The sequence below is a fragment of the Plecotus auritus genome (assembly GCF_963455305.1).
Source record: "Plecotus auritus genome assembly, chromosome: 2".
In the NCBI taxonomy this organism is placed as follows: domain Eukaryota; kingdom Metazoa; phylum Chordata; class Mammalia; order Chiroptera; family Vespertilionidae; genus Plecotus; species Plecotus auritus.
Window position 1 is genome coordinate 160,421,064 of NC_137771.1, and position 72,089 is coordinate 160,493,152.

A 72,089-nucleotide genomic window follows, 5' to 3' on the forward strand; every position below is an offset into this window, starting at 1 on the left:
TATTATATCTAAGTCTTCTCTCCGACGTTCACTGCCATGTCCCTATGGTCTTGGGCACCTCCACCTCACACCCACCCCATAATGATATCATCTGGAGCACTGCTACTCAAAATTTGATCTACAAACTGGTGTGTGTGTGTGTGTGTGTGTGTGTGTGTGTGTGTGTGTCCGTGTGTGTGTGTGTGAGAGAGAGAGAGAGAGAGAGTTGACAGCTTGTCCTAGTGTGAATCTACTGAATTAGTAAGTACACCGTTTAGTCCAGCTGACTTTTTTTTCTTAGCAAGATTTTCTCAATAAAAGAAGCAGTGTATTGATTTATATTCTTGCACAAGCTCTTTATCTCAACTAGATAGATAAACTATTCTTGGACTAGCACTTTGACTAGCAGGGGTCTAGAGTTTTCGTTCTAGATTGTTAGAATATGCTTTTGTATGTCATTGCTTATTTAGTCAACAGTGAAATTTACTAAGCTTAATGTTTCTTCAGCGCTTTAAAAATGCTACTTTATTCTTTTCATTCGTCCAGTGCTATTGCTCAGAAAATTTAGTCTGACTTTTATTGCTTGGTAGTTGACTTACATTTACCCTCTGGAAACTTTTAGCATTTGCTTTTTTAACTTAGTGCTCTAAAATGTTAATTTAATATGTCTAGGTGTCGTTTCTCTCATCTATTCTGTTGTATGATTCCTTCCAAACTAAGGTCTCACATCCTTCATTCTGGAAATTTTCAATAATTATTTTTTGAAATCTAACTTTCCTTTATCTATTTTAGTTATTCCAATAATATATTAACATTCCCTCTTCTATCCCCCATAGTTCTTAATATCTTTTTATCTTATTTGACTAATGCTTTCCTAGAAGATTCCTACCTGATTATCCAGCTCACTATTTTGTTCTTTGGCAATATATATTTATTCTGCTATTCAATTATTAAATCTGTTCATTGTGATCTTTACTTCAACAATATTATATTGATATTTAATATCTCCAAATCTTCTTTGAAGTTTCTTGTTTCATATTTCCCATATTCTCCCTTATATTTCTGAGGATACTTACTGTTTTTATTTTAAACCAGAGGCCCGGTGCATGAAAATTCATGCACTGGGGTGGCGAGGGGCGTTCCCTCAGCCTGGCCTGTGCCCTCTCATAATCCAGGAGCCCTCAGGAGTTGTCCACCTGCCGGCTTAGGGCCACTTCCTGAGGGATCAGGCCTAAGCTGACAGTCAGACATCCCTCTGGCAGCCCAGGAGCCCTTGGGAGATGTCCAACTGATGGCTTAGGCCCGCTCCCCCAGAGGAGTGGGCCTAAACTGTCAGTCAAACATCCTTAGCGCTGCCAAGGAGGCAGGAGAGGCTCCTACCACCACCGCTGCGCTCGCAGCCATCAGCCCGGCTTGTGACTGAGTGGAGCTCTGCCGGTGGGAGTGCACTGACCACCAAGGGCAGCTCCTGCATTGAGCATCTGCCCCCCTGGTGGTTAGTGGACATCATAGCGAATGGTCATTCTCAGTCATTCCGCCGTTAGGGTCAATTTGCATATTACCCTTTTATTATATAAGACTAGAGGCCCGGTGCACGAAATTAGTGCATGGGGGGGGGGCGGTGTCCCTCAGTCCAGCCTGCACCCTCTCCAATCTGGGACCCCTCAAGGGATGTCCAACTACCCACTGGGATTGGGCCTCAACAGCCAGTTGGACATCCCTCTCACAATCCAGGACTGCTGGCTCCCAACTGCTCGCCTGCTTGCCTTCCTGATTGCCCCTAACCGCTTCTGCCTGCCAGCCTGATCACCCCCTAACCACTCCCCTGACAGCCTGATTGATGCCTAACTGCTCCCCTGCCAGCCTGTTTGCCCCTAACTGCCTTCCCCTGAAGGCCTGGTCACCCCTAACTGCCCTCCCCTGAAAGCCTGGTCACCCCTAGCTGCCCTCCCCTGCAGGCCTGGTATCCCCCAACTGCTCTCCCATGCAGGCATGGGTCCCCCCCAACTGCCCTTCCCTACAGACCTGGTCACCCCCAACTTCCCTCCTCTGCCAGCCGGGTCACCCCTAACTGCCCTCCCCTGCTGGCCTGATTGCCCACAACTGCCCTCTCTTGCAGACCTGGTTCCTCCCAACTTCCCTCCCCTGCTGGCCATCTTGTGGTGGCCATCTTGTGTCCACATGGGGGAAGCCATCTTGTGTGTTGGAGTGATGGTCAATCTGCATATTACTCTTTTATTAGATAGGCTAGAGGCCTGGTGCATGGGTGGGGCCCAGCTGGTTTGCCCTGAAGGGTGTCCCGGATCAGGGTGGGGGTTCCCTTGGGGCATAGGGCGGCCTGGGCGAGGGGCCTGTGGTGGTTTGCAGGCCAGCCATGCCACCCCGGTGACCCAAGCAGAGGCCCTGGGATCTGGGATTTATTTATCTTCTACAATTGAAACTTTGTAGCCTGGAGCGGAGCCAAGCCTTCTGCTCACTCCGTGGCGGCAGCCATTTCTGTTGGGATTTATTTATCTTCTATAATTGAAACTTTGTAACCTTAAGCGGAGTCCAAAGCAGGCCAGGGCTGCAGAAGCTTGGCTTCCTCCATCACCGCGGACAACCCTAGCCTCCCTCCTGCTCTCTGTGGCTGCAGCCATCTTGGTTGGGTTTATTTGCAAATTCCCTCCTGATTGGCTGGTGGGCGTGGCTGGTGGGCATGGCTTGTGGGTGCAGCGGGGGTACGGTCAATTTGCATATTACTCTTTTATTAGATAGGATTCTTTGTCGACTACATCCATTCACTCTGATTACTCATGATTTTTTTATTTGTTTTTATCTTTTTTTTAATGCTTCTGTATTTATAATATGCACTTGTGAGCTCCTATTATCATGGTAAAATCAGTTAGTTACCTTGGCAAATAATGTATAGCAGGGAGAAGAGTGAACATTTAGGCCCTAGCTTGTGTTGGTTGAAGAAGTAGAGGGGTACATCATAGCATGAAGACCATCTGGCATTACACTCTGGGCTCAACTACTCCTTCTATGCCCTGCCCCCATGAGATCCTGCCTATCAGATAAACTACCGAGTGCTCTACCTCAGGCATTACTCCTTTCTAAAAGTAACCACAAAAAACATATTTTGTAATCTATTGTCCAGCCTATGGAGGAGGGTGAGTAAAGAGGTTGGTGGGAATATTCCAGTACTTAGCTCTACTCAACTCCAGCTAAATATGCCAGGGCTCACCTTGTCAACCTAGGATCTGCTGTTCCTACCCATTCAATCACTAACATTTATTGAATTGCCCTCTAGAGACCCTGCACTTCATTATAGGGAGCTGATGCAGCAGCTTTGATTATAACCTTCTTGAACATAAACCAACGTGTCCTGAGATAGAGGGCTGGATAAAGAAGATGTGGTACATATATGCAATGGAATACTACTCAGCCATAAAAAGATAAACTACTGCCTTTTGGAACAACAGGGTGGACCTTGAGAATATTATGCTAAACTAAATAAGTCAGAAAAAGCTAAGAACCATATGATTTCACTCATATGTAGGATGTAAAACTGATATTCATAGACACAGACAACATATGGTGGTTACCAGAGGGACATGGTATAAGGGATAACAGAGGGTAAAGGGTTCAAATATATGGTGACAGAAGGAGATTTGACTTTGGGTGGTAAACACATAATGCAATATACAGATGACGTATCATAGAATTGTACACTTGAAAACTAAATAGTTTTGTTAACCCCCCAAAATTTAATTTATAAAGAATTCTAGTTTTGCCATTTTCCATTAACATGACTAAACCAGGTTTATCCCACTTTTCTCAAAAATCTCCACAGAAATCATTTGTAATTAGAGCAGAACCTGGAATACAACTTTCCTACAAGTATACAATCTCATAATAAATACAGATGAGAACCTTTTCATTTAAAAAAATATTTTACTTAAATGCAGGAAAGAGTTAACCTAGCAGACCTGCAACTGCTTAGAAAGGTTTGCTTGTAAGAGTGGCCATTGGCCGGCATCTGGGACCTTGATTAGAAAACTTGCCCTAAATGACAACAGCAGCTCACCGTATCTATTCTGTTTGCACAAGCAATGTGGTTTATGCTGAACACCTGCTCTCCTTCTGAGAGTCTGGAATTTCAGTGACTAGAGCCCGTCACACAGGCACTATGTGCTTACATGGCCAGCCCACAGTCAAAACCCTAGAGGCCTAGGCTCAGGCCAGAGTTCCTGGTAGACATTTCTCACCTGTCATAGTTCGTTGCTGGCAGAATTAAGTGTATCCTGTGCACCTCCACTGGGAGAAGGCTCATAGAAGGCTCTCCACACTTCACCTTGAGTGCCTTTCCCTTTACCAATTTTGCTTTGTATATATCCTTTCACTGTGATAAATGGCCATGAGTGTGATCATATGCCGAGACCTGTGAGTTCTCCTAATGAATTACCAAATTTGGGGAGTTGTCTTGGGAATCCCTGACACAATCTGCCTGTGAGAAAATTAAACAGTCTCAACACCTCTGCCTCTGGAATGCCATCTCATCCACTCAGTATGCCCAGAAAGCACACCATTCACTGCCAATAAGGCAATCTATATATAAAAGCCTAAGCAACCTAACGACTGAACAATTGGTCGACCGGTCACCATGCCCCACACTGACCACCAGGGGGCAAACACTCAATGCAGGAGCTGCCCCCTGGTGGTCAGTGCACTCCCATAGCCAACCTTCTACAGCCGGCCAACCTCCCGTGGCCCCGATTAGCCCCTATCGCCAGCCAGGCCGAGGGACCCCAACCATGCACAAATTAGTGCACTGGGCCTCTAGTAAAGATATAAATTAGAGGCATACTACAAAGTAAACTTGCCCATCAAAATAACTTGGCCTAGCCCTAGCCAGTTTGACCCAGTGGATAGATCATCGGCCTGCAGATTGAAGGGCAGTGGGTTCGATTCCAGTCAAGGGCATGTACCTCAGTTGCAGGCGCATGTGGGAGGCAACCAATTGATGTGTCCCTCTCACATCAATGTTTCCCTCTCTCTGTCTCTCCCCTTCCCTTCCACTCTTTCTAAAAATCAATGGAAAAATATCCTCAGGTGAGAATTAACAAAAATAAATAAATAAATAACCTTGCCTAATGGGTAATAATAATTAAAATATTAAAAAATGTTATCAGTGAGAACAGCAAAATCCATGCTTTTTTCCTACAAAAAAAACAAAACAAAAAACACCTGAATAAAAATACAAGTTGAAAAGTGTTCTAACATATTTTAATAGATTAGTATGGCAGAGCGATCAAATGCACAATTACAAATGATAAAACATGGCTACATAAAACAATTGTTTTTCTCTCTAGTGAGAAAAATAACCTTGAGGGAAGTGAAGCACTGCACTCCTCCTCCTCCAAACCCAAATCATTCTAAGAACTCACCTCCTACACATGAGCACTGTCTGATATTTAATCTCCAGATCTCTTTAAGAAATCTGTTAGTACATTAGGCTCAACCTTAAAAGAAAGCTTAAAAAAAAAAAAACTCTCTGAAGTTAACAATTTTTCTTCTTTTTTTTTTTTAATCCTCACTTGAGAATATTTTTTTAATTGATTTTAGAGAGAAAGGAAGGAAGAGAGAGAAACATCAGTTGGTTGCCTCCCCTACACACCACAACCAGGGATTGAACTCGAAACCTAGTTATGTGCTCTGACGGGGAATCAAACTTGCAACCTTTTGGTGTATGAGACGACACTCCAACCAACTGAGCCATCTGGCCAGGGCTAGAAATATTTTCTAAAGGTACATTAACATAATATATAGTAAAACTGAATTAATTAATAACTCCCAAAGAAGAGGAGCACAGAAAATATCCCTCTGGCCCTGGCTGGATAGCACAGTTGGTTAGAACACTGTCCTGATACACCAACATTGTGGGTTTGATCCCCTATCAGGGCACATACAAGAATCAACCAATGAAATGGAACAACAAATTGATGGTTCTCTCTCTCTTTCTCTCTCAAAAAATCAATAAATAGCCTTTGCAAGTGTAGATCAGTTAGTTGAGCATTGTCCTATGCACCTAAGGGTTGAGAGTTCGAATCCTGGTCAGGGCACATATCCAGGTTGTGGGTTTGATCCCCGATAGTGGGAGGGGCAACATATGGGAGACAACCAATCGACATTTCTCTCTCTCTCTCTCTCTCTCTCTCTCTCTTCCTCTCTCTCTAAATCAATAAAAACATATCCTCAGGTGAGGATTAAAAATAAATTTAAAAGTCAATAAATAAAAAATTAAAAAAGAACATATATCTCTGTTGTTTCTTGAATGATGGTAAAATAATAAATTTTAAGAATAACAATTTATATCCTAATTAGAAATTACATGGCATGTGTGTTCCATAAATTTGTGTCAACATGTTAGGTGATATCTAATGTAAATCCTTTAAAAGAAAAAAACAGAATTAAATGTATTTTAAATTTAAAGCATTTATCCTGACAGTAGTTATTAAGATTCAAGCAATTTAAGTTATAGGTGGAAAGTTTTTCCATGTTATTCTCATTCATACAATGCCTCTCCCTCCTTTCTTTCTCCCAATACTTTCTTCCCAATATAAGAGCTTGAGGTCCCAATTAGATTGAGACCATGATTTTCTCATATTTTATTCCTGGCACCCAGATAAATTCTGGCATAGCCGGCATTCAATAAATGTTAATAACTGCTCTTAAAAGAAGCAGATAAATATGATAGGAGAGGGTCTTGTGTAAACTACTGAGATCTAATCCATTACCTCTCTGCATCTAGAAGTAACTTTTCCTAGAATCTTGTTTCTGTCAGAGCATTTCTAGCATAGCATGAGAGTTAATCTGTTCATGCTATGCTTGCTGACTCTCTGATGTCCCTGATTCTGCTTACCTATTTAGGCCTACATTTGCTTTCATGTCCTACATGGATTCCATAAACTTGATACTTATAGGACTTGGATGTATATTGAGATCATTCTGGACCCAGTGACCATTCATTATGGAGGCAGACATTACTGAAGGAACAACTGAGATGATCATGTCCTAATGGTAAGACCCCACCACTGTTCTACCTCTGTTCCTCCTATTCTCATTAGATGAACATGACAGAGTGTAACGATGGCATTTAGGTCAGACAGATTTTAGCATTAAAAGTTGATTCTGATTCTGAAGAATGCGTGTAAAGTATCTTCTCAAGTCATATATTAAATGTATTGATCTCCCCTGGCCACCAGTTTAGCAAAGTACATCCTGACGTCCCTGCTAGACCAAGGGTGGGTTTTCCGCAGTGCTCTGGGAGGAGTGCTAACCCCATCGTTATGTTTGCACAACCTGCATGACTGAGTAGCTGCTTGGATGTCTAATCCACACTCCCTTTCCCCACTAGGACTTAAATCCTATTCTGAGTCTCAGCCCTAACACCCACAAGGCAACATCCTGACTCCCAATGCCTTATTTACATAGATACTTGAAAAAATAGAGTGAAGGAGAAAAGGGGGATGATTAAATAAATTAAGTGATTTTCCTTGTTATATTTATTTCCAATGTATTATCTGTTTGACTCCTCAAACTTTGGATTGAGCCTGAAACCCCGCTATGTGCCAGGAATTGAACCGGCAACTTTTTGGTGCATGGGATGATGCCCAACCAACTGAGCCACACCGGTCATTTATCATTAGGGGGTAATTTGGAACAATTCCTTCAGAGGATATTTTTCAATAGAGATATTAAAAATGTAAGTGCACATATCCAATACCATCAAGTCCTCTTCAAGGAATTTAGTCCACTCTCACAATTGTGCAAAGATAATTTATTTATGAGTGTTCACTGTAGCGTTGTTTTTAATAACGAAATCTAATTAGTGATCAATCAGACTATGGGGAAATAAATAAAATGATATGCCTCCATTAAAAACAATCATGTAGGTCAGGGTGTACTAGTACTGATATAGAAAGACTTCTAAATATACTGTTGAAAGGCAGGGGGAGGATTTGGAACAGTATTTGAGTTAAAATACACATACACACACAATAATAAATGTATCCAAAATTTCTGGGTGTTTACAATAAAGTGTTTTATCATGGGGATTCTAGGAGAAGGAGGGAAGCCTAAAAGCCTAATGCAAAGATTAAAAATCAGGCAGCCAGCAACAGGTCAGACTACTGTAGTCATCGGTCTTGTTCATTAATTTTTGTACGACATTCATTCAAGAATTGCCCTGATTAGTCACTTAACAACCTGGGGAATGGCTCAAGAGGCTTGCGTTAAGATTGCTCCGCTATTTGGTGCTGATGTTTCTAAAGACCTATAGTCTTTTAAGCAGGAATGCTTTTTAGTTATTCCTCATGATACATGTACCTCCCATTTCCGCGCTGATGAGTTTGAATTGCTTTGAGAATAAACTTTTTAAATAAGTTGTCCTTATGTAACTTCCATGAAACAACTCTGTAACACCTGTGCAAAACTGTTTTTGCTTTTATTCTGTAAGAAATCTCGAAAATGTAGTGACATGTCCTGCAGCTAAAGAGAGGGCGAAAATATAAACTGTCTCTTCCCTGTAAATCAGATGCCGTTTCAACCACTTTTGTCACCAGCCCTTTTTTCCTGCAAAACTGCTTTTCCTAGTGATGTGTACATCCAAGTCAAAGATCCGTGAGACAACCAGAAACTGTGAAGAGTAAACGTGCCTGAAATCTACAACTTCACACGTTTTCTTTTTCCTTTGAGACTTAAGGGCCACACAGCCAGGTGTGTCTTTTGACCACTGGAAATCAGTAAACAGTCTCCCCACAGCAGCAGACAAGTCAAAGGCACGTCATCAAGGTGTGACTTGCACGCCACCGGACACCGCCTGCCTCCAGCTCTGTACAGGCAGATCTCAGGACGGGAAGGAGAGACCAAAGCAGACTACACTTCCCAGCAGGCGTAGAGGGACGGGTCACGCACGCGCAGCCCAAATGCTAGGAATGAGGTCCTGCTGCGGGGCTTCTGGGAGAGAAACATGGCTGCGCCCAGGCTGCTGCCAGGCATGGGCAGGCTCATTGAGATGCCCGCAGCGCTGGGGCGCTTGAGCCGAGCTTACAGCAAGTCCCACGCCTTCACGGAGGTTCTAAAGCTGCCAAAAATGGAACTGACGAAGCTCGTGTTCCCGTTGCAGGAACTCCAGCGACATCTCCACCCTGACGCCAGGCCCGACCTTCTTCAACTGAGGATCTTTGACCCGTGCCTGGAGGACATCGCGAGGGCGGAGGGCTTCTTCACGGCCACCCCTCGGAACCGCATCGAGTACCTCAGCTCGGCTGTGCGTCTGGACCACGCCCCCGACCTCCCCCGCGCGGAGGTGAGAGCCCCGCTGCCAGCCAGTGGTGGAGGCTTGGGAAGGGCTTTTGTTGCCACCTATTTCTTGTCACAAAACGTGAAAGGTTTCCTAACTTTGTGGAAGCATATAACTATTTTAACTAAATAAGCAGGTCTAGTTTTAATTATTTCGGTAATGAATATAGAAGACTTTAACACGCTTAAAAATAAAAATTAAGTGTTCAAAAAATTATCCTTTTAATGTTTTCCTATTTAATTTGTTAACGTAAGAAACATTCAAACCTGTAAAGAGTTTCTGTGCGTTTATTTAAGCCAAACTGGAAAATTGCCGGGAAGCAGAATATCCATGTATTGAGATAATGCTCCAGAGAAAGGCAGTTTTTCACCTTGTTTTATACATTACAGTCTAAGGAGGAGACCTAAATGAGTTACCTGAAGTCCACTGGTGATAGATTAGGGAGATGGGAGAAAGCAAAGCAGAGAAACCTCTGGGATTGGACGAAAAGTAAAGTGATAAACACATGCTTCTTTTACTTAGGTGGGTACAGGATAGCTAACAGTCAACAATTAACACACAGTAACAACCAGGGAATTTGTGGTCTCCCTGGCGCATTGGTTGTGCCCTGAGGTCAAAGTTGATCTTTGTCAGGGATGACACCGGGTTAGGACATGACTATCCACCAAAAACTGCTTTCAACTTAAAGTTTAATTTCAGACCATCCTCTGTGGTTACTTTAGGTCTCTGAGTTTGCAAGACTGCCAGGCAGGCCTTCTCTGAGCTTGTCAGGTTAGCATGTGGCCCTTTTTCATCCACAAATTGAAGTTATTTACTATTTTTTTTTTAAATAATTTTTTTTTTTAAATTTCTATTTCAGAGAGGAAAGGAGAGGGAGAGAGAGATAGAAACATCAATGATGAGAGAGAATCATTGATTGGCCACCTCCTGCAAGCCCCCTTCTGGGGATGGAGCCCACAACCCAGTCATGTGCCCTTGACCGGAATGGAACCCCGGACCCTTCAGTCCCAAGACCAGCGCTCTATCTACTGAGCCAAACCAGCTAGAGCCACACATTGAAGTTAGGAAAACGAAGTGAAGAATATGAAAAGTATAATTTTCACAAATGTTGCGATCATTGTCAATATGTAATTTTCATACAATCTAAATTTCCTATCATGTGTAAAAAAATGATACATAGATGGTAATAATGTCAATTTTAAAAAAATATTTTTTAATTGATTTCAGAGAGAAAGGAAGAGAGAGATAGAAACATCAATGATGAGAGAGAATCATTGAATGTCACTAAAGCTGCCTCTTGCATGCTCACCACTGGGGATCAGGCCTGTAACTGGGGGCACATGGGCCTGACTGGGACTCGAACTGTGACCTTCTGGTTCATAGGTCAATGCTCAACCACTCAGCCATGCCAGCTGGTGGCAATAATGCAGATTTTTTAAAACAATTTTAGTGACATTCCATGATTGTGCATTTTATGCATATACTGCAGCTTAATAATATTTTGTTCTAAGTCTGGTAAAAGAAAGTTCAGATCTCTTTACATACAGTAAGTCTTCACTTACACAGTGATAGTGTCTTGGAAACTGAGACTTTAAGCAACATAACTATAACGAAATCAATTGTACCAAAGGTTAATTAATACAAACAAGTGCTAAGTTCCTATGGCATATTTCTGGTCCCCAAAACATTATCTAACATCTAAATAAAGACCCAAAACATTTCTAATATTAAGCATTGAAATAAAAGTGAACTATACATACATTTAAGAATGATTACTAAAAACAAGTAAGGTAATTATTTTCCAACCTGTTTATTCCAGTTCAGGGTAACTGCCAGAGCTTCTCCTGGCAGCTCAGGGTGCAAGGCAGGAACCAGCCCTGGACAGGATGCCATGCAGGGCTCACTCACACACATCCGCACTCACTCAGAGTGGTACACTGTAGACTCACTCGCAGGTTCACCTAATGTGCACATCTTACGGACGTGGGAGTACCCGGAGAGATCCCACACAAACTTGGGGAGAACGTGCAAACTCCACAGTCAGTGGCCCTGCCCATGAATTGATTTTTTTTCTCTCATCAACTTTATAACAAAACAACCATGAAGGAATGGATGTTATTCAGGGACCTGCTGTATTTGTAGTAACTGCACAACTGCATTGAAAATGTTCTTCGAATATATTTAGAACTACTATAATTTAAGAACATATATATCATTTAATGATTTTGAGATAGCATTGCTTTTAAATTATTGGACTTTTTGAGTATTTGTTTTTTGAAATTCAGTTTTATTAAAATTCAGTTTTATTATCTGTAGATTATCATTGGATTTAATCTGGCAGAGCAGTTAAAATTTAAGCAGGATTCAGATTGATTCATTTTGAAGGACTGACCGCAGTTTTACACAATATATAGCATCCCTGATCCCTGTCTACTAAATGCCATCTGATCATACTGATATTCAAAATTTCCTCATAAATTTCCAAAACACGCCCTCATTTAGAACCACTAATTAGTATTGTACCCCCTTCAGTACCATGTTAGAAAGCAGAGCCATGTGTATTAATGGTTACTATCAGGAATATTTTGTTGTTTTCTACACTATAGAGCAGTGATTTTCAATCAGTGAACTACAAGAATTTTTAAAACATATAATACCTAACTAGTCAGGGGCACTGACCTCTTTTCCCTTAGATTCTCAAATTAAAAAATGACAACAGCCAACACAATAGCCATCTGAAGTGAATGAATCAAAATTATACTTTTTTTTGGTCTGATTAGCAAAAATTAATATATATTTTTTGGTGTGTCACAGAATTTTAGTAATACCTTTATGTGTGCCCTGAGCTGACTATAGTATAGAGCACTAAAGAAGAAAAGCTTAATTAAAAGAAGAGATTTCAAGAGAAAGGAATAACCTCTTAATTATATTGTGCTCTGAAAGTTTGTGGGGAAATGTGGTTCTGTCTTTAAAAAGCTTTGTAAATATAGGATGCTTAATAAATGTTGCAGATATTCTTGAGTAGCATAGTGTAATTAAAAGCACAGGTTCTGGATATAGAAGTCTTGAGTTCAAATTTCAACTCTAACTTTCTAGCTGTATAATTTTGGGCCAATTATTTAACCTCTTTCTGCCTCATTTTATCATCTGTATTATGGTGAGGCAGGAGTGAAATAGCTTGGCAGGTTTTTGCAGCTAATACATCATAATAAGTTTATATATTAAGCTAATACTCAATTCTCTTTTTCTTCTTTAAAAAAATTTTTATTGAATTTATTGAGGGACATCCTATATTATAAAAGCCTAATATGCAAATCAACCGAATGGCAGAACGGAGGGAGGCCACCGGTGGTGGCAGGGCAATGGGGGACAGGGCTGGCTGCTCGCCAGCCAGTGCTGTCCCTTGGTCGGCCCATGGTTCACCTCCTACAGAGGGAAAATAGAATGTGAGGGAGCGGGCCTAAGCCATCAGTTGGACATCCCCCGAGTGCTCCTGCTCTGCGAGAGGGTGCAGGCCGGGCTGAGGGACACCCCTAAGTGCATGAATTTTCATGCACCGGGCCTCTAGTTGGTTAATAAAATTATATAGGTTTCAGGTGTACAGTGCTATAATATTAGAGGCCCGATGCATGAATTTGTGCACAGGTGGGGTCCTTAGGCCTGGCCGGCAATCAGGGCCATCTCACCCAGTCCGGATCAGGACCTGCTGGCCAGGGGGAGGAACTGCAGGAGGTTAGCTGGCCGCGGGAGATTGGCTCTGGGAGTGCACAGACCACCAGGGGGCAGCTCCTGCATTGAGCATCTGAGTGCACATCATAGCAACTGGTCGACTGGTGGTTTGGTCGTAATGGTCACTTAGGCTTTTATATATAGAGATATATAAATATCATCTGTATATTGTATTGTCTGTTCACTACCCAAAATCCAGTCTCCTTCCATCACCATTTATCCCTCATTTACCCTCTTCTAACTTCCCCCATTCCCCTTTCCCTCTGATAATCACCATATTATTGTCTGTGTCTACGAGTTTGTTGTTTTGGTTTTTTTCTTTTGCTTAATTCCTTCACGTTTTTCACCCAGCTCCCCTTCTCTTTCCTTGTATAAGGTGTGTTTTATAGGCAGAAGCAATGTTGGAAAATCCTCTCTAATAAAGGCTTTGTTTTCATTGGCTCCAGAGGTTGAAGTCAGAGTCTCCAAAACCCCGGTATGTTGAAATTTCAAATCTGTCGGAACTATCTCTCAACTGACGAAGATGAATAAGAAATGTTGGAGGATACAAGAAATGATAATAGCCAATTCCTAAAAAGTGATTTCTTTCAAACAAGTAGTAAAGTAAGAGATTTCATCAATGCCTTTGTATTTCTTTGAAGGAAAGGAAATATGTCTCGATTTATTTTAGTAGTCTTGCCAGTATCTTAAGGAAATCTTCCTTGGTCAAAATCTTTTCCAAAGAGTTGTTCTTTTGTTATTCGATACTAGAGGCCTGCAGGGATTGGGCCTAAACCCACAGTCCAACGCCACCTGCAGCTCCTACCTGCTGCTCCCGCTGACCCCGGCCCCACTGTGCCTGCCGCGGGCCCACGCCCAATCAGTCCTGATAGGGAGAGGCTCGCGCTGCCACAGCAGTGCTCGCCAGACATGAGCCCTGGGTCTGGCGCCCTCCCAAGGGGTGTGGCCTATGGGATTGGGCTGAAACCAGCTCTCCAACATCTGCCAAGGGGTCCCAGATTGCGAGAGGGCACAGGCCAGGCTGAGGGACCCATGGGTGCACAATCGAGCCGGGGAGGGACCGCGGGAGGGCTCCAGGGTGAGTCCAGCCCATCTCGCTCAGTCCCAATCAGCTGGACCCTACTCGTTGGAGCACTGCCCCCTGGTGGTCAGTGCACGTCATAGTGAGCAGTTGAGCAGCCTTAGCATATCATTAGCATATTACTCTTTGATTGGTTGTTCAGTTGTTCTGCTCTTCGGTCTATTTGCATATTACCCTTTTATTATATAGGATTATTATATAGGAGTAGAGGCCCAGTGTACAGATTCATGCACCAGTGAGGTGCTTGGTGTGGCCTGTGGGAATTGGGCCAAAACCAGCAGTCCAACATCCCCCAAGGGATGTAGTAGTGCGCGAAGGGGCAGGCAGCCGGGAAGAGCCCAAGCCTGGGCCAGGTGCCACACTGCTCCCGCTCATCCCACCCATGCTGCGCCTGCCACCGCCGCTCAGTAGACTTGCTGCCGCTCCACTGTGGTCTCTGCGCGCCCATCCTAGGGCGATACCAGTGCGCCCATGACTGAAAAGCGGCCACGGGCTCGCACCCAGTCAGTCCCAATGCTGGTCCCAATCCTAGTCCCAGTCTAGATGGGGGAGGGGCATGCAGGGGGAGTGTCCTCGGGAGAGGCTTGTGCCGCCACAGCTGTGCTTGCCAGCTGTGAGTCTGGCGTCTGGCCGGTCAGCCATTCAACCAATCAAAGCGTGATATGCTAATGATATGGTAAGGCCACTCAACCGCTCACCATGACGTGCACTGACCAACAGGGGGCAGACAGTCGACCGGTTGACCAGACGCTATGATGTGCACTGACCACCAGAGGGCAGATGCTCCGACCGGTAGGTTAGCTTGCTGCTGGGGTCCAGCAGATGGGGACTGAGTGAGACACGCCAGATATGCCCTGGAGCCCTCCCACGGTCCCTTCCCGGCTGGCCAACCTCTCACGTCCCTCCCTGGCCCCGATCATGGGTGGGTGGGTGGGTGGGTGGGAGGTGGTCAACCAAAGACCATCATATATATTAAAAGGCTAACATGCAAATTGACTGAACAGCAGAATGACAGGTCACTATGACGTGCACTGACCACCAGGGGGCAGGCACTCAATTGTAGGAGCTTTCCCCTGGTGGTTAGTACGCTCCCACAGGGGGAGCACCGCTCAGCCAGAAGCCCGGCTCACGGCTGGCGAGCGCAGCCATGGAGGTGGGAGCCCCTCCCACCTCCACAGCAGCACTAAGGATGTCCGACTGACAGCTTAGGCCTGCTCCCCGGGGAGCGGGCTTAAGCTGGCAGGTGGACATCCCCTGAGGGCTCCCGGACTGCAAGAGGGCGTAGGCTGGGCTGAGGGACCCCCTCTGAGTGCATAAATTTAGAGCACCGGGCCTCTAGTCCAGGCATAATAAACTATCAGGTTTTACATCTAGGTTTTATGGTTGTCTCATTAACAGTATTTAATTTAACCTGTGCCAAATTCATTTCTTATTAGAGATACATTACTCATCAGAGAATATTGACTAGTAGAGTCACACCAGGTTGACTTTTTTTACTGAGAACTAATGAAATAGGAAAGACTCCAAAATATTTTGCCTACATATTTCTAATATGGAATCTAAAGTTCTTCTTCAGTCATATATATTATTTTAAAATTATGAATTGGAGAGGAGTAGTATCTAAGCATATCTCCAGCACTTATGTCTTTTTAGTTTTATTTTTTTTAATCCTTACCCAAGAAGTAAGGATATTTTTTCCATCGATCCTCGAGAGAGTGGAAGGGAGGGAAGAGTAAGAGAGAGAGAGAGAGAGAAACATCAGTGTGAGAGAGACACATCGATTGGTTGCTTGGGGATCAGACCTGCAACATAGGTATGTACTCTTGACCCAGGAATTGAACCTGTGACCCTTCAGTGGGTAGGCTGATGCTCTAACCAGCCAGGGCTTTATCTTTTCCTGTTTAATTGTGAGCATAGCTGGGATTATATACAAAATATGTATACATGTTAATAAATATGATTGAATAGAAAATATTTTGAGTTATAAAATATATACTGAACATACTTTAAGCAAGTTTTCACTTTTTTCTATTTATTTTATCAGGGGAACACAAAGAAAATGAATTTTTTCAAAGTTGGAAAATATTTTACATTGGTGGACATGCCAGGTTATGGCTATCGAGCACCTGAAGATTTTGTTGATATGGTGGAGACCTATCTAAAAGAACGAAAGAAGTAAGGGGAAAAATGGTTTATAATAGTTATACATTTAAACCAAAAGCATATTTTTGGTAATAAAGCATTCTACACGTGATGACCACTTCAGTTTTATCAAATGACTTTTAGAAAGTCCATTTTATTCTCATAATATTCTGCAACGCAACATTTACAACCGAAGTATTTACTGCATATTTGCTTTGTTTTTTTCCTGTAGGTTAGCTTAATCTGAAATTCAAGTTTTTTTCTAAATTGAGACTACAAATAGTACTTCAGCAGAGTTTACTAATGTTTTTATACCAAACTCTTAGATGGCTAATTTTGAAAATGAAAATTGTTGATTAATGTGGTATTTATTAAATATAAACAAATTTTGTAAATTCTAATTGTTCTTAAAGTACTCCTGACATCACATCCTTCATAAATGTTACCTTTTATGGTCTTCCTAGATAGGCAAGTGTTTCAAGCTTTGCACATATATAGGAAAATTTATGTTAAACTTTTGAAGTATAAAGAAGTGTTAAGTATCTTTCTTGTTGTGGCTTTACATAGAAATTAATATGAGATATTTATACAAGATATTTATACATGTCTCTTTCTCCCACTAGAGTTCAGGCTTTTAGAGGCCTTGGTATCCAATTCCAAGTATAGAGTCATGTGCAATACATGCTACTGAAATTAATATTTAGTGAATTTAGTTAACTGTTGGACTGTAGGATGGACCTGGTGAACTGAGGATTCCTTTTGCCTAAAAAAGTTTTTAAATTTGTACTGAAAATCAACCAAAGGAAAATTTATTAGTATAGCTTGAGGGGCGGGGAGGGAGGAAGGAATGAATTTTATATTGCCATTAATCTTTATTTCTGCATTCTTACAGTTTGCTGAGAACATTTTTGTTAGTGGATAGTGTTGCCGGAATTCAGAAAACAGACAATATTGCCATAGAAATGTGTGAAGAGTTTGCATTACCTTATGTAGTAAGTATTTCTTTTGAATCATGGTTGCAATTAGAAATACATACCGGTTGTGTGTGTGTGTGTGTGTGTGTGTGTGTGTGTGTCTGTCTGTCTTTTTAATGAATAAGTAAGTCTTGCCTCCTCAAGAGATAAAGGAGTACCTTTTGTATAATCTTTACCATTCTTAGCCATTAATAAAATCTGTACTACTTTTATTCTCTTTTCCTTTTCTCAGCTTTAAGTTTTCAAAAGTATAGTCAAAGTAGTTTTTTAAAACTGTTTATTTAGTGCTCCTAGGTGTTTTTCTTTATGATACTATTTTTGTTTTGTATTTTAATGGCAATGTGAATATTTGTCCAAAATGTTAGCATCTCTTTAACAGCAGCTTGGCAGATAGTACTTAACAGTATGTAAATAAAATTGCAACTGAAAATTTGTTAAACTAATTGGGAATTTAAGAACCATTACAAGAACATAGCAGGCTCCAGCACACACAAGTAGGATTTTTATACTGTACTAGAGGCCCAGTGCATGAATTCATGCATGGGTGGGATCCGGCCAGCCTGACCTGATGGGGGCTGATAGGGCCATGCCAGAGGTGAGGAGGGGCCGCAGGAAGTTGTGGGGGGGCAACTGGGGACCCAGTCGGGCCATTTGTCTGCCACAGTACACGTCATTGCAACTGGTCGTTCCGGTTGTTCCACTTGTTCTGTTCTTCCGGTCGCTTGGCTTTTATATATATAGATTCTTAAAACGGGATTTCTTCTGGGAAAATCTTACCAGTCTTCCGTCTATTATTTGCTTTATAATAAAATACTGATTAGTAAGTTGGTATACACATTCATTTCACTTTGTGAGTTTTACAAATAAAGTAGCACTCTTAAATTTCCTAAGGAAAAGTGAAGAACCCATTGGCCAAAATTTGGTTTTTAAAAAATAGTGAGAAAAGTACTAAAATTTGACAGTGGAGTTTAATGCAAGTCAAACCGTTAGTAGTCAGCAACTTTTTTTGTATTGTTATAGTTATGAAATTCTTCGGGTTTGCAAAGCCCTTTGAAACATTAGTGATAACCTACAGTTTTGAGGAGCCAAAGAATTGATAAACTTAGTCTACAAAGTAAAAATGCCTAAGTAATGCCAAACTAGGTTTTTTTAAGTGATAATATTCCTGATTTGGTATCATAGGTATCAGTTTATGAAATCATATATTTTCTTCAGTTTTCACTTTAAAGAAATATAACTTTCCTTTTTGAAAAAGAGTTTGTAATAGAGCAGTGGTTCTCAACCTTTTTAATGTCGCGACCTTTAATACAGTTCCTCATGTTGTGGTGACCCCCAACCATAAAATTATTTTCATTGCTACTTCATAACTGTCATTTTGCTACTGTTAATGAATCATAATGTAAATATCTGTGTTTTCCAATGGTCTTAGGCTCTACAGCAGCAGTTCTCAACCTGTGGGTCGCAACCCACAGGTTGAGAACCACTAGCAGGGTCGCCTAAGACCATTGGAAAACACAGATATTTACATTACGATTCATAACAGTAGCAAAATGACAGTTATGAGTAGCAACAAAAATAATTTTATGGTTGGAGGTTACCAAAACATGAGGAACTGTATTAAAGGGTCGCAGCATTAAAAAGGTTGAGAACCACTGTACTAGAGGAATTATGTTTCCTTTTAAATATCAGCATTTGGCGGGGGGAAAAAACAAGATGGCGGCATAGGTAAACACCTGCCTCGCACAACCACTTCAAAACTACAACTAAAAGACAAAACGGACATCATCCAGAACCACAGGAAGGCTGGCTAAGTGGAAATTCTACAACTAGAAGGGAAGAGAAAAGCACACTGAGACTCACAGGAGCTGCGGAAGTAAAGTGCAGAGGTACGGAGGCGCGCGTGGAGAGGGCTGGCAACTGAGTACGCGGCTGTCTTTTTCAATCAGGAGGGAGACACAAGCTCCCGACTGCTCTGAACTCCAGTTCCGGGTGAGACTCTGGGGACCCAGACTCATACGGGGAGAAGCTGGACTGTCTGTCAGCAGGCGAAACTCGAGGGCGGCTTTCTCTCAGAGGTGCTTGCAGTGATTACCACAGGACACTGAGACCTGGGGGCCTCTTAGGGCAGGGCTGACAGGAAGCCATTGCTGTTTGCTCTGCCCTGAGACTCTGCCCCATCCAAGCTGTGCACAGAGGCTTTTGCATGTGAATGGCCTGGTCCTTTGAAATCTAAACTTACCTAACAAACTGCAGCTGAGTCAGAGAGACCCATAACATCCAAAAGAAGGCCCAAGGCCCCACAGCAGCTTGCATTGCTTCACAGCTGGGCCTCATCTGGGCACCTCCAAAACCCAAACAAAGAAGAGGAATCTGCAGATCTCTCCATAGCTCCTGCTGGGTGGCCTCAGGCAGAGGCTAAATTAGCACCTTCTTGGAGATCCAAGAGCCAGTGTACCCAGGGTTCAGAGTGGGACCATCCATATTACAACTCCTCAGATCCATAAGGGACACACTCAGGGGGCAGAGTCAGTGACCACCAAAGCCTCCCAGAAGCAAGTCTTGTCTCATAAGGGTGTCTCCAGCACAGAAGTTCTCCCATCGTAGACACAGCTGATCCTCACAGCCAATTGGCCTGGAAGTCAGTTCCTCCCAGTGATACCAACATCAATCAAGGCTTAACTACAACAAGATTGTGCACACAGCCCACAAAGGGGTGCACCAAGAGTGTCCACCTCAGGTAACTGGGGAGGCTGAGCCACTGGGCCCTATAGGACACCTAGCACACAAAGCCACTCTATCAACTCAGGGAAGCAGCCAAAATGTAGAGACAAAGAAACAGGTCACAAATGAAAGAAAAGGAGGAAAGCAAACGACTGGATATAGAGTTCAAAACCACGGTTATAAGGTTTTTTAAGAATTTTCTAGAAAAGGCTGATAAATTTAGCGAGACCCTTAAGGATATGAAAAACTAGAAATTAAGCATACAATGACTGAAATAAAAAATAATATACAGAAGATCCAACAGCAGACTAGAGCAGTGATCTGCAAACTTATTTGTCAACAGAGCCAAATATCAACAGTACAATGATTGAAATTTCTTTTGAGAGCCAAATTTCTTAAACTTAAACTTCTTTTAACGCACTTCTTCAAAATAGACTAGCCCAGGCCGTGGTATTTTGTGGAAGAGCCACACTCAAGGGGCCAAAGAGCCGCATGTGGCTCGCGAGCCGCGGTTTGCCAACCACTGGACTAGAGGATCGCAAGAATCAAGTCAAAGATTTAAAATACAAAGAAGCAAAAAACACCCAACCGGAAAAGCATAAAGAAAAAAGAATCCAAAAATATGAAGATACTGGGACAACTTCAAGCATACAAACATCCGAATTATGGGGGTGCCAGAAGAAGAGAGAGAGCAAGATACTGAAAACCTATTTGAAGAAATAATGACAGAAAACTTCCCCCATCTGGTGAAAGAAATAGACTTACAAGTCCAGGAAGTGCACAGAACCCCAAACAAAAGAAATCCAAAGAGGACCACACCAAGATTCATCATAATTAAAATGCCAAGAGCAAAAGACAAAGAGAGAATATTAAAAGCAGCAAGAGAAAAACAGTTAGTTACCTACAAGGGAGCACCCATACGATTGTCAGCTGATTTCTCAACAGAAACTATGCAGGCCAGAAGGGAGTGACAAGAAATATTCAAAGTGGTGAATAGTAAGAACCTACAACCAAGATTACTCTACCCAGCAAAGCTATTATTCAGAATTGAAGGTCAGATAAAGAGCTTCACAAATAAGAAAAAGCTAAAGGAGTTCATCACTGCCAAACCAGTATTATATGAAACTGGAGTCCTGGTGCACGAAATTCGTGCACAGCGGTGTGTGTCCCTCAGCCCAGCCTGCACCCTCTCCAATCTGAGACCCCTCGAGAGATGTCCGACGAGCCTAAACGGACATCCCTCTCACAATCCAGGACTGCTGTCTCCCAACTGCTCGCCTGTCTGCCTTCCTGATTGCCCCTAACTGCTTCTGCCTGCCAGCCTGATAACCCCCTGCCAGCCTGATTGATGCTTAACTGCTTCCCTGCCAGCCTGTTTGCCACCAACTGCTCTCCCCTGCAGGCCTGGGTCCCCCCAACTGCCCTTCCCTGCAGGCCCGGTTGCCCCCAACTTCCCTCCCCTGCCAGCCTGGTCACCCCTAACTGCCCTCCCCTGCAGGCTTGGTCGCCCCCAACTGCCCTCCCTTGCAGGCCTGGTCCCTCCCAACTACGCTCCCCTGCTGGCCATCTTGTGGCGGCCATTTTGTGTCCACATGGGGGCAGTCATCTTTGACCACATGGGGCCAGCCATCTTGTGTGTTGGAATGACATCAATTTGCATATTATTCTTTTATTAGATAGGATTAGATAGGCTAGAGGCCTGGTGCACGGGTGGAGGCTGGCTGGTTTGCCCTGAAGGGTGTCCCGGATCAGGGTGGGGGTTCCCTTGGGGCATGGGGTGGCCTGGGTGAGGGGCCCGTGGTGGATTGCAGGCCGGCCACGATCCCCGGCAACCCAAGTGGAGGCCCTGGTGTCTAGGATTTATTTATCTTCTATAATTGAAACTTTGTAGCCTTGAGTGGAGCCAAGCCTCCTGCTCGCTCCTTGGCTCCAGCCATTTCTGTTGGGATTTATATATCTTCTATAATAGAAACTTTGTAGCCTTAAGCAGAGGCCAAGGCAGGCCAGGGTTGCGGAAACTTGGCTTCCTCCATCACCGGGGGCAACTCAAGCCTCCTGCTCTCTCCAGCTCCGTGGCTGCTGCCATTTTTGTTGGGATTTATTTATCTTTTATAATTGAAACTTTGTAGCCTTAAGTGGAGGCCAAGGCAGGCCAGGGTAGGCGGAAAGCTTGGCTTCCTCCATTGCCGGGGAAACCCAAGCCTCCTGCTCTCTCTGTGGCCACAGCCATCTTGGTAGGGTTAATTTGCATACTCACTCCTGATTGGCTGGTGGGCGTGGCTGGTGGGCATAGCAGAAGTATGGTCAATTTGCATATTACTCTTTTATTAGATAGTATGCTGAAAGGTATTCTTTAAAAAGAGGAAGAAGAAAAAGGTAAAGATAAAAATTATGAACAACATACATATCTATCAACAAGACAATCTAAAAATCAAGTGAATAAAAAATCTGATGAACAGAATAATCTGGTGAATATAATAGAATCAGGGGCATAGAAATGGAGTGGACTGACAATCCTCAGGGGGAGAGGGGTGTGGGGGGTGCAGGAAGAGACTGGACAAAAATCATACACCTATGGATGAGGACAGTGGCGGGGGCAGTAAGGGCATGGGGTGGGGTGGGAACTGGGTGGAGGGGAGCTATGGAGGGAAAAAAGAGGAACAACTGTAATAATCTGAACAATAAAGATTAAAAAAATAATAATAAAATAAAAGATTAAAAATAAATAAATGTCAGTATTTGCCTTTATAAGGAAAAACTCCCATTTGGAGGATTTCACAGGTCATTAGAAACCACACACTTTTTGCTTCTCACTCCCTCTGCCAATTTATATTTTATAAAATATGAATGATGAGTCAGGAAATTTAATTTTATAGAAATTCCCCAAGAAAATCTGATAGATCAAGGTTTTACTTTTTAATTGATTTTATAATCAGCCAAGCCTTGGCCTTACCTCTAGTATGTAGTATGTCTTTGAATAAGTAAATTATTCAATGTTATTACTAGTAAGCCTAGTAAGTTCTAGACTTACTTGGAATGTACTTATATAAAACTTGGAATAGTGGATACAACCTACAAATAGCTGGATTTCTAATTTTTCCTTTAGGTTACATGTGAGATGGAACCATTTTGTATGTCAAAAAATGATTATAAGTTGCCAATTTTATATGAATCAACCCAACCCAATAATACTAACATATATCTTTGATCACAGACACAGAGTGATTATGTGAAACATTTGGTTTATGGTAGTTGCAAATATGGCTTCAGGGTCCTTTTCACTGGTTTTGAATTCAAGTAGTATAGTCCTGTGTATTTAAAGCACCACTAAATAGCAAGCACATAGTGTATGCTTTATACGTTGCATACATTAACTCATTTAGTCGTTTGTTTTTTGCAGATGGTGTTAACAAAAATTGACAAATCTTCCACGGGACATCTTTTAAAACAAGTGCTTGAGATCCAGAAATTTGTTGACACTAAAACGCAAGGATGTTTTCCTCAGTTGTTTCCTGTAAGGTAAGAGTTGAATTGTTTTTATAGCCTTATATACTATCAACTTTTAGTATTAAATCAGTGTTGCTTGTCATTTCTCAGCCTTTTGACTAAAATTAGGAAACTTTGGAAGACTGTGCACTTAGCCAAGATTTATTGGTACAACCCATCAGTGCTTTTATTTTTTCCTTTCCTCTATTTCTTCCTTCTGCAAGTTTTGCTGTATCTTCCTTGTAGGCATTTTCATTCTCTTTCTTTCTCAGCCTAGCTCAACCCTGTACCACAGCAGAAGTGAAAACTTTTCACTTTTTAAAAAATTATTTTTTTAATATATATTTTTTTATTTCAGAGAGGAAGGGAGAGATAGAAACATCAATGATGAAAGAGTATCATTCATTGGCTGCCTCCTGCACACCCCCTACTGGGACCGAGCCCGCAACCCAGGCATGTGTTCTTGACTGGAATTGAACCTGGGACCCTTTAGTCTGCGGGCCAACGCTCTATCCACTGAGCCAAACTAGCTAGAGCAAAACTTTTTCCTTTTTAGAATCAGCTAAACAACCATTATAATAAAGATACTACCATCCCTTTCTTAGTTCCAAAGAAAAACAACTTATCTTTATGGTAGAAAACTCATTTAGGCTATGAGGGATAAAAATATTCCTTTAAAAGGACCATATGTAAAGAAGAAATGCTTCATATAAATTAGAATTAAGTATTGGTAGCAGAAGGAGTGGATATTTCCTGAGCTGGTAGTTTTTGAGATATTAGATGTGGTTTAGCAATGAAACATGAGTTTGTAGTTTCAGTGTATACCGTGGGCACAGTAACTAACCTGTACTGTTGCAGAGACTCAGTCCCCTCCCCTATGAGTAAGAAAATCATACTCTTCTTTGTGAAAGACACTGTGGGAGTTGCTTTAAGAAAATAATGAAACCAAGTAACATATGTAGAACTGTCCTTTAAGCAGTCATTCTATTGCCTACCAATGCAAATCACATTTAAGTTTTTTGTAATTATGAACATGCCTGTCAAAATCCTTCTTCATTCATTTCGACAAAATGCTCTTCTCCCTTTACTTAATTTTGAATATTTATCCAGTTCATTTGTCTATGTTCCATACATACAATGAAACGCTTAGGGGCAAGAATGAAATCCTAATTCTTCTTAGAGCCCTGAACATTATCATAGAAAAATAGCTGATTTTTTAACTATCAATAATAATAAAAGTGTAATATGCTAATTAGACTGGACGACCTTCCGGATGAAGCCGGGGCTGCGAGGGAAGCCCGGGTCCAGGGTGCCTGCTGGCAGCCAGAGGGAAGCCCGGGTCCAGGGTGCCTGCTGGCAGCCAGAGGGAAGCCTGGGTCCAGGGTGCCTGCTAGCGGCCAGAGGGAAGCCCGGGTCCAGGGTGCCTGCTGGCAGCCAGAGGGAAGCCCGGGTCCTGGGTGCCTGCTGGCGGCCAGAGGGAAGCCCGGGTCCAGGGTGCCTGCTGGCGGCCAGAGGGAAGCCCAGGTCCAGGGTGCCTGCTGGCAGCTGGAGGGAAGCCTGGGTCCTGGGTGCCAGAGGGAAGCCGGTGCCAGCAGTCAGGGGGAAAGAAGGCCTACTCTTGCATGAATTTCGTGCATCGGGCCTCTAGTTTAATAATAAGGAAGTGATACTTCAGCTAAAAAGGCAACATAAACGTAAGATGAGCAAATTATGCCTCATAGCAGCATTTTTTTTTTTTAATTAGTTGACTGGAAGTTGAGTTTGAATTAACATAATGGAGCTAGGGAAAAAACTGACGGTTTTTTTGAACTACATTAACAGAATTATAGTGTTTAAAACAAGGGAATGATCAAGCAGTAGTCCCACACTGCCATGAGCTCTATGCCACCAGACTAATCAAGTAAGATTGTGGCTCTACTTAAGAACAGTTAGCACTATCTGAAAACTGATGGTCTTGGGGGAGGTTATAACACTAGATCATTCAAAACACTTAATTGATCTTCACAGTAAACATTCCTATTTCACAGTTACAAGTCGGAGAAGTGAAGTGAGTTCAGAGAGGTATTGGCTCTAATAGAAAGAACATAAGCCTTAGAGTGAGGCCATAGGTTTGCATGGTTCCTCTATTTCTATGCTGTAGATTTTAAAGCAATTTATTTCATTTTGAGTCTTTTCTCACTAGTAAAAATGTGGTTAAAAGTATCAAATAAAATGTATTGTGACCTAGTACACAAAATATAATAAATGTTAGTTTCCTTCCTTGCCAAAGGTCAGTCAGCAAATGGCAGGGTCAGGCCAACAACCCAGAATATCAGATTCCCTAGTACTTTTTAGGGGAATTCCCTTCTTTTCTTTTTTTTAAACTTTTTTAAAAATTTGATTTTAGAGAGAGGAAGGGAAGGAGAGAGAAACATTGATGTGAGAGAGAAACATGGATCGGTTGGCTCCCACATGTGCCCCGACCTGGGATTGAACCCACACCTCGTAATGTGACCTGACCAGGAATCGAACCTGCTACCTCTTGGTGTATGGGATGACATTCCAACCAACTGAGCCATATCAGCCAGGGCAGAAGTTCTCTTCTTTAGATATACCAGCATTCGCTGCTGCATAACCCTGGAATGACTGCTGCCCCTGAACTACTTACCGTACGTTACCAAGACACTATAGAAGCCACACAGCACTAAAAGTCCAAGAATTGAGACACAGGAGCCCGCTGACTTTCAAGTATGTCAGTGTTCACTATACCACAGTAACCACATAAAGGAAATTGGCAGGCTGTACTCCACAGTTTTCTAAACCCAATTTAGAAAGTAGAATTAAATATAATCCTTGCTTTTACTAGCATGACCAAATCCCAGTTCATCCCTCCAGATTCATATTGGCCTCATCACAGAATAATTATTATAAAATAAGTTAGATTTTATTTCTTTCTCTTCCTGTATGACCTTTATAGGAGAAAGGTGGAAATGTGAGTAGACATGTAATCCAGAGAGGTTTACCTAACCTTCATGTCTGAACTCTGCCCCAGCTGAGTGGAGAAGTATAAATGGTGAAAGGCTCCTAAAGATTGATGCTGATCAGTCTATTGTTATAAATGGTATAGAAGGAATATGTAAATAGGCACAATATGATCGCTTCTGTGGTTTTCTATGTAGTTAAATTCCAAGCAAATGAAAACTGATTGTAATGACAAAGAAAATCATATGAGTTGACAGAAACGTTGCAAATGATTTCAAGGTGTCATAGTGTGTGGACTATCTAACTTGTATTTCTCCTTTAAACTATATATGTATAATTCCATTTATAATCCAAGAATCATTATGGACTATTCTCAAGCTGGCAGGTTTGGTCAAAAAGTCCAAAATGCTGTACTTTATCAAGAAGGGAATTAGCAATGCAAGAGAAAAGAGTTTACCTATTTTATATACAGGTATACACCATACCTATATCCATAAAAGTCATAATGTATCGATAAAAGTCCATGTATCCTGAGGAACCAAGTAGTCACTTTAATGCTGACATATGGATGAATGGATACAGATGGATATACTAAGACAGATAATAACAGATACAATAATGGTTATGATAGTTTTTTAAAAATCATGAGAAAAGGTCTAAATTATCAAGGTGATTGCATCTTGTCATAAGAAGAATAAACTAAAAGATCAAACAGTTTAGTCTGGGGAATAAAAAGCAAAATGGTAGATATTCCAGTGGCATTTTTCACTGAAATAGAACAAACAACTCTAAAATTTGTACAGAATAACAAAAGACCCTGAATAGCCAAAGCAATCTTGAGGAAGAAAAACAAAGCTGGAGGCATAATGCTCCCTGACTTCATACTATATTACAGAGGTGTAGTAATCAAAACAGTATGGTATTGGCATAAAAACAGACACAAAGATCAACAGAACAGAATAGGGAGTCTAGAAATAAGACCATGCATAATGGTCAATTAATTTACAACAAAAGAACCAGAAATATACAATGGGGAAATGACAGGCTCTTCAATAAATGGTGTTGGAAAACTGAACAGCCACATGCAAAAGAATGAAATTAAACTACTATATACTATACACAAAAATTAACTCAAAAATAGATTAAAGACTTGAATGTAATACCTGAAACCATAAACTCTTAGAAGAAAACATAGGCAGTAAGTTCCTTGACATTGGTCTTGGTGATAATTTGTTGGATCTGATTCCAAAAACAAAAATAAACTAGTAGGACTACATCAAACTAAAAAGCTTCTACAAAGCAAAGGAAATCATCAACAAGATGAAAAGGCTACCTAACTGGGAGAAAATCCTATCTAATAAAAGAGTAATATGCAAATTAACCATCACTCTGCTACACCCACCAGCCACACCCACCAGCCACGCCCACCAGCCAATCATGAGCAAATATGCAAATAAACCCAACCAAGATGGCGACGGCCACAGAGAGCAGGAGGGAGGCTTGGGTTTCCCCGGCAATGGAGGAAGCCAAGCTTTCCGCCTGCCCTTGCCAGCCTAGGCCTCCACTCAAGGCTACAAAGTTTCAATGATAGAAGATACATAAACCCAAACAGAAATGGCACCAGCCACAGAGCTGGAAAGAGCAGGAGGCTCGGGTTGCCCCCAGCGATGGAGGAAGCCAAGCTTTCCGCACACCCTGGCCGGCCCAGGCCTCCACTTAAGGCTACAAAGTTTCAATTATAGAAGATACATAAAACCCAATAGAAATGGCTGCCGTCACGGAGCAAGCAGAAGGCTTGGCTCCGCTCCAGGCTACAAAGTTTCAATTGTAGAAGATAAATAAACCCCAGATACCAGGGCCTCCACTTGGGTCACCAGGGGGCATGGCCGGCCTGCAAACCACCACAGGCCCCTTGCCCAGGCTGCCCCACGCCCCAAGGGAACCCCTACCCTGATCCGGGACACCCTTCAGGTCAAACCAGCTGGCCCCCACCCATGCACCAGGCCTCTATCCTATCTAATAAAAGAGTAATATGCAGATTGACCATCACTCCAACACACAAGATGGCTGCCCCCATGAGGTCAAAGATCCTGCCCCCATGTGGACACAAGATGGCCACCACAAGAAGGCCAGCAGGGGAGGGCAGTTGGGAGGGACCAGGCCTGCAAGGGAGGGCAATTGGGGGCAATCAGGCCTGCAGGGGAGGGCTGCTAGGGGTGACCAAGCCGGCAGAGGAGGGAAGTTGGGGGCAATCAAGCCTGCAGGGGAGGGCAGTTAGGGGTGACCAAGCTGGCAGAGGAGGGAAGTTGGGGGCGACCAGGCCTGCAGGGAAAGGCAGTTGGGAGGGACCCAGGCCTGCAGGGGAGGGCAGTTAGGGGTGACCAGGCCTGCAGAGGAGGGCATTTAGGGGAAAACGGACTGGCAGGGGAGCAGTTAGGCATCAATCAGGCTGGCAGGGGAGCAGTTAGGCATCAATCAGGCTGGCAGGGGAGTGGTTAGGGGGTGATCAAGCTGGCAGGCAGAAGTGGTTAGGGGCAATCAGGAAGGCAGGCAGGCGAGCAGTTGGGAGCCAGCAGTCCTGGATTGTGGGCAGTTGGACATCCCTCGAGGGGTCCCTGATTGGAGAGGGTGCAGGCTGGGCTGAGGGACACCTCCCCGCCCCCCCATGGACAAATTTTGTGCACCGGGCCTCTAGTATTTTATATATCTGATAAGGGATTAATATCCCAAAATGCACAAAGAACTCATACAATTCAATAGCAAAAATAATAATAATAATACAATTTAAAAATGGGCAGAGGATCTGAAGAGACATTTTTCCAAAGAAGATGTATAGACGGCTAACAAATACATGAAAAGATGCTGAACATCACTATTCACCAGGGAAATGCAAATCAAAACCACAATGAGATATCACCTCCTGCCTGTTAGAATGGCTGTTATCAAATAGACTTGAAATAAATGTTGGCAAGGATGTGGAGAAAAGGAAACTCTTGTGCACTGTTGGTGGGAATGTAAATTTGTACTGCCATTATGGAAAACTGTGTGGAGGTTCCTCAAAAAATTAAAAGTAGAACCACCATTTGTTCTAGCAATTCCACTTCTGGATATTTACCCAGTGAACATGAAAACATATTCGAAAAGATATATGTACCCCCATGTTCACTGCAACATTTTTTCAATAGCCAGGATATGGAAGCAACCTAAGAGTCAGTGGATGAATAAAGGTAAAGCGGTTAAATACACAGTGGAATACCTTTTGGCCAGAAAAGAGAATGAAATCTTGCCCGTTTGTGACAACATGGATGGACCTTGAATGCATGCTAAGTGAAATAGTAAGACAAACACCATATGATGTCCTTTATATGTGGAATTTAAACAACAAAAACCAAGCTCCTAGATAAAAGTGAAGAGATTAGTGGTTGCCAGAGGTGGGGGATGGGTGGTGGGAGAAATGAATGAAGGGAGTCAAAAGGTACAAGCTTCCAGTTGTAAAATAAGTCCTGGATGTAATATACAGCATGGTGACTATAAATAATACTGTATTGCATATTTCAAAGTTACTGAGAGCAGATCTTAGAAGTCCTCATCACAAGAAAATAAATTTTGTAATTATGTATAGTGATGGATGTTAACTAGACTTATTGTGATCATTTTGTAGTATATACAATACTAAATCTTTATGTTGTACATCTGAAACTAACATAATGTTATATGTCAAATGTCCTCCATATAGAAAAACAGAAACAACTCTTAGTCTGGCAAATAAAAAATAAAATAGTAGAAAATGGTGAAATTTTTAGAATCATGAAGGTAATCAGATAGTGTGGAGCACTAGATTTAGGGAAGAGGAAAAGGCCAATTTAAGATGTTCTCTTTCATACATGAAACTCAGTTTGTAAACAGTTTTTTTTAAGTTAGATAGATGAATTCAGATCTGTTACTACCTCTGAAGTAAGGAAGAAAATGATTTTTCTTTTCTTTTCACAGTGCTGTGACCTATTCTGGAATCCATCTGTTGAGATGCTTTATAGCAACTATAACAGGAAATCTTAAGACAAATTAATGGCATCTAACTTTGCTGAAGACAACGTTTTTTATGCCAACTGGAGTTAAACACAAGCATTTCAACATTGTTTTAAATGTTGCATATCTGTAATTTGCAGAGGATCAGTTCAGCTTTAAAACCTACATCTTCTCAAAGCAAGAATGAATTTGTGCCTGGGGAAAGAAGGGTTTATAAATTATTGAATTAGGCAGTTTTTCCTATTTTAACAAACTGACAAACAAGAGCAACATATAGAAGTCCATAATATGAAAACCTATTTACTACTGTGTAGAGAAAGGTTTGCCATGTTATTTATTGGGCTTTGTCTTTTAAAGAATGTCTATTATGTATATACTAGGGGCCCATTGCACGAATTCATGCACCTTGAAAGGAACTGTGGGCTGCGAGGCTACGGTAGGCACAGGGGCGAGTCTCAGCCCATCCTCTGTGCCTCTGCCTGGCCCCTCCCACTGTGGCCCCAGTCCCCTGTCTGCTGGCAGCCCCACTCCTGCCACTGCCACTCCCACACGCTGATGGCACCGGCGCCAGCAGCAGTTGTGAGTGCCAGGCAGGACCACGGCACCTGGGTGCAAAGAATTTTCAGTAACCACCAGAGGCTCGCCCCAATGACAGCAATCAGCGCCCCGCCTTGGTCTGGCACCCCCACTCACCTGCTCCACCATCCTGCCGCGGCCAACGCCTGCCATGTTCCACGCACACCCCCCGGTGGCCAGCACACATCATAGCAACCAGTTGTTCTGCCGTTCGGTCTATTTGCATATTAGGGTTTTATACACACACACACACACACACACACGTGTGTGTGTGTGTGTGTGTGTGTGTGTGTGTGTGTGTATATATATATATATATTAATATTAAAATAGAGTAGGTAAAAAAGGAGTTCTTTTCTGTTAAGCAAGCCCTGATAGGTAGGGTAAAGATAAATGCTCCTATGTATGCCTATAATTTATCTTTTTCTGAGTCCTTATTTGAATATTAAAAAAAAAAACAACTATTGATAAAATTTCAGTGGGTTCATGATAGAAACAACCAATAAACTGAGGCTGGGATCAGTCACCTTCAGGTGAACATGGGATTCAGAATCAGAAGACTAGAATTCAAGTTCTAGTTCTGTTATTTTTTACATGTTGGACCTTGAGATAATTACTTCATTTCTCTGAGCTTCATTTGTAACTTGAACCTCACAAGCTATGAAGATTAAAGTGGCATTTATTATATGGGAAAAGGACGTCTGCATGTTTTGCATGTTTGTAAAGGGAAACCAACCCAAGAATACAGCAAAATGTACAGGTCTGTTTATCACAGATAATATCTTCTCATGGAGGAAGTAACACTTACTCTAGTGAAAGCCAAAAAGCAGACATTTAACTGAGAAAACTGATTTGCAAAGGGTGAGAACAAAATCGATAGGACTATTTAGAAACAGTATATTAAGATTCAGAATGGAAAGATAAAGCCTTACTTTGAACTAAAGTTAATGGAAAAGATTTTTATTAAGATACTACTCACCTATTCATGTAAGTGGCTTAGCTTTTCAAAGTGAGGCTGAATATTAGGAGGTTATAGCAATAGCATGGGATAAAAAGTTAAGGCTGTAAAACAATGTTGTGGCTTTTTTAGAAAATTCAATTCTGAATGTATTTTCAGTTTTATAGTTGATAGCACTGGTCTGTCCCAACCAGCAGTTTTATTAAAAAGGGGAGGGAGATCAAGGCTTGTTATGTAGGCATTTGCAAAGTAAATTATATGGTGACAATAGAACCATCTTTCTACCTGTGTGTTACTTTACTGCTTGTCTTAGCTTTGGTTCTCCTCAAAGCATAGCCCAAGATTTGCATGCAGTTTCTTTAGGAAGTGATCCCAGGGAACAGGGATGATGGAGAAGTGAAACAGAAGGAAGGAAAGCTAATCAAGGATGGATTGAGTTGGATACCACATAAGCACTAGTGCTTGATCTTGACTTTCTGAGAAGCCTTATGAAATACTAGAGGCCCGATGCACGAAGATTCATGCAAGAATGGGCTTTCCTTCCCCTGGCTGCCGGCACCACCTTCACTCCGGCCAGAGCTGCCTTTTCACTCCGGCCCGGAGACGCCTTTCCGCCTTCCCATGCTGCCCAGAGGACCGGAGCGGCCAGGGGCGGGGCGGAACATCGTTGCCATGGCAACGATGCAAGCGTCTGGCCACTCGGCACCTGTGTATGCAAATTAACCCACCATCTTTGTTGGGTCAATTTGCATACTCACTGCTGATTGGCTGGTGGGCATTGCGAAGGTATGGTCAATTTGCATCTTACTCTTTTATTACGGTAGATGCCTCTGAATTGTCTTTGAAGGGGGAGGGTGACCCACACCTCTTCCGAGTTGTACACCAAACAGTTTCTGCAGCTTGTCAGAAGCCAAGAGGCAAGAAATGAGAGGTCCCTGGAGTAGGAGGCAAGGTACAGTTGTCTAGTCCTACTCCAAATTGTTTATCATGGCAGCAGCTAAAGGTCAAGAGGACTTGACACAGGGGAAGTCTCACCACACTTCTCTTACAAACGACTTGACTGTTCTAATGCCACCAGAAGTGGTTAAATTGGTACTCACTATGACACTACAGTAGTTTCTAACCTAATTTACTAGGTAAGTTATGGTTTTATTTTAGGTTTTACTTTTAAAAATTTTAAACATTTGAATTTAAGTTGTTTGGAAAATTAACTGATATAGAATACTTATAAATATATATAAATTATCATTTTGTAGACTTGAACCTTACATATGAAGCTTTTTACTATTTTTCTCAGAATTGTAAGGGGCATAAGATAAGGAGATGAAGAAACTTACTCCAAGGAACATTAATAATATGGAAAAGAGGACTAGGTTCATAGTCTATTCAGGCCTTCTTAGATAACTCACTGACTCGGGTTTTTCCAATGAGAGATAATCTCCAGTCTCTTTCAACTGTAAAAGTGTACGATTCTCGAACAATAAGGCTACTTCAGATGAAGAAACAGCCCAAGGAAACTGACTAGCTCAGTGGTCATGAGCAAATAAAAGCAGAAGCAAGACTGGACCGTAAGTCTTAGAATCTTAGAAGCTGATGGCTATTTCTAGACTTGTCATGAATGAGATCTTGCTATTGTCCATGTTTTAAGGTTGTTAGTAGCTACTACCACTTGGTAGGAAGCTAGGAGAAATAGAAACTGAAAAGTCACTCAAGATTGATTAAGAACTGTGCATTAAATCAGGGTGTTCAACTTTTGGGAAAGGAAGCTAAACCAGTATTCATCTGACTGCATTTCGGGCTACTTGCATCAAAATCACCTGGGCTCCTTATTAAAATTGCAAACTTGTGGCTTTATTTTGTGGCTGTGTTTCATCTCTTCAGAAGGGACTAGGAATCAGCGCTTTTAAACTACCCACTAGGTGATTATCAAACAGCCTAAAGTTTGAAAACCATTAGTACAGATAAGGGGAAATGGAGGAAGCACAAAGGGAATGAGCAAGGCCAGATAAAGGAAAGGAAATAGAAGAAAATGATAGGATGGCTAAGGAAAAGGATGCAGTATATACAAAAGCACTGTTTCATTTTTTTTTTATAAGTCCGTATAACATGAAACTTAAAGCTACAACCTACTTAACAAAGAGAAGCTTATTAACCTTTCTAGTAAGCTAGAACATTTGAAAAATTACCTCAAACTTCACACCATTGCTTGCAAATACATAAGATTTACCCTCTTGGAACAATTGAACAAGCAACATACAAATATCGGATGACAGCATCAGTCCCAAATTATAAATTTACTAGAGGCCCGGTGCACGAAATTCGTACGGGGGTGGGGGGGGGAGGATACCCTCAGCCCAGCCTGCACCCTCTCCAATCCGGGACCCCTCAGGGGATGTCTGACTGCCGGTTTAAGCCCAATCCCAGAGATCAGGCCTAAACCGGCAGTCAGACATCCGTTCACAATCTTGGACTGCTGGCTCCTAATCGCTCACCTGACTGCCTGCCTGGTTGCCCCTGTCCCCCCACCTCCACTCACCAGCCTGATCACCTCTTACTACCTGTGTGCCGGCTTGATTGCCCCTAACTGCCCCCCCACTGCTGGCCAGGTCACCCCCAACTGCCCCCTCCCTGCCAGCCTGATTGCTCCTAACTGCCCCCCTCTGCTGGCCTGGTTGCCCCCAAATGCCGACCTGGTCGCCCCTAACTGCCCCCCCACCCCCAGCCTGGTTGCCTTACTCCCCTGCCCCCCTGCTGGCCTGGTTGCCCCCAACTGCCCTCTGTCAGCCTGGTCAACCCTAACTGCCCCCCCCCACCAGTCTGGTGGCCCCCAACTGCACCCCCTGCCGACCTGGCCCCCCTTCATGGCCCCCCACCAGCCTGGTCGCCCCACGCAGCCTACTCCCCACCTCCACTCTCCATTTTTTGTAAGGCTTGAAGTAGGTTTTTGCAAACCTAAGTAATGGGGTCTTTATTCCCAGGTAAGTTATAAAATTACTATTTTTCAGGGACCTACCAGATTCAGTCAGGATATCTGCTTTCAAGGGCAGGATATAGATTTTTCATCTTAACACCTGGCAAACTGGACTATTTAATAGTCTAACATCTGCCAATTAAATGACACAAAGCTACTATAAATGTTTATTGAACTGAAATGAACTGCTATACAATGTTGCAGTAAATCTCAAGTCCAAGTGGTGCTTTTAGATCTTTCCAGATCTCAGGAGTTCCACTTAAAACAGAACACTGGACTAACGTTTGCTAATCACTTAAAAGTCTCACAGATGAGTATCTAAACTCCCATTAAAGCAAAAATATCATCAATGTCATCTGTCTCCTTAATGTTTCTTGATGTATTATGTTTAGTTATTTGCATCATTGTCCATGAATCCCTTTCATTTTCATTGCTTCCTGTAAGATTTTCATGATTTTGTTTCTCCTTAGTTTGTATGACAGGATTTGAAGCTCTGCTACTCAAGAGTTGCTTACTGTTAGCACAGAGATTAGTTTTATGAACTGCTCGGTGTGAGAGTCTCCGTTTACTGATATCTGTAGAACTCTGAGTCCCTTGAGGGGGCTGCTGAATTTCCTTTAAAAGCGTCGGCTGCAACTTTCTCTGTGGTTTTCTCTGTCTCAGTAAAAACTTATTCTGTGATCTTCTTAGTCTCAGATGATGCTTTGAAGTTTTGCTATCTGAGCCACGAAGAAGGCAGTTGCAAATCGATGTTTTTATGCACTCTAGTTTCTTGGGCAAACTTTAAAGGAGAGAAAGAAAGGAAAAATCTGAGATTGTTTAATGGTAGAGAAAAATTCTCAATAACTTTTGTCTCCTTTTCACCAACTTCCAACAGGAAATACACAATTTATCTAAGTCCCATTCTTGTGTACAACCCCAGAATCATGATGAAAAAATAAGGAAATAGGAGCTTCAACTCAAATCTGTGTTTTCAGAGCATAACTTCCCTCATTCAGGTTTGTAGGCAAATGTGTCCCCATTATATTCCTAAAGTAAAGTAGCTCCTACAACTGCCTAGCAAGGTAGCTTAGTGGTGAGATACCTCCATACTTAGTGCCAGAGCTTTATCCTTAGGCAGTTCTATGCTAATCTGTTCATAATGTTAATTAATAGAAGTGGAACTGGGGAAAGGATGTATCTCAAATAGAAAAAAGTCTGTGAGGGTGCATTCATCCATTTCTGTATAAACAACTTCCTGTTGTAGCAGGAATTGAATAAAAAAAAGGAATAAAAGTGAAAGAGTTTATATAAAGAATGAGAAGACAGGGCTTCTGGCACACAAGACTGACAGCCTTGAGCTACCCAATTTGTGATTCATCTGTATCATCTTCAAGTTTGGGAATTCAGAACTCAAATAGCTGATTGATTTAGGTGTTTTGCTTCTGAATAGGGTGCACTGCCACAGGTGCACTGGTACCCTGCTAACTGCCTCATTGTTTAACATAGTCAGATTTCAAAAAGATTAGCATGCATCTGTACTTCCTGCCCAACCATCCTCCCCTCTTTCTTTTTAAACATGTAGAACTTTGTGGAAGCCCATTATAATGTTATTAATTCATGATCTCTGTCTCCAAACTGTTTTTCTTGTCTTAATATAAGCAGAGATTTTTAAGTGGGGAGAGGCTAGATATATTTCCCAGTTGAAATAGAAATACAGCCCAGCTGGTGTGGCTCAGTGGTTGAGCATCCATCCATGAACCAGGTCAGAGTTCGATTCCTGGTCAAGGCACATGCCTGAGTTGTGGGCTCAATCCCCAGTAGGGGGCATGCAGGAGGTAGCCAATCAATAATTCTCATCATTGATATTTCTATCTCTCTCTCCTTCTCCTCTCTGAAATCAATAAAAACGTATTTTTAAAAAATGGAAATAGGATGAAAACAGAAGAATCAGAGGATATGAATTGACCTGTACATCTCCAACACCCTGAGCAAAACCCTTCATTTCCTCACCTATACAATGGGGATAATACTGCCTACCCCACAATTACTGTGGACACGAAGTAGATTTAAAATATTCTACATCTTGCCGAAACCGGTTTGGCTCAGTGGATAGAGCGTCGGCCTGCGGGCTGAAGGGTCCCGGGTTTGATTCCGGTCAAGGACATGTACCTTGGTTGCAGGCACATCCCCAGTAGGAGGTGTGCAGGAGGCAGCTGATCTATGTTTCTCTCTCATCGATGTTTCTAGCTCTCTATCCCTCTCCCTTCCTCTCTGTAAAATATCAATAAAATATATTTTAAAATAAAAATAAAAAAAATAAAATAAAATAAAATATTCTACATCTTAAACAGCAAAACAGCACTGTATGTTTGTGAAATACAAAATAATGGTTTAACCAAATAAACACCAGTTTGTTATCCTTTTCATGAACTTTAATGATTATCATCTCTGCCTCATTTACCCCTGACATTAAACCCAATCTTGAGCAAGACAATTCTCTCCATCTCCGGCTGTTCCCACCCTGAGGAGATCCCTTTTAGATGGACAGGCCTTGTGGGGATCCCAATGTGAAAACCCTTCCAGAAATTCATTCCTGAGGAATACTTAATTTCTCCCATACCCTTTAATCAAAACTTGTTACAAAACCCTTACTATTATCAAATTTTTTACAAAATGGGAATATTTTTTCCATAAATTTTAAAAGAAAATTTAACAAATTTTAGACAAAATGGGAACCATTATAAAGTCCTGAATAGATATATGTCTAACTATAGATAAGAAATTATAGTGGATGCACAGAATATTGCTTGAAGGATACATTAAAACCTGGTCAGAAGGACTGCCTCTATGAAGGGGGAATAAGGATCTTTATTGCCATTTGTGGCTGATATTGTTACTGTGAGCATCTATTATTTTTTTCAATAAAAATAAAGCCCTAAAGTGTCTAATTTCATGTATTATTTCAAGCAGTACTTACTGGCTCACAATCAAAGATGACTATCCTTAGGCAGTTCTATGCAAGTAAGAAATCAGTACTCGGAGAGTCCTGTGAACGAACATTAACTGACCCTGACCTCAGAGTATGGTGTGTGCCCTTGTAGAAGCCAGGCACCTTCTTCATCTGCTCTCACTCACTCATCCTGCTGCTCTGAAGCTGTGGGCAGACTGGCCATCATTTCTACTAAAGCTAGCATCCTGGGGGAATTAAGTTTGTTTCACATACAGTTGTATCCCCAGAAATTCCTAATGCTTCTGAATGAATGGATGGAATGGTGAAGAGTATAAATGAATAGATCCAATTAACACGTTAAGCACCCAGTCAGTCACTGGTGACAAAACACAAAACAGGCTGGGTGCTTAACGTGTTAACCAAGTTTACTCCTCCCAGTGATACAACTTTGCCCAACAAAAGCAGCAAATAAAACTGCAGATTGAGTAGATTCCACTTTTAGCCCCCCTTGGGCTACTGGACATCCCATTTTAAAGAAAGCTGACTTGACTATATATACTATGCCCTAAATGACAACAAAAAAAGGAACATAATTTTTGTAATATACCTACCTATAACCTTGAGCTTCCACATGTTTAAGGCGATTACTTTTAAGAAGTTTATTGCCCAGAAAGGAAGCCTGAGCCTTGAGTTTTTTGCTCCTGTACCACAGAATCGCCATTTGGATTTCTTCAGAAAGTTGTATGAAAGTCTCAGCCTCTTGGAATCTTTGCACAAAAGTTGTGGCACCGGGAGTTCCTATCACTTTCTGAGAAGAATGTTTCGTTGCCTTTAGTTGGGATTGAGGACATTTAAACTCAAAGCTGGCCTTCTGAAATATGGAAAGGTGATTTGTTACTGAATTGTAAATACATGACAATAGAGAAAAGTTGACTCAGACTATCAAAATTTGAAAATCTGTCTTTTTAAATATGTTTTTATTAATTTCAGAGAGGGAGAGAGATAGAAATATCAACGATGAGAGAAAATCATTGAGTGGCTGCCTCCTGCATGCCCGACACTGGGAATTGAGCTTTAACCCGGGCATGTGCCCGACCGGGAATCAAACCTCCTAGTTAATAGGTTGATGCTCAACCAACTGAGCCATGCTGGCCGGGCTGAAAAACGGTCTTTTTGAAAAAAGAAAAACCTTTTTTAGTTCACTGTACTTTCCTTTTGTCCTAAAAAACTTAATTTTTTATTCACTGCTCCTAACACAAAATTTGTGCCCCTCTGTGCTACAATAGATCCCTTCTACAGCTGAATTCAGTTGCACACAGGAAACAATATAAATATTCTAACACATATCTCTTTCACCTACATATAAGAATAAAACTCCACATGATTAAATATTGGTCAAAGCCTGATAGGGGAAAAGAATCACTGAAGAGCCGCTTTCCTCTGTGCTACTGGACTCCCACAACTTGTTCTTCACTTCCTTCTGTACCCCGAGTCACCCTCCTCAGTGATGGGTTATAAATGTTACTGAAGACACATGAAGACAGGGATGATTGCTGAACATGTGTTAAAATGCTTAACTAAGTACCATTTTCAATTTCAATTCAACCATCTTTTGATGGTGCACCTTCATCTCTTCAATCCACCTTTCTGTATCAAGTCAAATTTGAATTTTATCAATTTATACTATTTATGAAATTATGCCACATATTAGGTCTGCTTCCATCCTTCAATCAACGCTTACCTTCTTCCCAATTTCTTAACCTCAAGAATATAAAAACCAGTAGAAAATATAAAAGTAGGAACCTGCCAATGCTTTGTGTTGGTGATTGGTTAAAGAAGTCTTATCTGAAAGCAAACTAAGCATATTGGTGCTAATAGCTAAAAAATGTGGTAGTGATAGTCATGAATAAGAGGGATGCTGACCAACCAACTTCAAAACCTAGGAATAGGTGGATGGACTACAGAAGTTTCAGGGTCACAGAGAGCCACAGTTCTTAAAACAGGGTTGAAAAAACTATTTTGGAGACTGGTGTAAATGGTAAAGAACAGATTATGAAACCAGACTGCCTGCGCTCAAATCCCAGCTCTACCCCATATTTGCCATGTAGCCTAAAGCAAGTTTCTTGATCTCTATGCATCTCAATTTTCTCACCTGAAATATGGAAACTAATAATAGCACCTATCTCATAGGACTTGTGTGAGGATTATATGAGTTAAAATATTTTGAACAATGACAAAGAATAAATACAATATAAGTATGTATTAGCCATTATTATTATCATTATTATTCCTCCCTCTGGAACTCATGAATTGGACATAATGTAAATACAAGCTGGAAGCCTTGTAAATGTTCAAGAAAGTACTCTGACAGAATTCTTACATAGAATTTAAGAAATACCCATGAAGCAAACCAGAAAAAAACAATTTTGAGAAAACAAAGGGTAACAGAAGTCAAGTAGTTACCAGTTCAAAGAGGGTGACACTGACATACATATTGTTAGGTGCAGAACAAAAAGAGTTTATAGACACTAACTAAGAAGAAGAGTCGTGTTAAAGTTTGAACCTGGACAGGAAGAACTGGAAGCCTCATGATGAGGAGGATGATAATGACACTGAAAGTAGCTAATCACATCTAACACCAATTAAGTATCTACCATACTCCTGACTCTATGCTGAACACTTTACTTGCATTAAATGGCACAACCCCATGAGGTACATACTATTAGAAAACAGAGATATGAACAAGTCAAGAAACTTACATAAGGTCACGCAGCTAGTACAAACTAAAGGACTCAAACCATTTCTCTCTGACTGCAAGGTCCATTCTCTTAAGCTACAGTATAATCCACACCTACAATGGATCCTAGGGTCACTTCAAAGTTCTAGCAAAACTCAATAAAATGTTTCTGAAGGCACTTTATTAACTGAATTAACTCAATGCACTAAAATCCCTGGGAATGCCTCCATTCAGAAGCAGACTGAGAACTAAGATGGTACTAAGCTTAGAGCTAGGGATAAAAAACAGAAGTAAGATTCAATCTCTGTCCTTGGTAAGTGGCATCTACTGTATACATTAGCAGAAATCAAGCTATATTAAAATAAGCCAAACCTGAATAGCTTTGTGTTTCAGCTGTTTGCAGAACGCCCTCACATCAAATTCTGATGACTTTGCTGTGGAGATGGAAAGATCAAATATAAAAACTTAGGCATACTATTTTCAAATCAACAAATTCTTAAGTGCATGACAATATTTCTTGCCAAATTACTACAAAAGAAGTAGAGGAAGCAAGCAAAGAACTATGAAACAACAGAAACAAACAACTTTAAATGTTCAAACTTAGAAAACACAGGTATTACCATACCTCTGTGAAGACAATCAATGTGTGTTAAAATTAAAAGGTATGGGATTTCTTCTACACAACCCATGAATATATTGTAATTTCAACTTTTTTTTTAAGTATGTGCTATACCAAAGCATATTACCTTTGAAGATTTTCTTATTCTTTACTGGCTGTCCAAGATCCACATTATTCTGTACACTGATCTTCATTTGATTAGCGTTTTTGGAAATCCTATGTGAAGTTTCTTCACTGCACCTCAGTGATTGCTCTTTTGTTGAGAACAGTTTATTTAGCAATTTAGTTACTCCCTTAGCTGCAAAAGCTGTAGGCATTTTTTTCTTAAAGACCTCTAAATAGGGCTGTCCTAAAAATTCAACAATATCAGAAGGAAAGGTAAAATCTTTGAAGTAAGGCAATGGTTGAATCCTTGAGACCTCTTGAAGCAATCCAAACAATGGCTCATATAAAGAAATCAGCCTTTTTAAAACACCTTTATAGAGAACCCTAGAGAAAGAAATAGGAGATCATGAATTAACCAGTAACTACAATTTGCAGATTACATAATTACCACAATTCAAAGCTGAAAATAAATGCCTATCAACTTACCACTAAAGATAAAAAACCCTATCGCACACATTTGCAAATAGTCAGATTAATCTAGCCTTCATAGAAAAACCCAAGTACGAAATGTTACTTAAGCCCTAGCTGGTTTGGCTCAGTGGATAGAGAGTCGGCCTGCAGACTAAAGGGTACCAGGTTCGATTCCAGTCAGGGGCACATGCCCAGGTTGCAGGCTTGATCCCCAGTAGGGGGTGTGCAGGGGGCAGCCAATCCATGATTCTCTCTCATCATTGATGTTTCTCTCTCTTCCTCTCCCTTCCTCTCTGAAATCAATAATTTAAAACACAATTTTAAAAATCAATTATTTAAAACACACACACACAACAAAATGTTACTTAAATCTAAATGAAGCCCTAACCGGTTTGGCTCAGTGGATAGAGTGTCGGCCTGGGGACTGAAGGGTCCCAGGTTCAGTTCCAGTCAAGGGCATGTACCTTGGTTGCGGGCACATCCAAGTAGGGGGTGTGCAGGAGGCAGCTGATCAATGTATCTCTCTCATCGATGTTTCTAGCTCTCCATTCCTCTCCCTTCCTCTCTGTAAAAAATCAATAAAATATATTTTTTTAAAAAAAGCAAAACTAAATGAAAAGGCTGTCTCAAAGGATATGCACCAAAATCCTAAGTTTGGTTTTATCTAGGTGGTGAGATTTTAGGTAAATTTCAGGTTCTTTACATTTTTTCCTGCATTTTAAAATTTCTTGAAATAAGCATGTTTTATTGTTGTAATCACAAGAGCTTAGATATTTTCATTATAGACAAGAATGATTGTTTGACATTTAAAATAATATGATTAGTAATTTTAACATTGTTACCTCTAAGAATAAGTGGAAAAACAGAATGACTGGAAACAGTATTTAAGATATCCAGGTTAAGACAGCAAAGCACGGTTTTTAATCTCCAAAGACAATTTTTGGGTTTTTTTAGTTTTAATTTAAATTAGAGATAACCATCCCAATTGTCTAAACCAGCCCAAATCTGGTCTCTTTACAAATATGGGCAGATTCCGAGTCCAATTATCCATCAAGTAAGCTTCATCCTATATAATAAAAGGCTAATATGCAAATCGACCGAACAGCGGAACAACCAGTCGCTATGACATGCACTGATCACCAGGGGACAGACACTCAATGCAGGAGCTGCCCCCTGGTGGTCAGTGCGCTCCCACAAGGGGGAGCACCGCTCAGCCAGAAGCCAGGCTCACAGAGCCTCTCCCACCTCTGCGGCAGCGCTAAGGATGTCCGACTGCCAGCTTAGGCCCACTCCCTGCTAAGCCGTCAGTGGGACATCCCCCGAGGGCTCCCGGACTGGGAGAGGGCGCAGGCTGGGCTGAGGGACCCCCCACTTCCCAAGTGCACGAATTTTGTGCACTGGGCCTCTAGTAATATATGGAGATGCAAGAGAAGGTCTCTTTACCTTGCAGCTACTTCCAGTGTTCTTGTAGCAACTAACTGTATTTCAAAAAGCAGTGGTGTTTCAGGTGGAGAAAAAGAATCTGGAGCTCATAAGGAAGGTCATGCCATTAAAAATTATAAATCTAGAGGCAAAAAGAATTGATTGATAGAGCCTGCCCAGAAAGACCTTCACTTTAAATGGGCCAGTTGCTGTATGATTACAGCAATGATTTTTTTTATTATTCTAATTGCTAATCCTAGGATTTCATTTGCTTAATTGTTTAGTGTTGAGGTGGTCTCTTGCCTTCAGATTTAAAGCCTAATCTTTTGACATAAAACACTTAGCTTCCAAATCCACCCCACATAAACTCTGATCAAATGAAACAGAACTCCCACAAATTCAGCATCCCCTGGGAACATAAGTATGAAAACCAGTGAGAAACCTAGGCTGAGTTAAAGAGATGAAAAAGAAATGAATGATTTCAAAGGCATGTACATACATACCATAACCTGCTCACCAGCCCAACCATCACAAGGTTTAAAATAATGAATTCTTGCAAACCTAGGTGTTTCACAGTCAAGCTGAAGAATTAAGTTAAAGTTGGAAAACAGAACCAAAGTAATTTGGATTTTGTAAGTTACGTTTATGAAGGAACTAGATTGGAAATAGAATTTTTTTGAGGAATTAAAAGCCTTAAAACATGTTCTATTTAACTCATGGGAACTTAAAAATATAGTTGTTTATGCTCTGCTAGAGCTCTCATTATTAAACTAAGTTCCTAAGGTTTAGTTTCTAAGATTAAGAATTTCTGTCAATGTCCTTAGGATAATACATATAAAAGAGAGATAGGCAGTCTCTGGCAATGGTTGTATGAAGCAATTCCTGGGAAAAGGAGGCCAAGAAGCAAATTTATAAGAATTCCAGCCCTGGCTGGTTTGGCTCAGTGAATAGAGCATCAGCCTGCGGACTGAAGGGTCCCAGGTTCGATTCCAGTCAAGGGCACATGCCTGGGTTGCGGGCTTGATCCCCAGTGGGGGACGTGCAGGAGGCAGCCGATCCATGATTCTCTCTCCTCATGGATGTTTCTAGCTCTCTTTCCCTCTCCCTTCCTCTCTGAAATCAATAAAAAGATATATTAAAAAAAAAAAAAAAAGAATTCCATAGGTTATAACTCCTACAGACCCCCTAGCTTTCAAACAGAAATACCACTAAACTTATCCAAACAATTCCAACTGAGAAACAGGTCTTTCAGTTGCTTCAAGGATACAGAAATGTCTTGCAGCAACAGTCTAACAAGCGAAGTAACAATTTGCAGGCTCCCAAAATCTTCATCAACACAAATTCCACCACTGGTTGGCTGGGGATGACACACGCTTTGGTAGCTACAGGCCGATTTTCACTTGACAAAAACAGAAAAGTATATTACTTTCATTATTAAACTTAAACTACTTTTATATTCAAAGTTGGAAAAGAGAACCAAAGTAATTTGGATTTTGTAAGTTACATTTATAAAATAACTAGATTGGAAATAGAAAGTATTCAAGTACAGAGTTCCTTTAAGCTCAATTTGAGCTAGTTATGCTTAAATAGGACTCACTGAATTTCATGGACAATGATGTTTCAATATAATCTTATCATGTCCCAGATTTCAAGTGACACCAGTCCCTCCCACAAGCCAACAAACAGAGATTACCACAAATACCAGCACCCCTTATTAAAACAACACTTGTATAACTGAGGTATAATTGGTATTATTCCAACACCAAACAATAAAAAAATCCAAAGCAAGACAGAGTTCTCACCACAAAGCAAGTGACCACTTACTTGGAAGAAAACAGCTCAGACAGATCCTGAATTGAACTCTCCAAATTCATGTTTTTCAAACGTTTTAAACACTGTTCAACCTGAAAGGGGAAGAACAGCTAAAATTCATATGTATATAATACAGACAAGGCCACTGATGGGACCAGCAAAGCAAAGAAAAACAAAATTTCAAGGTATGGAAATATACTGAAAACCACAGAATACCCTTTTTTTAAGGGTAAAGAAATCTGTAACTCAAAGCAATTGCTTCTGGCTAGAAATCTAAAATTTATCCAGCGAAACAAATTTCTCAAATCAGATTATAACTGAGAATTTATTATGTGTGATGCTATAAAGTAGACCAAAGTAAGTATAAGATTATTCTCAAGATTATAATTTTTCTGAAGCTCAATTTCAGAAAGCTCAATTAGGAAAGTGATCAGTCTATTCATTTTACAAATGTATATTGAATACCTACTGTGCACAAGGCATGCTGGGAAATAAACACTAACCAATTTCTAGTTACTAAAAATTTACTAGTAAATTAGTGTGTGTGTATATATATGTATGTATATATTTAATTAAATGTTGAAATTACAATAGATAGGCCTTATTTAAAATTGCAATCCCCTCAGCACTTTTTCTCCATAGCAATTATCACGATCTGACATTTGATTAACTGCCTTTCTCCTCTCAACTATAAGTTCCATGAGAACAATATATTTTGTTTATTTTACCCACCACTGTAATCAGTACTGAGCATTGAGTAGGCATTCAATCGCATTTTTAATCAAAAAAAGGAAAAAATGGTAGCCATCCATTATACAAAATGTGCCAAGAATTCTGTGGTCCTCAGGAAATACCACACAAAGGGCATGCATGGGACTGCATCCAGACTGAAGGATGTCAAGATCTGGATGGTCACTGATACTGGCAAAGATAGTATCTTGCTAGAGCTACATATAAGCTACTAAAAATCCAATCAAAGTTATGGATTCTCTTAACAGAATGGTTTTCAGAACAATGGCAGCAACAATCCCTAAATTCTCTGGGGTCAGCTCTTTTTCATTTTTTAATTATGGACACCATCCTTTGAGAGAAGTACTGACAAATCAAGATGGTAAAGCACCTGGGGAACATAGTAAGTGAGCTATGGTTCAAACAAAGGCGGGGAGGGAGCTTGAGAAGTTTAGCAAGGAAGAGAGAACATGGAGAAACGTAAGAACAGTTTTATATATACTATGTATATATATATATATATATTTTTTTAATTGATTTTAGGGAGGAAGGAAGGAGAGAGAGAAGCATCAGTGATGAGAGGGACACATCAATTGGTTTCCTCCTGCATGCACCCGACTAGGGACGGATTGAGCCTGCTACCGAGGTATGTGCCCTTGACCGGAATCAAACCTGGGATCCCTCAGTCTGCAGGCTGACGCTCTATCCACTAAGCCCAACTGGCCAGGGCAGACAGAAAGTACTGTCACACAGAAGAGGAATCAAGACTATTTTCTATTCTCCTTTGGGGAACATTTAGAGTGAAGGTAATTCCAGTAGCTAGCTTTTGAAGGTAGAAAAAAATAAATCTTAAAGTAGATGAAAGTTCTTTGTAAACTGATATGTTAAGCAGATATATAAGGCAGTAGTAAGAGTACTACTAATTGTAGCAGCATCATGAGACATGCTCCCTACTCTCAGGGATGGGAGGGACATGAAACATGTATACAAATGCCTGTACTGCAACACAGACCATGCCAAATGCCCTAAGAGAAGCCCCAATAGCCAAGAATCACAAAAAGAGGTGTTCAACTTCACTAATCAGAAAGATGCAGCTTAAAATGAGATTATCATAATAAACATTATGTTACCCTTTGGGAAGAACTGATTACTGCGAGAAGACTTGAAATGGAACTTAGAGGATGAGAAGGCTTTTAATAGGCCGAGATGGAGGGGACTAGGCCTTCCAAACATACAGGAGCAGGTAAGCAAAGCTCGGGTGAGGGAACAAACATGGTGAGTACTCATGAAGAATTCAGGTTGCCGGGGATGTAAAATAGATGAAGGCAAGAAAGAAGCCTGAGCTAGGAAAACTGAATAGGACAGATCATAGAGGATCCTATAAGTCAACCTATGAGGTTTGGTCTTTATTCAGGAGACAATGGAGGAACATTATAAATCAAAGCTGTGTTTTAGGTGATTAATCTACTTTGCTTTATAGAATATATCAGAGTAGAGGAAAGATTAGTAGGATAGCAAGACAACTAAAAGTTGACATGGCTAAAAAAAGATGCAGCCAGAACTAAAAGGGACCAGAAGCAGAGGCAGTTTTGACTGATTCGATTAGATGGCACAGCTACATAAAGGGAAGCAGCAAAGAAAATGGAACACCAAATTTTTCTGACTAGGTTATTATTCACAACTTGGAATCCAAGAGGAGAAATTTGTTCAATCTGAGATAAATTTGGTTTTGGAATTAAAGACTCAGAAGGAGATAAAGCTGCCCAGAAATGAAAACTTAGGGGAAGGCCATGATCCCAGGTCTTTGATGAAGAAATCGTCATCTTTTTTATCTTAGAGAAGAAAATTAACCAGAGAGCACGAATCTGTAAGTTTAGACTCAGTTTCCGTAAATAACAAAATATGAAGTAGCAGTGTTATCTCCATCTTCATCAAGTAAACATGTTGAGTCTCAAACATAAGGCTTCCTCCTTACCTGTTTGAGGGCCAAATGGGGCTTGTGGCGGCCCATTCTGTTGTGATTGCTGTAAAGGACTGCACATAGCACATCTGTTTCTGCGTCTAAGGTCTGGCTCTTCAGGGACAGTGTAACAAGCCAGCATTCTTTAAGTACAGCTGCAATACAAAGGTCTAAAGCAGAGAATTTTAACAAGACTTACTATGTATTTCTGCAATAAGTGTATTATATAAAAGGAAGGAAGGAAGCATCTTTCCTAATTTTTTAAGATATTTTATTTATTGATTTTAGAGACAGAGAGAAAGGCAGGGGGGAGAGGGAGAGAGAAACATTGATTTGTTGTCCCACTTATTCATACATTCACTGGGTGATTCTTGTATGTGCCCTGACCGCAGCCTTCGGGTATTGGGATGATGCTCTAACCAACTGAGCTACCTGGCCAGTGCTCCTTATCAGTTTTAAAGCAGCATTTTTCAATCTTTTTCATTTCATGGCACATATAAACTAATTACTGTGGCACACCAAAATATGTTTTTTGCTGAACTGACCAAATAAATAGGTATGATTTTGATTCATTCACACCAGACAGCTATTGTTGGGTTGCCTGTTGTCATTTGTTTATTTGACAATCTAAGGCAGTGGTTCTCAACCTTTCTAATGCCGCGGCCCTTTAATACAGTTCCTCATGTTGTGGTGACCCCCAACCATAAAATTATTTTCGTTGCTACTTCATAACTGTAATTTTGCTACTGTTATGAATCGTAATGTAAATATCCGTGTTTTCCGATGGTCTTAGGCAACCCTGCTAGTGGTTCTCAACCTGTGGGTCGCGACATTAGAAAGGTTGAGAACCATTGATCTAAGGGAAAAGGGTCAGCGCGCATAAACGGTCAAGTATTACATGTTTAAAAAATTCTTGTAGCCCTAGCCAGTTTGGCTCAGTAGACAAGAGTGTTGCCCTGCGGACCAAAGGGTCCCGGGTTGGATTCCAGTCAAGGGTACGTACCTTGGTTGCAGGCTCCTGCACAGCCCTGGTCGGGGCTCATGCAGGAGGCAACCAATCGATATGTTTCTCTGTTTCTCTCTGTCTTTCCCTCTCTCTTCTACTCTCCCTAAAAATCAATGAAAATATATCCTTGGAAAGAATTAACAACAACAACAAAAAATTCTTGGGGCATACTGATTGAAAATCGCTGTTTTAAAGGAACCAAAAACAAATACATAATCAGCCTTAACTCTAAGGATGTAATTAATAATTAAGTATGTAAGAAGTTGGAAAACAGTGACACATTATATAGTCTAAAAATTAAGAGAATGTCTGTTAAACAAGTGTGTATACCTGCATCACATTTTATCATGATTTTAATAATCTTTCATAGGAGTACTTTGCAGTCAGTCATTTGGTGCACACTTACACCTTTAGTACCTTGAAGGTGGGCCACATGTTGCATTGTATACTTCTCTGAATCCCCCATTTTGTTACGCACAAAAAGCAAGATAGACTAGATAAATTCATGCACTAAAAGTCAAAGATACTGCATTTCAGTACCACTTTAAGATAAGAATATATTAAGAAAAGAGAAACTCGCATGGCAACTGGAAATTACTTGGTGAATGCCTGACTGAACATGGGCTCAGCCGGAGATAACCATTCCCAAGTCAGAAGAGCTGTGTATTCTGTATGGCTCACAGGATAGCACTAGCACCCTGTATGGAAATAACACAAAGGCAGGTTTTTACACAACATGGAGAACCTGCTTCTGTCCCTGAAGCCAGAATGGGTTGCCTTGGGGATGGGGAGTGAGCTGGTATATTTCCAGTTAAGGAATCCTGTTAAGGAATTTATGAAAAGCAGAAGAAGGAAGATGATCTGCAAACTGTGTAGGAGAGATGGATGTGCAAGAGGATGTGATGATTAGATGGGTTAAAAACATATTAATAACAACAGATATCATGTAGGTGTTTATTTACTGTATCAGGCACTGCTCCAAATGCTTTACCTATGACATTAACTCTTTCCTTCCTCAAAATAGCCCTAAGAGGCAGGTACTATTTCTATCCCTGTTTGAAAATGTGTCCAAGTGCAGAAAGGTTAGACTGGAGACTTTCCCGTATGCTGCAAGAATTTTTAAAACATTCAATACCTGACTATTTAATCAGGGGCACTGACCTCTTTTCCCTTAGATTCTCTAATTTAAAAAATGACAACAGCCAACACAACAATAGCCATCTGGTGTGAATGAATCAAAATTATACCTTTTTTTTTTTTTGGTCAGATTTGCAAAAAACATTTTTTGGTGTGCTGCAAAATTTTAGTAATTAGTTTATGTGTGCCATGAGATGAAAAGGGTTGAAAATCGCTGAGTTAGACAATTCCCAGCAAAGGGAAGCCCCAGAACTCAAACTTCTATGCCCTACTGCCTAAAAATGGCAATACCATCATACATTGGCAACACACTCTAATTTAAGAGCACTTTCCCAATACTAGATTTATATTTTTTCTTTTTCTAAATGTATGTATTTTTATTGGTTCTGGAGAAGGAGAGAAACATCAATGATGAGAGAGAATCATCGATCAGACACCCACACTGGGGATGGAGCCCACAACCCAGGCATGTGCCCTCATCAGAATCGAACCATGACCTCCTGGTTCATAGGTCCATGCTCAACCACTGAGCCAGGCTGGCTGGGCCCCAATACTAGACTTAAGAAGTGATCACCTCCTAAGTTACATAAATGTCTAATCACTATGTGGTACACCTGAAACTAATACAATATTTTATGTCAACTGTAATTGAAAAATAAGACATTTTAAAACTAATCGCCTATTATATATTCTGCCAAGTATTTTTTCCAAGTTTGTTTTTAACTACTAGTATAAATACTGCTGTTTGACAGATTAAATTTTAAACTTATGTGTAGTAAAAAAAAAAAAAAAAAGCTTGTTTATGTACTGTTCCAAATATAGTCAGTGACGATAAGTTTAAACCTAATAGGACAGTATTATGCAGTTATTTATTCTGCATGCGCTGCTTGATGCTTACTGTATGCCAGGCACTGTACTAGTTTCTGGGTATATAGTGATGACTATAGTCACACAGGGTGATAATAGAGCAGACCATTTAAAATTGAAACTGCCTCGGAAAATCTAGATTAACTGCTGTAATTATACATCGTAACTTGTTGGATATTACAAAATAAAAATAAAAAACAGCATCATTAGATGCTCCCAACAACCGGTGTTGGGTAGGGAAGACTAACCCCGTTTTACAAATGAGTAAGCAGAGGCCCAGAAAGAGCGCGGTGTGCGCCGAGTGCCTACGGGACTCCCCCGGCTGCTCCCTCCCAGCGAAGGCAGGAAGCGGACTGAAGGTAAAAGGTAAACAGGGTTCCCAGGCGCGTCCGCCCCTCTCCGCCCCCACGGCGCGGTGTGGGCGCTGGGGCTCCGGCAGCGCGTGGGTTCAAGGAGGGTTGTGAAGCCACAGGAACCCCAGACTCCTTGGGAAACTCGGAGCCCAGGCTTCCCCGGGCGGGTCCCGCGCCGCTTCCCGGCGCCCCGCTTGCTCAGGAAGTCCCGCCCCCGCGCACGTGGCCGCCGGCCCGCTGCCTGCGGACTGGTCTCCACTCGGGGCGCCTCACTCACCCAGGGCCGCGCCGGGGTCCTGTATCGTCACCGCGCTGCGGCTCCCCGCTTTAGGGATTGTCACGCGGTTCCAAGGCTCCGGGCGGCGCAGCACCGCAGCCATCTTGCGAGGCGGGGACGGGACTGCGGGAGGCGGGGCAGCGAGAGGCGGGGGCGGGGCTGAGAGAGGCGGGGCTGGGTGGGACCCGCGGAGCCACCGCGAGCTGAGACCAATCGGGGGACGAAGGGGGCGGGGCGAGGGCGGGGCGGGGCCTTCACGGAATCGTGGACCAAACTCTGAGCTGGAAAAGACCCAGGTAGTCACGGAAACCTGGGCGCTCATCAGCATCACTTGGGAGAGTTTGGGGGAAAGCCCAGTCCCGGAATTAGTCAGAATCTCGGAGATGGGGCGAGGAATCTGCCTTTGGTTTATGCTTTTACCCACAGGGGAGTTTAAGGCACAACCAAATTTGGAACTACAGTACTTCAAGGCATTTTACAGATGTGGAAACTGAGGCCCAGAGTTGAGTTGGCGTATGCACTCCGCCTCAGACATTAGGGGAAAAGAACGCAACGAAATAAAGAGGATTATGCAAAGTAGAAGTTGGAACTCAGGAGTGATTTACTTTGAGATAGTCAGGGCTCCTCTATCTTGAGCGATAGCAAAACCGGAATCACATCAAAGAAACTTGAACGTTGGCTGACTACCAATTTCATCCTCAATATAAGACTAGACAATAATATTCCAAGCTCTGATGATTCCCACCTCATTATTATCGTTCTAATAGTTCATTTATCTTCAACCACACTGATGCCACCTTACTTAAGCAGTTAAGACTCCCACAGTTGTGTATCAGAGAGGCAGTTAGTGGGTTTTGGAGAAACACTGCCAAAGTTCTAATTAAAGCTCTGCGGGTTTGCTGGCCCAGTAATGTCAGGAAAATTACTTAATTCTGCCAAACCTTAATATCCCTATAGTAAAATGAAGATAATAATAGTCTCTACCTCACAGAGTTATAAATGCTTTAGAACAGTGCCTGGCATACAAATAAACATTTATCAGAATTAATATTGTTGATATTACTTCTAATGTTTAATATACGTAGCATTGCCTTGTTGAAACACTTCCCATGCTCCCTGTGTGCCTTGCACTCACCTAACTTCTCTACCTGGACCGTCCTGAAATACAGTCTCCCTTCCTCAGCTCTGGTGTCATCACCTCCGAGTAATTCTTCCTGCACATTCCTTCCCCACTCCATAACCCCTTTATGTACTACTACAGTTGGCCTCTGTATTAGCTTCCTGCTGCTGCTGTAACAAATTGCTACAAACTAGTCACTTAAAACAATAATACAATCATATTACATTTCTGAAGGTCAGAAGTCCAAAATTAATCTCACTGGACTAAAATCAGCAGGGCTGGTTCCTTCTGGGGGCTCTAGTGGAGTATTCACTTCCTTACTTTGTCCAGCTTCTAGAGACCACCTGCATGTCTTGGTTCATGTCTCCATACCCCTTTTTCAAACACAGTAGCATAGCATCTTCTAGTCTCCTTCCATTCTCTCTCTCACGCTATGGAGGCTAGGCCTACCTCCCTCTTAAAAGGACCCCAGTGATTACATTGAGCCACCAAAATAATGGGATAATCTCCCATCTCAGAATCTTAAATTTAATATCTACAAAATCTGCTTTGCAATGTAAAGTAATATATTCATAGATTCTGCTCTCTCCCTCTCTCTTCCCCTCCACCTAAAAATCAATTTAAAAAAATTTTTTTAAGTAACATCGATTCTGGGGATTAGGATGTGGACATTATTTGGGGAAAGGCATTATGCAGCTACCACAGATACTCACAAAATTTACCTATTGTATTAATTTGTATATTTGTATGTCTCCTCCAATAGCATAAGAGTTTACTGAAGGCAGTACTATCAATATAGCTTACTGATCTTTATGTCTCAATGCTTTGCTCAGAGCTTGGCATGTAGTAGGACCTCAGTAAATTTTAGCAGCTTTGTGGAGGTATAATTGATATACAAAGAACCATACATATTTAATATGTACAATTTCACAAGTTTGTCAATAGTCACTGGTTGAATAAGAGGCTTTATGATGTTTGAATAAAGTGTTTGAAGGATGAACAGGGTTTTCCCATGCAGATAAGGGAAGAAGGACATTCCTGGCAGAGAGGGGTTCATCAACATAGGTTGGAAGACTCCTGTCGTTGCTGGAGCATGACGTGTGCTGAGGGGTGAAGTTGGGAATGGGGTGTCAGATCACGGGCAGATTTTGGATTTTACCCTGAAGACTGGTGGCTCCCAAACCTGGTTGATCAGAATTACTTGGATAGCTTTTAAAATTCAGCTCCCACTTTGGAAATTTGTATTCATCAGGTCTGAGTAGGATTCTAATCTGTGTTTTTTAAAGCGCCTTGTGATGGTGGTCGGGGTTGGGGAACACTTGCTGTAGGTGATAAAGGAGTCACCGAGTCTTAGGCAGGGCAATTTCAATCACCTTGCATCAGAAGAAGAGCTTGTTGGAGAACAGATTTAAAGCAGATGGGGCTGGAGGTGAGGTAGTCTATTACAAAAACTGAGGCAAGACATCATGAGGACCTGAATTCAAACATTGGCATGGAAGATGGACAATATTACTTATTTAGATGTCTAATTAGATAGTTGGGTATCTAGTTTGACTTCCAGATTTTTACCTTGAGTTTGAGAGATAGCATTCAAACGAGTGGATTTAGGCAGGGATAATGAGATAACTCTTGATATACTGAGTTTGAGGTTGCTCATGGGATGTCCACAAGAACATGTCCGATTCACCAGATTAATAAATAAGACTATAGCTCAGAGTGTGATTGCAAAAGCTTAGGTGAGAAGGGAAGACAGTTTATATGGTAACAGCAAGATGCAGGGTATTGTTTTGTTCTAATTTTAAGGATAGTGTATCAGTCAGGGTTCCACCAAACAGAACCAGTAGAAGATATATAGATATAGATATAGATATAGATATAGATATAGATATAGATATAGATATAGATATAGATATAGATATAATTTATATATATACATATGTATACACTGAGTGGCCAGATTATTATGATCTCTGAACGCACATATATATATTTGAGGCCCAGTGCATGAATGCATGGGGTCCGGCCAGCCTGGCCAGGGGGAGGGGACATGGGCAGTTGGCCAGCCTGCCTGCTGGTTGAACTCCTGGTTGAGGGGACAATTTGGATATTAGCCTTTTATTATATAGGATATACACTGAGTGGCCAGATTATTATGAGTTCAGAGATCATAATAATCTGGCCACTCAGTGTATATAATTTATATAGGTCTATATATATATCTATAATATATATCAATTTTAAGGGACTTATTGAAAGAAACTGGCTTGTGTGATTGCCGGGGCTGGATAGTCAAGTCTGAAATCTATAGGGCAGCCCATGAGGAAGGACAGGCTGGAAACTCAGGCAGGAGCTGAAGCTGCCGTCCACAGGTGGGATTTTTTCCTCCTCCTCCCTGATTTCAGGGAAACCTCGGTTCTTTCGGTTCTTCCTTTCGGGACTTTCAAATTGATTAGATCAGGCTCACCCAAGTCACCCTGATAATCGGCTTTACGTAAAGTCAACTGATTGTAGCTGATAAGCCCAACTACAGAACACCTTTACTGCAACACCTAGAGGTCAATTGAACCAAATAACTGGGTGCTAGAGCCTAGCCATCACAGACAGGAAATTATTTGCTCACGTATAGGCTAAGGGAAAAGAGCCAAGAGAGTGAGCAAAGATGGACATACTAAAGAGATAAAGGGGAGGGATAGGTGGGGCAAGACCCATTATTTCTTCAACAAACTATTTGAGCATCAGCTGTTTGCCAGACACCATTCAGGTCCCAGAGGAGACAAGCAGGGAGGGGATCAAGTGCTTAGGTAGAGAGGTTGACTTAAATTTCGAAAAGCCTTTCTTCTCTGAGCCAGGAAGAAAAATAAAGATAGCTTTAGATGTGGATATGTTGGGGTGGGTGAGGGAGTTTCTGTGTTGTCAGTGAAGGAGAATTTGTGATCAGTACCAAGAGTGGAGAGCAGGGAGATGGGGTTCCTGGTGAGCAGTGGATATTTGAAATCAGAGCGTTCTTGAGCTGGGGATGTGTAAGAGGCATGGGCTATATACATTAAAGAGAAAGTAAGGTTTTAGGGCCACCCTTTAAAATTTTCTGGTCGGCAAAGAAAGATTGCCACAGACACAAATGACTATTAAATATACAAAACCTTGTCTATCTCATCAGTAATTCAAGAAATACATGTTAAAATAATTTTGAGCTACTGTCAAATAGACAAAGAGTGAAAAGTATGTTGTACCATGTTCCTAGACTTTAGACACAATTTTACATACAAAGTGATCCTTTGTTGTTATCATCATGAAAATGGAAAATGATATATTCACACAGTGAATCCGTTGTTTTCTAATATTCTTTTTCCTCACAAAGTCTTACATAGAAATCAAATCCATGACAAAACAAGTAAAAGCAGAATTGCAGTGGGTAGGAGTATATGGTAGAACACAGGGCCCTTCCATTGAGGCCCCCTACCTAGACCCCTGGAGGAGGCGCATAAGACACATTCTAAGATCAGTTTTGAACACATTGTTGTATTAAGTTAATATGTATCGATATGAGCAATTTTTGGTGATATAATAAATCATTTTTAAAAGCAGTTTATAAAACTGTTTGGATAATGAAAAAATACATATCTGTACATTGAGAAAAAGATCTGGAAGGATCTAAGTGAAAATGTTAACTATGATTATCTTTCCAGCAGTAGGATGAATCTTTTTTCTTCTATGAGCTTATTTGTATGATCTATTTAAAGGAAATAAATAAATATGTATTGCTATGGTGAAAAAAAAAAAATTGGCCAAATAGTGTGTACCAAAGTCCTAGGAGTGTGTGTGTGTGTGTGTGTGTGTGTGTGTGTGCGCGCGCACCAATATATTCAGAGACAAATACTTTTGGCCCATCCAGCTATGGCCTCTGAGCTTCAGTCCCACCCTTCTATACTGTGTGATTTTGTGGCTGGCAGGCTATAATACCACATGTTCTTTGCTAGTTGGTAGTTATACCAATATGTACCACTAGAGGGAGGTTGGAAGGCAGGAGAGGAGAGAAGGGACTTGTTCCTTCTTATTTGCTATCTTATTAGGACAGTGTTGCCATGCCACAGCCCTTCATCTCAGGTAATGGCAGTTTAGAAAACTGTTTGGATAATGAAAAAATACATATCTGTACATTGAGAAAAAGAGCTGGCTCTAGTCCCTAACTCTTTGAAACACTCGCAGACCCAATTGATCCCTCACAGGTACTAGCAGCAACGGGTGGTGTTCTGCCCTCAAAGATCTGGGTCCCAATTCTGCAGATGCTTTCCTCCAAAAGTCTAAATTCTCATAACCCCAAACTCTTGTCCCTTGTTTCCCCCAGCGCCAGGGGTTGTATGGAACTGTTTCCAGCAGTTATCTCTGTGTTACCTTCAGTGTTGCATTTGTGTTACCTTTTTGGTTCTTAAACGTCTATATGTTTAAACAGTTCCTCATATTAGCTTTCCTCTGGTGAGATACTTAATATGATTGTGTTTTACTAATGGACTCTGACTGATATGATACTTGGAGTGAGAAGTAGTCCTAGGAAACGGCCCCTCAAAATGGGATTCTGAAGTTGGATTGGCCATGTCTTTAGCTTTGAACACAATAGTGATCTCCTTTCTAATGGGAAATGGGATATGAGAAGCCATGCTATGCTGTGACATCATGCTTTACCTGAGGTTGACTGTGATGAAATGCTTCTTGAAGCCCTAAAGAGACAGATGACTACTATGCTATCAGAAGTAGCAGTGGTGCTTCTGAGTGCACTGGAAAGCCTCCCAACAGTGACAAGCTCAGATCTTTAACACCTAGCTCAAGGCATAGGGAATCAGAGAGCTTCTAAAATAATTACTTATATCTTACTAGAGGCCCGGTGCATGAATTCGTGCACCAGTGGGGTCCCTTGGCCTGGCCTGTGGGATTGGGCCGAAAATGGCTCTCTGACATCCCCCAAGGGGTCTCAGATTGTGAGAGGGTGCAGGCCAGGCTGAGGGACCCCACTGGTGCACAATCGGGGCCGGGGAGGGACACGGGAGGTTGGCCAGCTGGGGAGAGACAGCAGGAGGGCTCCAGGGCATGTCCGGCCCGTCTCTCACTCAGTCCCGATTGGCTGGACCCCAGCAGCAAGCTAACCTACCGGTTGGAGCGCCTGCCCCCTGGTGGTCAGTGCATGTCATAGCGAGTGGTTGAGCGGCCTTAGCATATCATCAGCATACTAGAGGCCCAGTGCACAAAATTCATGCACAGGGTGTGTGTGTGTGTGTGTGTGTGTGTGTGTGTGTGTGTATGTGTGTCCCTCAGCCCAGTCTGCACCCTCTCCAGTTTGCAGGGGAGGGCAGTTGGGGGGGACCCAGGCCTGCAGGGGAGGGCAGTTAGGCATCGATCAGGCTGGCAGGGGAGTGGTTAGGGGATGATCAGGCTGGCAGGCAGAAGCAGTTAGGGCCAATCAGGCAGGCAGGCAGGTGAGTGGTTGGGAGCCAGAAGTCCATTACATTTGCCTGGCAAATACCCATCCCTATATTAATTCTGCTCTCTGAATTTTCTGTGATCACAGGATAAAAACACAGAAGTCTTCAGACAAGAATTCTCTCAACTTCCTAACACCAAACCTACGAACTTACTTGTTCCCCCACCCATCCTGTCTTCCCTTCCTCCTCCAGTTACAATGGATAAGGTGATCCCCCCCTCACCTAAGACAAATCCCTCCATCTGTGTTCTATGTCCCAAATCCTTCTGCCTTCTCATACACTTCAGACAATAAATGAATCCCCTACTCTCAAACATCAAATATACCCTTCTCCACTGGCCCTTTCCCATCAGCATTTAAACATAAAAGACTCTTCCATCTTGGACAGAAGGAAGTACTCCCTCCACTTCAGGGTGTGTCCACTAGTTGTCCTATCTCTGTCCTTTCCATTCCCCAAGGGGAAAGGAGTGAGAGATTAATTCCACAGCCAAACTTCTTGAAAGTCTAACTCCTTTTTCACCACCTACTCAATTTTCAACTTATGGCAATTTGGTTTCTAATTTACTAATAAAATTATTGTATCAGTCAGTGTGCCAGCAGGAAGCAGAATCCATCCCAGATGGTTTAAAAGAAGGGGCTGCTTACAGTGACGTAGGCCAAAAACTCGTGATGGTGGTGCTTTCAAAAAGCAGGGTCAGTGGGAATCCGTGGTCATTCCTGGGACTGAAGCAACAGAGAAGGAACTAGAATAGTGAGAACTGCGACCAGGGAGAAGTGGACTCCCAGTGGGAACTGAAGTCGAAGTGGAATGCACCTGCTTCCCACGACCAGGCACCAGAGCGTGGAGGGAATGCCTTCTGATCTGCCATTGGCAGAGCTCCTTTGGAAGGCAGAGGGCAAGGGAGCCCAAGTGGTAAAGTCTAGGGCTCAGCCTCCAGGGACACAGAGAAGGGGAGAAAATAGAAGGTAAACAGAATAACCAACACGTTCACCCAGAACCTCTTTTTCATAAAACCCAGTGTCTTGCTTTGACACTGTTGACCACTGCCTCCTTAAGATGACCATCGCTCTCCGTGGCATTTGTGACACCACATTCTGCTGCCTTTCTTCTCTCTGAAGATGCTCCTGCTCAGTCTGCTTTGCCAGTTCCTCTTCCTGTCTGTTCTTTATATATTGGTATTTTCTACCCAACCCCATGGCTGTATCCATAAATTGTAAACTCACAAGTCTATCTCAGTTCAGATTTCTTCTTTGAGCTTTAGACTTCAGAGTAGATAACTGGAGCATATATCTTCATCACCTGGTGATCCTGAAGCACCTCATATTCAACATGTCCCAAATTGAATTCACCCCCACACTTCTCCTGAAAACTTGCACCCTTTTTAAAAAATATATATTTTTATTGATTTTAGAGAGGAAGGGAGAGGGAGAAAGAGATAGAAATATCAATGATGAGAGATAATCATTGATTGGCTGCCTCCTGCATGCCCACTATGGGGGACAAAGCCTGGAACCCAGACATGTGCCCTTGCCCGGAATCGAACCTGGGATCCTTCAGTCCGCAGGCTGACACTCTATCCACTGAGCCAAACCAGCTAGGGCTACTTGGACCTCTTTTTGTCTCACTGAATAGCATCTCTATCCCTCCAACATTGCAAGCCATTCTCTTTATTGCTGACTGAATGACTTCTAAAGTGAAAAACATCATTTTATTCCTTTGCTGTCAATGGCTCATTAATTCCACGATCAAACCTGAACTTCTTAGCATGGTTTACAGTTTGTGTTAGATTGCTAGCTGTTCAACAAATTCTTCTCCTTTTCTTTTTTTTCTTTTTTGTTAATCCTCACCTGAGGATATTTTTCCATTGATTTTTAGAGAGTGGAAGGAAGGGGGAGAGGCAGAGAGAGAGAAACATCAATGTGAGAGAGACACATCGATTGATTGCTTCCCACATGCGCCCTGATCAGGGCCAGGGATCCAGCCTACAACTGAGGTACATGCCTTTGATCGGAATCAAACCCGGGACCTTTCAGTCTGAGGGCCAACACTCTGTTCACTGAGCCAAACCGGCTAGGGCCACCTTCTCCTCTCATTCCTAGTGCACTGCTGGGCTACTCTTCCCAGCCTCTCTTGAATTAAGGGTGACCATATACATGACTGAGTTCTAGCCCATGGATGCCCTTCCAAGACCAGTGCTTTAAAAATATGGCTGTGCCTCTGCCACACTCTTTTCAGCAGTTAGGATGAAGCCCTAGGGAATGGCCTGGAGGAAAGCTGTTTTGCACCATGAACACCTGCTTGGATCATTAGGTGAGCTTGGAATTTTTTCTATCAAAAATTGAAGTGCAAAGAGGTTACATGACAAGTATTCAATGGAGCCCAAATCTGAATCCAGACTACCTTATACCAGAGGTCAATAACCTCTGCATATTGTTTTTCTTATTACACACTAGAGGCCCAGTGCATGAATTTTCCCTCAGCCTGGCCTGTGCCCTCTCTCAGTCTGGGACTCCTCAGGGGATGTCCTACTGGCGGGAGCAGGCCTAAGCCACAATCTGGCCTCCCTCTGTGGGAGGTGACCGGACTGGCCGATCAGGGGAGGATGCCACCCCCCCAATTGCCCCTCCTCCGCCACTGGTCACTGCCCCCCCTTATCACCGTTCCCTCCCTCTGCCTGCTGGCACGCACCTTGGCTGGCCTGGCGCCGCCTGCTTGCCGGCCCTGCCACCCGCCGACTGGTCGTCCTGCTTTTTGGTCAATTTGCATATTACACTTTTATTATATAGGATTAAGAGTTTTTATTCTATTGCTTAATTGGCTATCTCCATTCAGTAAAACCTTTTTCAAAAAAAGGACCACATGTGTTTGTTATCACATGTGTTCCAATATCTAGCAGAGTATCTGGCATATAATAAGGGCACAATAGATATTTATCAAATGAGTAGCATTGGACTGAAGGAGAAGTTAGGGACAGACACAAGGAATAACATGGTTATTCCTCCTCTTTTGTTTATTGCTTTTGGTCAGGAGAGAGAAGAGTGTTTTGAGGAGAAGAGCAGAAATCTTTCCATACATGAGGGCAGAGGTCAATCAAGAATTGACAGTATCTGAACAGTTATTCTCACTTTCACAAGTCCCCTGAAAGGGTGAAAGTCATTTCTATGACATTTACTATCTGTCTACAACTTATTTTCCTAAGAAAAATTATTCCTTTAGAAGAAATTTCTAGATTTCTGCAATGTAGAATAATTGTTATGTCCAAATCACATTCATCATCTAATTCTTATTTCAGATGCCTCTCATTTCACCTCCCCCCAAAGCTGAAACTAACCTCTTCCATCTCTGAACTCTCATCTCACTTTATCTCTAGCTCTTTCACGATACTGGCCAGTCTGCCTTGTTCCTGAAATACTTATGCTCAGTCTGTATGCACCGTCATGCAGGGAATGTCCTCCTTCCTCCTGCTGGCACACAGGTGCTCAGTTAGTGCTTCTTGAGTAAATGCTGAATGAATTAATTCAGGAATAAAAAAGCCTGATAAGAACCAGGTACTAGGCTGGCATTAAGAATTTCTTAATTCAAGAAACATGATAGCTCTGGAAGTCACTGGGACACAGTTGAAAGGTCAGTCAAACTTATATGCATAATGTGGGAATAATCCATGCACAGTCTCCAAAAATTTCCTTGATTCTAAAAAGTGTTCTGTCATAGATTTTAATTAAAAATGCATTCTTCGACATGACAATACTTTTTGAGACTTTTGATATTTTTAGGGCTTAAAAAAAAAGACATAGGACTAACATGTATTATTTGAATTCCTGAAGTGAATTTTGGTTTGGATTTTGATCTGAATGAGGAAGTATAAATCCCAATTTAAGATCTAAAGGATATTAAAATTAAAAATTTCCAGCTGATTTTCACTTTTTAAAAACATTTAGAGATAACCCCTTGAAAGAATATCATAATTATCTTAAGCTACATAAAATTATAGTTAAAGAAAAGGAAGAGTTTAGAGAGAAAAATGAGAATCAAGTTCCCAGCAAACCAAGGGGGTGGAATTAAAGCTCCCTGTGCCTGAGAAATCCGATTCTCATATAGCATTCTTTCAAACTTTATTCATTTAACATCTTTCTATTGTAACGTTTAGATTCACATTTTAGTGTAACTAAATAACCCTAAGTCTAATTATTCCCTGTGGACCTTATCGCCTACACCTTAACAGCATTTGCTCAGGAAATAGTCTTCATTATGGCTTGTTCAATGCCCGCCTTTCCCACCAGAGGGCGGCAAAAGGCTATACCTAGATTACTCTCTAAATTGCTCATTCTGGCTTTAGTTACAAACCAGGCAGAGGAACCTCATCTGCATTCCAGCCCGCGAGTGGAATCGCAGCCCCACAGCCTCAGACAGAATGGAGACAATCTACTTATCCCAGGAAGAGGAGATTCAGATAAACAGGTGTCTCACAGGCACAGTGGATGCTCATGATTTCAAGGCTTGGCCCTGAAGTGGAAGCAGGTCACAGGACCTACGAAGGCCTAACTTTGGCCAGGAGTGGCATAACCCGAGTTTATCTTCATGGAGCAGAGTCACCTGACCCTGGGGATGGCTAGACTTAAAATAAAATAAAATAAAGTTGATACTTAGATAATCGGATATACAGTATTTTTTCTACGTTAGAGACCAAATGTAGAAAACTGGCCTTGGAGAAAATTGAATAGTTATTTCTACTCTTTGACAGCCTTGAGGCAAAATTTCCAAGTCAAATTTATACGGTGTATAGGGATTTGGTTGCTTGTTTTGCTTTCTTTTCTCTTGCCAGTTACCTCCTGAGAGCTGGGCATGGATCAGTAAGATCCCTCTACTGTGGCTGCCAGCAAGTCTGTGCCTGATTTGGCGAGTTTCTGGAAGGTACTAAGCCTCTAGTGGAACATAACACCCTAGTACTATGCCAAGGGATGGAGCCAAGCCACATTTCAGTGTCTGCTGCTGAACCAAGCTCCGAGCAGCGGCCATCTTTTCTGCCCAAAAAGTTGTTACTAGAATCTTTTAAGTGTTTGATTTTGCAACTAAACTGGTCAAGAAAAAATATATATATTTTTAAAAAATTAGGGTTCACTCAGAAAGGAGGTGTGTCTGTACATCCAGCATTTTCAAGAGACTCATCATCTGTGCCCCCAGACCCACTCACAAAAGATTACATGGGCACATGCCAAAAAAGCAAAATGTTCTCCTGAGAATCGGGCTCCTAAAAGCTTTCTTTTTCACACCAGTATTTATTGCTGTCTGTTCTCGTAAAATCTGCTAAGGCAGATGCTGGCATAGCAATAATTTTGCCTCGGGGTGTATAAGAAAACACGATCAGGGCAGTAAGCAGATGTATTCAAATAGCTGCGAGGTACTCAAGTGCGGCAAAGCCAACACATGGAGTCACATCTAACTCAAGTTAATCCCATTAGCATTCACATGCTACCCCCATGAGCACCGAGGCGCCCTGAGAAAAGGAATGTTTAGTTCCTTGTCCTAACAATAAACTATTTTGTTCCTCATTCTATCCTAAGTGCCTAGAACAGTTCAGAGGTTCAGGGAATATGTATCAAATGGAGAAAATACTTAAGAAATGTACCACATCAGAGACCATTATCTATTAGTAAGTCCATTTCGGACCATCTCTTCCCACCTCCAGCACTAAAGCAGATCACGATTTCTTCAGCTGAGCACTAGCTGAAGTAGTTGTCTTGGGCTGAGGGCCATGTTGGGTGTGTCCTCAACAACAGTCATGTCCAGAGAGGCAAGCTGCTCGCCCCAGATGAGCAGGGGGACAGATACTGACTGAGTAAATGGAAGATTCCCACCTCGCACTCTCTAGGGTTAGGCCTGCCAGATTTAGCAAATAAAAATACAGGTGCTCACTCAGCTGGCCTGGCTCAGTGGTTGAGCATAGACCTATGAACCAGGAGGTCACTGTTCAATTCCTCTTGAGGCACATGCCCAGGTTGCGGGCTCAGTCCCCAGTGTGGGACATGCAGGAGGCAGCCAATCAATGATTCTTTCTCATCATTGATGTTTCTATCTCTCTCTCCCTCTCCCTTGCTCTCTGAAATAAATTAAAAACTATAATATATTAAAAAATACAGGTGCTCAGTTAAATTTGAATTTCGAATAAATGAATTTAGCATAGGACATACTTCTATTCTAAAGAATTCATTATTTATCTGAAATTAGAAATTAACCAGGCATCCTGTATTTTATCTAGCAATCCTGATCTTTGGCATATACACTGAGTGGCCAGATTATTATGATCTCTGCACGCATAATAATCTGGCCACTCAGTGTATATCCTATATAATAAAAGGCTAATATGCAAATTGTCTCCTCGACCAAGAGTTCGACCAGCAGGCAGGCTGGCCAACCGCCCATGTCCCCTCCCCCTGGCCAGGCTGGCCGGACCCCACCCATGCACGAATTCCTGCACCAGGCCTCATACACACACACACACACACACACACACACACACACACACACACACTGAGTGACCAGATTATTATTCGTTCAGAGATCATAATAATCTGGCCACTCAGTGTACTTTTTTCAGTAAGTGGCTGGGAAAATTGTCCAACTTAAATTGTGACCCTTCTCTTTGGACCCATAGGTTATAGTCTTTTAACTTCAATGAATGTACGAATACCATCACAGTATGGTGATGAATTCTACTAATCCCTTTAGGTGTGCTACCAAAAGTTCCAGTATTTGGAAGTGTTTCCTGAACTCCAATTTTTGAAAACCACTCATAGTCTGCTAATCGTCTCCATTGATCAGAATGAAGGGTCTGCTGTATAACCTTCTTCATTCCCTATGTGTTGGAAACAATTTCTGGGCAGATACCTTCATTTAGAAGGTTGAAAGTAGGCTTAGGAGGTCCTGTGTTTGTAAGTAATTTCCAACCAGTTATCTACCTCCTAAGCATCGAATGGATCTAACACCCCGTTCTGGGGATGGGGCAGAGATTCATCACGCAGGAGTGTAGGTGATGATAACATGAATTCAGCTTCTCCAACATGAATGTAGCCTAGTGAAAGTGATCCCCTGCCTTCTGTTCACAAACATGCAACGTTAGTCCTAGACCAGAGCCAGCCTTCCCTGAGAACCCGTACCTAGCCGTAGTTCTGGACAAGTGACCAGTTTCTGGTTCCAGTCTCAGAGGGACTGGTCCATCTCTACCCAGAGCTCAGCCCTTGCACTTCATGGGTCAGCTTAGCCGGCAGGCACAGTGACTAACCCTGAGCGCCTTGGGTAGCGGTTGGGGGGTGGGGGGTGGGAATGGGAAGGATGGCAGGGACAGAGGAATCTAGCTAGTAGCCAGGGAGGGGATACAAATAGATACCTTTCCATAAGAAAATCTTTGTTCAAATAACCTCAAAGCTTTAGTTATAGAATTTTGTAAAGAAAATGCTTTTTTATCACTTGTGAGCATTATCACTTTATATTAAACTATAATATAAATGAGTACCTTTTTTATTATTACATGGAAACCAATTAAATGGATAAAAATAAAACTCGTACCTTTCTAGAATGATGCATTATCCTATCTAATAAAGAGGGAATATGCTAATTGACCATCACTCCGTCACAAAGATGGCTGCACCCACAGCTGAGGCCAAGTTCCCATAAGGAGCTTTAAAGAGCAATCAGCAGGGACCTGAGGATACGCCCTCCCCCACCCCCAAGGGGCTTGACAGGGGACCTCAGGCCAAGTCCCCCACCCGACAGGGCTTGACAGGGGACCTCAGGCCATGCCCGACCTCAGGCCGCACCCCCAGCCCCAATGCCAAGCCAGGGGACCTGAGGCCATGCCCCCTGCCCGGTGGGGCTTGACGGAGGACTTCAAAGTGCGCTTCCTGTCCTGGTGCTGGGCTAGGGAACCTCAGGCTGCTCCCCTCAACCCCAGCACCAGGCTGGGGGACCTCAGGCTGTGCCCCCCCAACTGGCAGGGCTTGACAGGGGACCTCAGGCTGCACCCCCTACCTGGCAGGGCTTGACAGGGGACCTCAAGGTGCGCTGTGCCCCCTACCTGGCAGGGCTTGACAGGGGACCTCAAGGTGCGCTTCCTGTCCTGGTGCTGGGCTAGGGGACCTCAGGCTGTTCCCCCTGGCCCAGCGCCAAAATGGGGGACCTCAGGCCGTGCCCCCCACCAGGTGGAGCTTGACAGGAGACTTCAGGCCTCACCCTCCACCCCACGGGGCTTGACGGGGCACCTCAAGGTGCGCTTCCCATCCTGGTGCTGGGCTAGAGGACCTCAGGCTGCTACCCCCACCCTAGCCCCAGGCCAGGGGACCTCAGGCTGCACCCCCAACCAGGTGGGGCTTGGCAGGGGACTTCAGGCCATGCTCCCCACCCCGGCACCAGGCCTGGGGACCTCAGACTGCACCCCCCACCTCAGCATTGGGCCAGGGGACCTGAGGCTGCACCCCCCTGCCTGGCTGGGCTTGACAGGGGACCTCAGGCTGTGCCTCCCACCCAGCAGGACATGACGGGGGACCTCAAGGTGCACCCCCAGTGCTGGGTCGGGGGAACTCAGGCTGTGCCCCCACCCGGCAGGGCTTGACAGGAGACCTGAGGCTGCGCCCCCCCACTGGACGGGGCTTGATGGGGGACCTTAGGCCATGCCCCCCACCCAGGAAGCTTGACAGGGGATCTCAGGCCATGTCCCCCACCTGGGGGGTCTTGACAGAGGACCTCAAGGCATGCTCCCCGCCCCAGTCTGGGCTGAGGGACCTCAGGCCACGCCCCCCATCCTGGCACCGGGCCAGGGGACCTGAAGCTACGTCCCCTGCCTGGCAGGGCTTGAAAAGGGTGGGACTGGCCGGGTCTGGATCTATCCCAAGGGGGGGCGCGGGGAGGCGGCCAGGTCTGGGTCTCACGTGATTTTGAGGTGCATGTGAGTGGGCAGGGACTTGACTCTGGGTCCCGTGGTGAGCCCCAGACTCTGACAGGAGGAAGGTTTTCATATACATTTTACTAATTTTCTTTCATCTCTGACACTTCTATTATAGAGAAAGGGCAAATAGCTATATTAAATTATTTCCTCTAATTAATCCCCTTTTAATGTGCATGAATTTTGTGCACTGGGCCACTAGTATTACATATTCTTTAAGACCTTTCACAAATTAACACCGATCAATCTTTCCAACCTCATCTCCTGCCACTTCTTTCTAGGACTGCCATAATCTACTCCAGGGTTTTTAAACCTTAGCACTATTGACATTTTGAATGGAATAATTCTTTGTTGTAAGAGGCTGTCCTGTGTAGAATATTTAGCAGCATACCTGGCTTCTACCCACTAGATGAGCTCCCCAGGTCATGACAATAAAAAATGTCTAGAAACATTATCAAATGTCCCCTGGGGGACAAAATCACCCCCAATAAGAGCCACCAGGGTATACCCTCCAATTGAGAAGCAGTGCTCCAGCCCAAGAGACAAGTTGCCTTCCTATGAACACATTTTCACACACTCTCCCAGCACGCGCGTGCGTGCGCGCGCGCACACACACACACACTCCTTTCTCCCTGTTTCCTTTACCTAAAACACCCTACTTTCCCCCTGTTCATTGGCAGACTCATACTTGTTCTTAAAAGCCTAAATCCAATGCTACCTATCTATGTAGTTCTCCTTACAATCCCTGCCAACTTAATTTTCTTTCCCTCCGCAGGCTGCCGGAGGCACTGCACACATCTTCACTTGTACTAATAGTGTTCGCCACATGAAGTTGCAGCTATTCCCTACTCCCAATAGACTGAGCTCCTCAGAGCAAGGTCCGTGTATCCACACTCGCCCACTCAGCATGGTCTTGTGTTGAACGTGTGTGTGTATGTGTCTCAACAAATATACACAGCACTCAAATAAATGTTTTTATTGAAGAATAAGCCAAAGCACTAGGTTATACCAATTAATATCTATCTTCTAAAGCAGTGGTCAGCAAACTCATTAGTCAACAGAGCCAAATATCAACAGTACAACGATTGAAATTTCTTTTGAGAGCCGAAACCCAACTTCTGCGCATGGGCCACGAAGTTTCAATCGCACTGTATCTACGCGCCCGCACGTGGTATTTTGTGGAAGAGCCACACTCAAGGGGCCAAAGAGACGCATGTGGCTCGCGAGCCGCGGTTTGCCAACCACTGTCCTAAAGGAAGATGTGGATTTTCATGCTTAGCAAGTACAGTAAACCAGACTAGGCCCCACTAGATGTCTATGCTTTAGCAAACCTGGCTCACTCACTATTTCCCAACTGTGCATAGGATTTTCCCATCTTTACACTGTGGCTGAAATTGTTGTCTTCACTTGGAAAATTCGATTCTCATTTCTCCCTGTCAAAATCCTTCACAAACACCACCTCTATGTTCACAACCCTAGACACACACACACACACACACACACATACATGCACACACGTGCATGCACACACACTGTGATTTCTTCCTTCTGTAAGTGCCATTGCTTTTTTCTGCCTTCTAGCTCTCCTCATTATCCATCTTATCCCAATGGTCTTCTCTTCAAGTTGGATTCCACTCCTTAAAGGCAAACACTCTGTCTTCTCTTTTTACTTCAGCAGCTCTCCATCAAGTGGCTGGCACATAGTAGACAGCAAACAAGAATTTGTTGAATTGAATAGAAAAATCAGAGGTCGGTTTTAAAACACTTAGTTAATATCCAGAGACAAATGGGAATTTATATTCAGGAAGGAAGGGGGTTGTGACACCATCAGAGTGAAGCTTTAGAAAGATCAACCTATCTAGGTTGGAAAAGAATGGAGGCGCATTATCAGGCAACCACAATAGCTCAACAGCAAGGTGAAACCATTGCTCTGATAACAGCAAAGATAGCAGGAATCATTTCAAAATGACACCATACAGGACTTGGTACTGACTGGAAATGGGATGAGGGACAGAGAGGAGTAGGAATAAATAATGTCATTCAGATCCTGATTCTGGGTACCGGAATGGTGACAGTATCACCCACCAAACCATCAAGATGTGGGGAAGAAGGTGATGAGCTCAGCAGCTGAGGTGTCAGCAAACCACATGATAAAAACATCACAGAGACCACTGAAAAGTATGAATGAAGCTTAGAGAAGCAGAAGAACCCAAACATGGGGTGTGGGAGTTGGTTATATAGCTGATGCCAGGGGGCAGTATAGATACTGAGGGGTGGGATCTAGGACAAGGGAAGAGAAGAAGGGCTGGGAGGGGAAGCAAGGAAGCAACCAGGGAATGAGGGAAGGGGTGGGAAGCACAATGCCAAGAGAGAATGACATTCCAAGGATTTTAATGATGCCGAAGTGGGTGAAAATGAGGGCTAGAGATGGGCCTGTGGATTCCTTCATTTGCAGGTCTGTTGACTTTTGAGAGATAAGATTTAATGTGGGGGGCGGGGGATGGGGGTTGACTGCTGGAAGGTTAGGAATGAAGGGGCAGTGAACATGTCATGCCTGGAAGCCCATTTCCTCAGCACCTGTGCCAGTGCCCAGGAAGATGGTCAGCACCCACAACTCCAGGGCATAGCAGGGTTCACAGACGTTTTGTTTGTTTTAGGCTGGGGGAGACTGGATCTTGTTTGTTGACAGAGGGAAAGAAACTGGAAAGTAGGAGATTTTGAAGCTATGAGAGACAAAACTATATAAGCAAGTCTTAGAGGAGGTGGGATGGCTTTGGACGGAGAAAGGACCTGCTCCTCTGAGAGAGAAGAAAGGAAAGGGGGAGAAGTGAAGAATCACCTAACTCAGGCACAGAGGAGAGTGGAGGGACTCACCTGCAGACATTCTCATCTGCTGGAACAAGGGGTAGATGGTGTGCCGCGGCCTGCCCAGTTTGTGAAGCTGGCGATACATGAGGATGGTTCTGAGACACAAATTTCAGGGAAGTGACAAGAAACAATATAAAGGATGGCACAGCATCAGTGAGGTTCTAGGATTCCCTTCAGATGGGCATGTCTTTTCATGAAAACTCCTACTCACCCTTCAAGACCCAGCTCAAATGTTCCCTTCTCTGGCTCACCCAGGTGGAAACTGAACTCATGGGAGTCACTTTCCCCACACCCCACACCCCACAGTCATTAAAAAAATATTTACCAGGTTGTATTTCAAGCTTTAAGTCCACTCATTTGTCTCTCCCACTTGATCTTGAACCTCTCAAAGGTCATGATTCACCTCTATATTCCCAGTGCCTGGCAACACGGCTGGCACATAGTAAGTGCTCAAAAAATGATGAGTGAATGAAGGAAGGAGGGAATACAGGGTGGGACAAAAGTCGGTGTACAGTTGTGAATACACGAAATACGTTATTTGTATTATTATCTATTACTGTATTACATGAACAACTGTACACCGACTTTTGCCCCACCCTGTATAGGAATGACTGACTTCTGTCAGCATATTTACGAGAGCCGAAAGAGAGAAAGAGCCAAGAAGAGGCAGGTCATCTCTGGCTGCACAAGAGCAGGGAAAGCTGCACATGTGGATACACGTGAACTAAAAGTAAACAAGGCCAATGATAGCCGTGAAATAAATGTGAAACTCAAATGGTTTTTCTCAAAACCCATATGCAGTCCTGAATAGCAGGGGAAAGGGTGGGAGGACAGGGAACGGAGTGAAAAAAGTAACAGGCCCAAGAGATAATTTACAGTTGGGAATGGAATGACTTCCTAAATCGTAGAGTGTGTGGTCCGGAGAGCAGGGCACCGCAGATGCCGTTACTGTAAAAAACCACTCGTGACATTTTTTTGGCCAAAAGAACGTCTGTTTTGAATCCATCTCTCCAGCAGCACACAACATTGCCTTAAAAAGCAACGGCTCCGTGCAACCCGCTTCCAGAAGGAACGCAGTCGAAGGTAACGCTGTGGAACCTTGCACCGCAGGTGACGCTGTTTTCTCAGTCCCACCAGCGGCTCAGCCATGTGGGTGTGATTGTCCCTGTTTCACGCACTCAAGGAAACTGAGGCAAGGAGCAGTAAGCGAGTGACCCAAGATCACACACCAGGGCACAGGACTAAGATTAAAGAGCAAGTCTTTCGGACTGCAAGCCCATGTCTTCCCTCTGCATTAACAGATTCTCCCTTGGGTGTAATGAGCAAAGGGTGGTGATGGGACATTCATGGAATTGAGGCTGGCTTCATGGGCACACTACCTGGGAAGGTGTGTAGGGCTCGTGCTTAGAGGACCCTATGCTTGGTTCCATGTTCGGCTGTGGCTGTCTTGAAATTCTTAAGAATTTTTAACAAGGGGCCCTGCATTTTCATTCCTACCCAACCCCAGAAATGAATGTAGACAGGCTTGCATGGAACTGCAGAATGTTGGAGGACTTTGCGAGGTCATCTGCTCCACCCCACCCATTTAGAGATGAGGAAACAGACACAGAGCTTTGGTCACACAGCTAGTTGGCAGAGCAGCAGCAGAACCCAGTGTTCTTCCTCCCTTATCACACCATCTTTAAAGTGAGAAAAGCCCTGGCCAGTGTGGCGTCATCTTGTGCCTCAGAAGCTCACCTGTTTGATTCCCAGTCGGGGCACATGCCCGGGTTCAGGCTCAATCCCCGGTAGGAGGTGTGCAGGAGGCAGCCGATCAATGTCTCACAATGATGTGTCTCTCTCCCTCATCCTCTCCCTTCCTCTCTCTCTATGAATCAATTAAAAAATAAATAAACAAAAATAAAGTTAGAGGAGGGAGGGGTTCCCCCTTCCCTACAGGAGTTTATCTCTAACCAAAGTATCATTTGTGGCTGAGCTGGGTCAAGTCATTTCACTCCTAAGCAAATGGCCCTGGGTTTTTCATAAAAACCAATGCACATAAACCTGAATGTGATTCCAACAAAACCACAATGTCTACACTGTGGTAAAAGAAACCTTTAGCACAGTCGCTCACCTAACCTGCCCCTCTTCCCTGCCCCAACCACCCTAACATGCATTTCTTATATGGGAGAGGCTGGCTCAGCCAGGGTCAGGCTGGGGTCAGGCCAGGGCAACCAGGGCACAAGGCCAAGGCCGGGGGTCCTACCTGAGCTGACCCTGAGAAAAGGGAGCATTTCGGCACTGCCTCGGTGTCGCTGTCCCGCTTCTCCGAAATCGA

General features: G+C 42.6%; 2 protein-coding genes across 2 annotated transcripts; one reads left to right on the top strand and one right to left on the bottom strand.

Annotated features, from left to right (window-relative positions):
• Positions 1-8,978: 8,978 nt before the first annotated feature.
• Positions 8,979-30,676, top strand: GTPBP8 (GTP binding protein 8). Its single transcript, XM_080656275.1, has 6 exons — positions 8,979-9,331; positions 13,431-13,529; positions 16,180-16,310; positions 17,170-17,269; positions 23,373-23,491; positions 30,410-30,676. The coding sequence occupies exons 1-6, from the start codon at positions 8,993-8,995 to the stop codon at positions 30,483-30,485; spliced, it is 864 nt and encodes a 287-aa protein (XP_080512401.1). The 5' UTR covers positions 8,979-8,992; the 3' UTR covers positions 30,486-30,676.
• A 4,425-nt stretch (positions 30,677-35,101) lies between these two features.
• Positions 35,102-51,490, bottom strand: RMP64 (ribonuclease MRP subunit p64). The gene is made up of 9 exons (XM_080656274.1): positions 51,376-51,490; positions 47,751-47,905; positions 45,059-45,138; positions 44,502-44,633; positions 43,738-43,815; positions 41,364-41,725; positions 40,990-41,051; positions 38,492-38,751; positions 35,102-35,729 (listed from the first exon to the last, which is right to left on the bottom strand). Exons 1-9 carry the CDS (start codon positions 51,476-51,478, stop codon positions 35,267-35,269), a joined length of 1,695 nt encoding a protein of 564 aa, XP_080512400.1. The 5' UTR covers positions 51,479-51,490; the 3' UTR covers positions 35,102-35,266.
• Between the last annotated feature and the right edge of the window lie 20,599 nt (positions 51,491-72,089).

Bases quoted from the DNA above. Each gene is read 5' to 3' on its own strand.
- GTPBP8 (XM_080656275.1), top strand. From the start codon at position 8,993: ATGGCTGCGCCCAGGCTGCTGCCAGGCATGGGCAGGCTCATTGAGATG. The intron at 16,311-17,169 runs GTAAGGGGAAAA...GCATTCTTACAG, and splicing joins TATCTAAAAGAACGAAAGAA to TTTGCTGAGAACATTTTTGT. The intron at 17,270-23,372 runs GTAAGTATTTCT...TGTTTTTTGCAG, and splicing joins AGTTTGCATTACCTTATGTA to ATGGTGTTAACAAAAATTGA.
- RMP64 (XM_080656274.1), bottom strand. From the start codon at position 51,478: ATGGCTGCGGTGCTGCGCCGCCCGGAGCCTTGGAACCGCGTGACAATC. The intron at 47,906-51,375 runs GTGAGTGAGGCG...TCTCTGCTTTAG, and splicing joins GGACCCCGGCGCGGCCCTGG to ACCTTTGTATTGCAGCTGTA. The intron at 45,139-47,750 runs GTAAGGAGGAAG...TTCCCCTTTCAG, and splicing joins CCCATTTGGCCCTCAAACAG to GTTGAACAGTGTTTAAAACG.